At 42.9% G+C, this 72089-nt stretch overlaps 1 protein-coding gene across 2 annotated transcripts; it reads left to right on the forward strand.

Annotated features, from left to right (window-relative positions):
• The first annotated feature begins 22278 nt into the window (after window positions 1-22278).
• pkma (pyruvate kinase M1/2a) lies at window positions 22279-54628 on the forward strand. 2 transcript variants are annotated; one of them, XM_043680210.2, is made up of 11 exons: window positions 22279-22419; window positions 29327-29505; window positions 30083-30174; window positions 40132-40263; window positions 41211-41397; window positions 42644-42914; window positions 44408-44558; window positions 45220-45372; window positions 51007-51173; window positions 53679-53860; window positions 54001-54628. In XM_043680210.2, the coding sequence occupies exons 2-11, from the start codon at window positions 29343-29345 to the stop codon at window positions 54105-54107; spliced, it is 1605 nt and encodes a 534-aa protein (XP_043536145.1). In that variant the 5' UTR covers window positions 22279-22419; window positions 29327-29342; the 3' UTR covers window positions 54108-54628. The 2 variants fall into 2 exon arrangements, with proteins under 2 accessions (XP_043536145.1, XP_043536143.2); XM_043680208.2 differs by lacking the exons at window positions 22279-22419; window positions 51007-51173 and adding an exon at window positions 50434-50600.
• The last annotated feature ends 17461 nt before the right edge of the window (window positions 54629-72089 follow it).

A 72089-nucleotide genomic window follows, 5' to 3' on the forward strand; every position in this document is an offset into this window, starting at 1 on the left:
TTAGGAAGATTTAAACAATCCTTAGATAAGCTCATGAATGATTTTGGGATAGTGTTGGGGAATGAGCTGAGAATAGTTCACAGGTCGGCGCAACATTGAGGGCCGAAGGGCCTGTTCTGCGCTGCATTGTTCTATGTTCTATAAAGAAAATGTAGATAAATTTTTATTCCTTTTAAAGGCTTGTTTCAACATAAATTCTAATGAGCAAACATTCACACCTTATAGCTCATTCTTATGAAATGTCATGTTTTTATTATTACATTTAGACAAGTAAACATATTTTTAAAATATTTTCAACATGTATCTGATGATTGCTATTCGAGTTTAGGAAATTATTACAAGCACGGATTCATTTCATTTGGATAATGGTGTCCAGTTAAACGTTAAGCCATTATCCTCTTACAAGGATCAGGTGGATTTTATAAATACATATTTTCCCATGTGTTCATTACAGTTTTGAGTCCTCAGGTTCTGTGTCAGAGAAAACACAAAGAGTGAAGTGGTTAAACAGCTAACAGCTAGCCAGAGATGTTGTCATTTGTGCAGCAGTTTGTAACAAGTCAGTAATTCTTGCACCACAGGGTAAAGCCAAGAGCTGAAAGCAAAGGTTGGAGAAGAAAGTCTTGCATTTGTGTGGTGCTGCCTTTAACTGCAGGATATCCCAATGCATTTTAAGACCAGTGAAGAATGAGATGCCAGAGGAAGTGGTGGAGGCTGGTACAATTGCAACATTTGAAAGGCATCTGGATGGGTATATGAATAGGAAGGGTTTGGAGGGATATGGGCAGGGCGCTGGCAAGTGGGACTAGATTGGGTTGTGACATCTGGTCGGCATGGTAGAGTTGGACTGAAGGATCTGTTTCCATGCTGTACATCTCAATTACTTTATGGTAGGTACTTTTGAAGTGCAATCTCTGTTGGCAATCAATGTAGAGTCTTAGAGACGTATGGCATGGAAATAGACCCTTTGATCCAACTCATCCATGCAGACCAGAGATCCTAAATTATTCTAATTCCATTTGCCACATCCCTCTAAACCCTTCTATTCATGTATCCATCTAGATATGCTTTAAGTGTTGTAATTGTACCAGCCTCCACCACTTCTGCTGGCAACTCATTCTATACGTGCAGCACCTTCTGTGTGAAAAATCTGTCCCTTAGGTCTCTTTTAAACCTTTTCCCTCTCACCTTTAAGCTATGCCCTCTAGTTTTGGACTCCCTCACCCCAGGAACAAGACCTTTCCCCCTATCCATGCCCCTCGCGATTTTATAAACCTCTATAAAGTCGCCCCCTCAGCCTCCGACATTCTAGTGAAAATAGCCCCAGCCCTGTTTGGCTTTTCCCTATAGCTCAAACCTTCCAACCCTAGGCACAGCAAGATCCCACAAACAACTTAGTCACTATGACGAGATGGTGGGATTTGTTATTGATGTCGACTGAAGGATGAAAATTGGGTGGAGCACCCTTACCTTAGAATGCGGTGGCAGAATGCTTTGTTACGACTTAAGAGGGTAGGCAGGTCCTTTTATTAATGTCTCATCAGAACTCAGCTCCTCTGAATGCTTCACCGTCCTCCAGAACTGTGGTGAGACATAGGCCTATTTCAAGGGTCCAATCCTCTGAATTGGGGCTTGATTCCACAATCATCTGGCTCAGAATGCCACTTGAGAACTATACACTGTGGCTTAACTAATAGCACTCTTCCCTTGTATCAGAATATTGTAGGTTCACAAATCGGACTTCAGCATAAAAATCAAAGCTGACACCCGAATACACTAATGTACTGAGGAGATACAATACTGTCAGAGGTGCTATCTTTCAGATGGTAAAACTAAAGCTTCATCTCGGTGTGCACTTGTTGGGCCAAATGGCCTGTTGCCACACTATCGGGATTCTATGATTTGCCTTCTTGGGCAGATGTAAAAAATTCCATGTCACTATTTTGGGAATGAGGGGGAGAGTTGTCTATCATATCTGTTGCAGCCACCACATCCTATCTTCTGGTTCACATATACTTGCAGTTTGCTGCTGGGGTAGTCTGCTACCACCAGTCCTTCTTCCTAACATTGGGTTAAAAAAACCCTGATGGGGCACTGGAATGAAAATACAAATGAATGGTTAATAGGAACGTATAAGGAAGCAGCAGCTTACGAAATCAAAATGTCATTGTCCAGGGTGATGATGCAGCCCAGCCCCTGCAGTGCCAAGTGCAATAACTCCACAGAGGCCGGTATCCCGTTACCAAATAACCCTTTATTTACACTTACATACTATATGGCACTGACCCAGCTGGCTCAGAACTGGCTCCTAGTGTGAGCAGAACCTCTCACCTTCTACTTCTATCTTTCCTGAAGAAGGGCCTGTGCCCGAAACGTCGAATCTCCTGTTCCCTGGATGCTGCCTGACCTGCTGTGCTGTTCCAGCAATAAAGTTTCAACTTTGATCTCCAGCATCTGCAGTCCTCACTTTCTCCACTTCTATCTGTTCGCCAGGGCTCCCTAATTAGACCAGATTAAACCCCCAATCAGGCACCTCATATTGTATGAGGTCCACCTGGCTGACCTTGTTTCAATTACTACACCTACCAGTCCAGTATACCTTTCCATACTGAATCTAATTATCAATGGTAGAGGTTAGACTAGTATAAAGCCTGAACAAGAAGAGGAACTTACTTATCAATGTATAGTTTATAGCAGGAAAGATACAAATTAACATTCACAAGTTAGGCATAATTCCAACTATGAGGAGTCAGGTCTGTCATGTCTGTTTCCATCGAGGTTTTGGGTAAGACTTTTTCACCACCCAATGACTGTGTGACATTGTCAGGTTGGACTTAACTCCATATAGCTTAAGAGTAATTCCTTCAGTACTATTACCTTGTGCAACATTGGCACTCATGATTAAATTGATATTTAACCTTCAATCGATATCACAGAAACAGATTACCTTGCTATTACCACGGTGTTGTTGGTGGGAGCTTGCTTTTGTTTTAATTCACTCAGGGGATGAGGCCATCTCTGGCTGGGCCATCTTACCCAGTAAAGAGTCAATCATATTGCTGTAGGTCTGGAGTCACATGTAGGCCATTCTTACCTATCCTCAAGGACGATAGTGACCAACAGGGTTTTTCCAACAATCAATTCATGATCATCATGCAACTCTTAATTCCAGATTTCTTTTTAAACTGAATTCACTGCGGGACAAATTTTTCACACAGAGAGTGGTACTTGTATGGAATGAGCTGCCAGAGGAAGTGGTGGAGGCTGGTACAATTGCAACATTTAAGAGGCATTTGGATGGGTCTATGAATAGGAAGGGTTTGAAGGGATATGGGCCGGATGCTGGCAGGTGGGACTAGATTGGGTTGGGATATCTGGTCGGCATGGACAGATTGGACTGAAGGATCTGTTTCCATACTGTGCATCTCTATGACTCTACCTGCCATGGTGAGATTCAAACCAGTTTTCCCAAACCATTATCTGGGTCTCTGGATTAATAGCCCGGGTATAATACCACGAGGCCATCGCCTCCCCATTGCATAAATTCATCTTTTGTACATGTGACGTCAGATCCACAGTAATGTGGCTGACCCAGGAAAGACAGATTGAAAAGATTTTGTCCAGTTGCTTTCATTTTGGTCCAACTTTCACTTTTTTTGCATTGACTACAACTGTTTCAACCCTGCTGCCCCTAATCTAACCATGTTATGTCTGGTCAACTCCAGAGAGCTCTTAACCTCACCCACCCTGTGAAAATCTTTGAAAGAAGTCAGAAGAATGATATCAGACTTCACAGTTTAACTCTATTTCTCTCTCTCTAGATGCTGCCATACCTGTTGAGTCCTTCCTACACTTTCTGTAGTTATCCCAACATTTTAAATTAACCAGCTGGGCAATTTCACTTTGCTGCCTGAGACTCAACTCCATCTCCCATTAACCACCTCCCTATTCCAGTCTCCTTCCATCCTTGGGAACGTTGGAAGAGTTTTGATGCTTTATTTTTGCTGTTCTATCATGGTTCCATACAGGAAGTTCTATAGGGTCCAATTCTGCAGTTTACAATTTTGTCGAATGAGAAATATGAACCCACAGTATTCATGGTAGGGATTTCCAATGTGCTTTGTGTCCCCTTCCCTTCAGACTTATGATCTGGACACAATTTCACATGATAATGGGTATTAATGTCTCATGGATTGGTTTGCATTTCTGTTTTCATAGACAATATTTAGACTGAGTTACATTGAAGAATTAGTTTTAAAATAATGATTACGCACTTTTTAAAATGGTAGGTGCATTGAAAATGTTAGAAAAAAATCAGCATTGCAGCAGTTCACCAGTCTATCTCAAACTGGTGCATTGGCTATGGTCTGCTTTACTCAACATCAGAAAGTTTGCTTTACATCTGCATTCCAAGAACTAGTGAAGAAGATGTTCATTTCTTTGAAAGGCAAACTATTGAATTGTTCATTGGACAAGAATCTGAAGGACAGCTCTCTCATTGGCTGAAGGAATGGGTAAAGATTCATGTGCATGTCTGTGGCAGTGGCAGCGAGGTCATTCTCCCGATGTTTGGGGATGGCAGCGATGGTGGCAATAGATTCTTCAAGATGGCGGCGCTGGCAAGGCACATCTGCAGCTGAAATGGGACTCATGACCCAGCAGTGGCCTAGCCCGGCAGCGGAGCCAGAGACTCGTGTTTGTGGGACGAGTGTGGGCCCAGCGCTGAAGCGATGGCGCCTGAAGAGGGGCAACTCATACATTGGTGGGTCCCGTACAGATGGCAGTCTCCAGCACAGAGGCTACGTGGTGGCATGGTCTGGGGTCAGAAAGACTGATATTTTGAACTTTTTTACTTCGTTATTTTTCTAATTTATTCCTATTATCTATAATGCTTGACTACAGTAGCTCCCTTTACCCACAGCGGTTACGTTCCAAGACCCACCATGGAAGCCCGAGACTACGGATAGGAGTGAACCCATTGAGTTCAGTGGGAAACATACCTTCCCAGCAGCCTCCTGCTCCCTGGTTCCAGAACATTCCCTTTTATATGATCCAGCCGTGGTAAACCGCGGGTAAGTGACACCGCGGAAAACAATTCCGCGGACACAGGGGTCGTCCTGTATTTATTTCTTTACTTTTATAATTTTTTTTGTTTCCTAAGAATTTGGTCTTAAGTATCTGTACTATGATACCTTTCTACCTCAGATGGTGCTATAATGTGGCGACTGTAAACATTTCACTCATTTATGTACATGTGAGAATTAAGCTAATTCATTTCAAATCAGTTCAATTCAATTCAAAGACAACAGCTCATTCTTGGTTGGAAGCTTAGCATAATTTCGGAAAACATGTCCAGCTTGAAGTCAGAAGCAGCAACATTGAGCAAGAAGGACTAAGTAAGCCTGATAATAGAGATAATGTATTATTTGTTCTTGAAGAAGTTCCAAGGTAAGATTTGATCTTGAATGATACTCTGTACACTCACTTCCTGTCTGTGAAACAAAGCATCATATCAATTCAAGTGTGGCCTTGACTTATTAAAATTTTTATCTCTACCTTCTGAGCACTGGTGAAATGCACATAGGGAGAGGTGGTGGTAATGTCACTGGACTAGAAGTCCAATATAATCTTTTTTTTTTCAAAAGAAACTGAAATGAAAGATTATCTCAATAACAATGACCATTAAATGCCATAAGTTGTCAGGAAAAACCTAACTAGAAGGAAATCTGCCATCCTAACCAGGTCTGGTTCATATATGACACCAGAACATACAGCAATGTGGTTGACTCTTAATTGCCCTCCGAAGGCAATTACAAGTGGACATCAAAAGCTGGCATTGCCAGGGATGTACTCATCCCATTAAAGAAGGAAAAACAGAATTTAGTTCTGATCAGTAGGACTGCGCGTGTGCAGTTATTGGAAAAGAAAATATACTCATGTTTTGGCTGTTCAGGACATTGGTGAGTCCACTTTTGGAATACTGCATTCAATTTTGGTCTCCCTGCTACAGGGAGGATGTTGTGAAACTTGAGAGGGTGCAGAAAAGATTTACAAGGATGTTGCCAGGGTTGGAGGGTTTGAGCTATAGGGAGAGGCTGAATAGGCTGGAGCTGTTTTCCTTGGATCATCAGAGGTTGAGGGCTCACCTTTCAGAGGTTTATAAAATAATGAGCAGCATGGATAGGGTAAAGAGACAAGGTGAAAGGGCTTCTGCCCGAAACATTGACTCTCCTGCACCCCGGATGTTGCCTGACCTGAAGTGCTTTTCCAGCACCACACTCTTGACTCTAAACAGACAAGGTCTTTTCCACAGGGTAGGTAGGGGAGTCTAAAACTAGAGGGCATAAGTTCAAGGTGAGAGGGGAAAGATTTAAAAGGGACCTAAGAGGCAACCTTTATATGGAAAGGGTGGTGCGTGTGTGGAATAAGCTGTCAGAGGAAGTGGTGGAAGCTGGTACAATTACAACATTTAAAAAGCATCTGGATGGGTATATGAATAGGGAGGGTTTAGAGGGATATGGGCCAAATGCTGGCAAATGGGACTTGATTAATTTAGGATATCTGGTCAGCATGGATAAGTTGGACTGAAGGGTCTGTTTCTGTGCTGGACATCTGTATGACTCTATACCTGCCTGTGGGAATGTTAAGTCAATTCTCAGCCTGCTGGTCAATTAGGACTCAAAGACATCCTAACTTCTTCTAAATTGCCAGAGAGTATAAGCCTACACTGTTCTGTCTCTCTTCATAAGACAAGCCTCTCATTTTCTGGAGTTAATCAAGTGACTCTTCTGAACTGGCTCCAATGCAACTACATTGCTCCTCAAGTCTGGGATCCAAACTGTATGCAATACTTGGGGTGTGGTTGTATAGTTGCACCAACATTTCCCTACACTGGTATTCTATTATTTTACCAATAAACAACAAAATTCAATTTCCTTTCCTTATTACCTGCTGCATCATACTAGCTTTACTTCAGCTCTCCTGCTCCTCAGATGCTGCCAGGCCTGTTGTGCTTTTCCAGCGCCACACTTTCAACGCTGACTCTCCCGTCACCCCCAGCGTCTGCACTCCTCACTTTCTCCTCGCTTTCTGTAACCCTTTGTGAGAATAGTTTGCTGTCCCCACACTCACAGCCACATCCCCCAAGCACAAGATGGTGGCCTTACAAATTAGAATGGATCTGTTTTCCTCAAGTTGGGGGTTTCCCTTCACCAATTGATGCACAATGTTTGCACACAGAACAATGGATGCCGCACAGTTCTCACGAGCTGAGGATTGATTCCTTTGAAGCCTGAAGATGACCTTGGTGTGTATCTCCCTTGGAATGACAATGCTTTGAGCCTGGAATGAGTGAGGAGAGGCAAACAATGTGAATTGATTCCATCTTATTCATGCCAGAATGGTTTGTGTGAATAAGGGGACTGAGAAATAATTAAGCTGCTTGCATGTCAAAGTGCTTTTCCAAGCGTTCATTTCCAAAGATAACCTTTTATTCTTCTGAACACTTGCTGAAATCAATGGACATAAATGCACTGGAATTGCCGAATACTTGCACGACATCCTGGCTGTAAAGTTTCTGCTAAATTTTTAGAATACTGGGTGGACTGTGAATTCCTCTGAGATTTATGTTAGCTTGGGCAGCTTACGCTTTAAAAGCCAGGACTCTGCACCACACTGGAAATTCTGCTGACATACTGGGGATCTCATGGGCAACCTACTTATTTTAATGCGCAGAACATTTCAGATTGGCTGCACAGTTGGAAACACTCCCCTCCTCGAGGGAAGAGTCATAGCCGGCTCCGGCAGCATCTGTGGAAGGACAAAGATGTGCATTTGTACAGCTCCTGTCACATCCTCAAAACCTCGCAAAGCATCTTGCGGCTGATGATGCGCTTTTGACATGCAGTCATGCTTTGGGAATCGTGGCAGCCAATTTGTGCACAGCAAGATCCCAGGAACAGACGTGTGAAATAAAATAAAACCAAGAACTGCTGTAAATCTGAAACAAAAACATAAATTGCTGGAGAAACTCAGCACGTCTAGCAGCATCTATGCAGGGAAAGCAGAGTTTACATTTCAAGTTCAGTGACCTTTATTCAGAACAGAAATGTGATACTGATGAGAAAATCACAACCTTAAAGTACTTGAATAAACATAAAGTGTTCAAGGCGATGAGCCTGATGTGGGAAAGTGGGGCTGCTGTAGTTAGTACTGTATTTATGATAGTACAGACTTGATGGGCTGAAGAGCATTTTCTGTACTGTCTGATTCTATAATTGTATCATCTGTTGCTTTTATTTTTGTCTTGACTGACCAGGTAACTACTGGCCAGGAGACCGGAGGTCTGCTGTATTTCTTCCAATGATGTGGAGGTGCTGGTGTTGGACTAGGGTGGACAAATTTCGAAGTCACGCCAGGTTATAGTCCAATAAGTTTATTCCGGTGAAGGAGCAGCACTCCAAAAACTTGTGATTTTAAATAAACCTGTTGGACTATAACCTGGTGTCATGTAACTTCTGACCATGTCCAATAAATGCAATAAAATCTTTCATACTTGCCCAATAGAGCTGACAGGCTCTCAGCTTCACATCTCATACAAAAAGAAACATCTGCTTTTTTTGCTTACTCATTCACAGGATGAGGGTGGCACTGACCAGGCAGCATTTATTGCCCAGGGGGCGGTTAAGAGTCAACCACATTGCTGTGGGCTGGAGTCACACATAGGCCAGAGCAGGGAAAGATGGCGGTTTCCTTCCCTAAAGGACATTAGTGAACCAGCTGAGCTTTTCCTTGACAATCGATTCATGGTCATTATTCGACTCCTAATTCCAGATATTTTTATTGAATTCAAATTCCACCATCTGCTATGATGGGATTTAAACCAATGTCTCTCAGATGTTGTCTGGATTGACAGACCATCACCTCCCCATCCTCCCTTCCAATAGTATGACTCTCCCTCAGTACTGCACTGAAGTGCCAGCAAAATCTTTGTGTTCAATTCATTGGGAAAGAAAGAAATTTGGAATTTTCAGGTTGATGCCCTTTTATAAGACATTAAAAAGCCGTGGTGTGAAACACCAACTCTAAAACGTACATTGGTAGGATTTGGATGTATTAGTAAATTCTAATGCTGCATATTTCCTAATAGAGTCATAGAGTCATAGAGATGTACAGCACGGAAACAGACTCTTCAGTCCAACTCGTCCATGCTGAGCAGATATCCCAACCCAATCTAGTTCCACCTGCCAGCACCTGGTCCATATCCTTCCCAACCCTTCCTATTCATTTACCCATCAAGATGCCTTTTAAAAGTTGCAACTGTACCAGCCTCTGCCACTTCCGCTGGCTGCTCATTCCATATACGTACCACCCTCTGCGTGAAAACGTTGCCCCTTAGGTCTCTTTTATATCTTTCTCCTCTCACCCTAAACCTATGGCCTCAAGTTCTGGACTCCCCCACCCCAGGGAAAAGACTTTGTCAATTTATCCTATCCATGCCCCTCATAATTTTATAAACCTCTATCAGGTCACCCCTCAGCCTCCAATGCTCCAGGGAAAACAGCCCTAGACTCTTCAACCTCTCCCTATAGCTCAAATCCTCCAATCCTGGCAGCATCCTTGTAAATCTTTTCTGAACCTTTTCAAGTTTCACAACATCTTTCCAATAGGAAGGAGACCAGAATTTCATGATCTCTTGCCTTTGACAATTTGCACAAAGCCTAGATAAACATTTGCAATTGACAATGAGGTAAGAAGGAGAACTTGGTTTATGTATCAGATTTTTTTTCAAAGGAATGATTTAGATTTGTGTTACCGTCACAGTTAAATTTTACCAACAAAATAACAGTTCAACAGATGGTAAATGAGATAAATGATTATTAGTGAGTGAATGGCCTGTTGGGATCTGGAACATGGAAATGAATAACTGGTAGAAGCAAAATCTTTTTCAAAAAGAGAATCAGATTTTGACTTAAAAAGGTGAAATGTGAAGAGCAAAGAGCTGTCCAGAGAATGATGGACTAGATGGCCTGTACTGCACGATTTTCAGATCATCTTTTCTTCGGGAGACAAATGTTGGCCAGGAACAGCTCCCTTCATTTTCTTAATCAGCATCCAGCATTTTGGACAAGCAGTTTATGGCCAGGATTTCAGTTCAGCATCTTAAACTGAAATACAGTCCCTCTGACACTGCGAATCTTCCTCATGGGATTGGGCATACACAGTGGTCACTTAGGGGAGAAAGTGAGGTCTGCAGATGCTGGAGATCAGAGCTGGAAATGTGTTGCTGGAAAAGCGCAACAGGTCAGGCAGCATCCAGGGAACAGGAGAATCGACGTTTCGGGCATAAGCCCTTCTTCAGGGCTTATTCCTGAAGAAGGGCTTATGCCCGAAACGTCGATTCTCCTGTTCCCTGGATGCTGCCTGACCTGCTGCGCTTTTCCAGCAACACATTTCCAACAGTGGTCACTTAGTCCTGCTCATTGTATGCACAGCCATTCCTTATGCCACTAGTTTACAATGGCACATTTTAAAAATTGTACTTTGCAGAGTGTTTCAATTGCAGGGCTTTTTTAGAATTACCTTTTTTTTGTAACAGGCTCCCATTCAACCATTTAAATAGCAAAAGCAAACTTTTTAAAGTTAACCATGCTATGTTACTTGAAAAGTTTTCCACATGGTCAGAATGGGGGTTGGTGCTGTTTCTGAGTCAGCACAATTCTCTCACAGTCGACAAAACCTAAATTGTGATTCCAAGTGAGTTATGATGCATATTGCCAAGACTGAAAATCCCTTTAGTCAAAAAAGCTAAACCACACATACGTGACACATACAACAAACATAATTTGGCACAAAGTGTTGCTGGAACTCAAATAAACCTAAATTCTGACTTTTATCTTAAGATGAGGGTTATAAATGGGGGTAATGGTGGTTCTCTTTTCCCTACATTAGGGGATTTCAAGACTAGGTGATACATTTTTAAGGTGAGAGAGATTTAAAAAAGACTTGAGGAGCAAATATTTTACACAGAGGATGGTTTGTGTATGGAATGAACTTCCTGAGGAAGTGGTGGATGGTGGTATAATTACAACATTTAGAAGACATTGGATAAGTACGTGAATTGGAAACATTTGGAGGGATATGGGCCAGGAGCAGTCAGGTGGGACTAGTTTAGATTGGGATTATGTTCAACATGGACTGGTTGGACTGTTTCCATGCTGTATAATTTTGAGTGTTTACCAAAGGATAGATTTTTAACAAAAACAGAAATTGCTCATGAAATTCAGCAGGTCTGGCAGTATCTGTAGGGGAGAAGTCAGAGTCGCTGAAGTGTGGCACTGGAAAAAGCACAACAGGTTAGACAGCATCTGAGGAGCAAGAGAGTTGATGTTTTGGGCTTAACCCTTCCTGTGCTGGGGGACGGGGGGGGGGGACGGTGGGTGGAGAAACCAGAGTTAGTGTTTCGAGTCCAGTGACTCTTCGTCAGATAGATTTTTAACTTTCAATTCTGAAAAGGGGTCATATACTGGACTTGAAATGCCAACTGTTTTTCTCTCGCTACAGAAACTGCCAAACCTGCTGAGTTTCTTCTGTGCTTTCTGTTTTTACTTCAGATCTCCAGCATTCACACATTCACATCCCCACAAAAGAATAAAGCACTCACCTTTCTCCAGATGAGTGTGTGTGTGTGTGTGCACGCGCGCATGTTGGACAGTATTTCTCCCCTCCTCCACAGATGCTTCTGTCAGATACTTTAGTAATATACCCTGGAGCAGCTGCTAGAAGTTAGGATGCAATCCTTTCTCTCTGTGAAAAGCTCTTTTCAACACCTGCACTGGCTAACTTTGAGATTTTGTTTTAAATTGCAAGCTTCAATTCTCTCTGTTCCAAAAGAAGCAAGTAGAGGAGTGTTGGCAGGTGTCAAGTGAACATGTCAAAGCCAAAATCAGTAGACATTTGTTGGGAAAGGTTATTCAGCTTTATGAAAACAACGTAGAGCAATAAAGATAAGATATATATTGTCTACAATCTAGCTGAAGGAGTTGAAATACTTATTACTGTGCCTATGTTTCAGCAACACATATCCTGCCATTCTGTGCTATGACAATACAGAGTCCTAAAACTAAGCTGTTTCGAAGAGAGATTATCTTTCAGTCTCTTAGGCAATCATTCTGTGCTTCCTTTACCCACTTCCTGATTTTGTAAATGCAATAGCTACATTGTTTCCTGAGTGACACAGAGACTTGAAAAAGTAAAAGGGTGTAAGAATGGCTTCCAGTACTTTTCTAATACTATATTTCAGTCAACTGTCCTTGGTGACTTAGTGCTAGTTTGAATTAGTGTCCTTTACAATAGCAATGTCAATACATGTTTATAATCTGACACCTATCTGTGTCGTGAGTAGATCAGTTAGCTTGAACAGCTGGTTTGCAAAGCATAGTGATGGCAACAGTCTAAGGTCAGTTTCCAAACTTCCTAATATTCCAATAAAGGTCACTCCTTCTCAACATCTCCCCTCACCTGAGATGTGGTGACCCTTGGGTTAAACCACTACCAGCCTCTGGGATTATGGCGAGCTTACTATCTGTAGATCTGTAAGATATTCACACTAAAATGCGTCTTGAGGCAGCAGACCAAAAACGTAACATTAATAAAATGATCCATAATTTTCCAATGAACTAAACTTATATGTGAGTCTATTCATTATGAGGTGGAGGTGATGATGAAACTATGGGAAGGGCCTTGACATTCCTTTATTTAAATATTGGTATTTGGAGCACTGGAATATTTCCTGTCATATAAATATGGATGAGACTGACTCAGTCGATGGGTGTGGTGCTGGAAAAACACAGCAGGTCAGGCAGCATCCGAGGAGCAGGAAAATCGACGTTTCAGGCAAAAGGCCTTCATCAGGATTCCTGATAAAGGGCTTTTGCCCGAAACATCCATTTTCCTGCTTCTCGGATTCTGCCAGACTTGCTTTTCCAGCACCATTCTAATTTTGACTCTGATCTCCAGCATCTGCAGTACCCACTTTTGCTCAATCTTCACTGAAGCAATCTTCAGTGCTTGGTTAAAGTTACAACAATACAGAGTTCACAGTAAGGTTAAAGAACACATACTATGTGACATTCTATGGAATCTCAATCCTTCCTCCTTTCTAGAATTATGGAATCCCTACAGTGCAGAAACAGGCCATTTGGCCCATTGAGTCTGCATTGACTCTCTGAAGAGCATCCCACCCAGACTCATCCACCCACACTCCCTATTTCTGTAATCCTGTATTTTGCCATGGCCAATCCACCCAACCTGCACATCTTTGGACTGTGGGAGGAAACCGGAGCGTCTGACGGAAACTCTAGCAGACGCTGGGAGAATGTGCAACTCTACACACAGTCACTCAAGGCTGGAATCGAACCTGCGTTCCTGATGCTATTTGACAGCAGTGCCGCCCCTTCCACCATTTATATATTACAGATCAAAAATGGACACAGAGTTAAAACTGGGCTCAAATCCTACTTGCCCCAGATATGTGTAATAACATCTCTTAGTATGTTGATTAGAAAATATCTAAAATTGGGCCTATCTTATGAGGGGGGAATTGAACAGGTTAGGAATGTAATCGTTAGAGTTCAGAAGAATGAGCAGTCATCATTTGAAACAATATAAGACCTTGAGATCCAGTGAGCGTGATCCAGGTATGGCATAGGGCTAGAATTGGGTGAGAGGGGCAGATAGGTAGTTAATGAGGTGGATTCAGTAAGACATGGTGAGACATCTTGCTTTCTGCCTTGTGGCAGAAAAAAAATCCTGAAAGTAACCCTCAACACATTTGTCACTTCGGCAAAAAAAAACAAGCTCGCTCTCTGCTTTTCTCTGCACAGATGTCACCCAAAAAGCTGAGCCTCTCCAGCACTGTTTTTGTATTCCAGTATTGACTTGCCTTTGCAAAAGAGTTCGAGACACGTCCCATCCTTTGCGTGTTGAAATGTTTCCTAATTTCCGTGATGAAAGATCTGGTCTATTTTCTAAGCACCCCTAGTCTTTCAAAGAACTAGAGTAATAGAGTAAGTGGAGAGAGACTGTCCGACCTGATTAACATCTTGAAAGGCTGAAATAAACAACCTGTAACCTTCTCAAAATGTTATTCTCTTTTCATCTCCTACCCTTTCATGAAATGGACGATTATAGACCAGGAAAATCTATGTTGCTTCAGCTATTGCATTGCAATTTCTTGTGCATTGCTCAAACAATTTGATTGCTAAATTGCTATACTTTCTCTCTATAGATGTGGAGACTCTCCAGCAATTTCTGTTCATGTTTCTGATTTCCAGTATCTATAGTTCTTTGTTTTTTTTTATTTAGTGTTTACCTCACTGCCACGTATCTTCCAGGTAAATTCAACTTGAAGAAGTTCTATTCCTCTGTCCAGCAGGATTTATGTTCTAATCTTGTTCGCTGTCCTTACTTACATTTTGCTTCTGGTGTTTGATGAGGCATTTGCCAAAACTCACTTTCACAGCCACATCTCATTTCTCAATGACTGCCTGAGCTCAGACTCACACCCACGTGTATTCCAACTGAAGTTTCATCCTTCGTATATTGAATCTGCCCAGGATCACAGGCATCTCCGTGATGTTCAGTGTTCCTCAGAGAGCTGTTCTCACTGCATCCTGAGATTCACACTCAGTGCTGTGCATTTGCTATATGTACGCTCTGGACCCCCCCTCTCCATCAGCTATGCCTCACACTGGCTCAGGCCTGCTCTGCCTCCCAGTTCCACTTCATCTTCCGGCCCATTCCATTTTCTAACAAGAAACTTGTTTTCTTTTCCTTTCAGGCATTAAGGAGCACAAAATGTAACAAATCAGAGATACACATGCCCCTCTGAAACCACCTTCCCCCCTCCCCATCTCTTCATTCTAATTCCATCCCCTCTCTGAGCCCCATCTCCCATTGTATATTTACTATTCCTTCTGACCTTCTGCTCTCTGATGCTGAATGTTCTCTACTCAGCAATGGTTTTAGTTTTGTCCCTCTGCTCACCCATCTCACTGAATTTCCGGTATGACATGATGTTGGACATTCCTTCTGTCACCTCAGCCTTCGTGAGCATTTCTTTGGACAAGAGTCCATCCCACAGATCCCTCCACCCAGCTCCAACACTCTCCCTCCACCTGGACCCCTCCATCTCGCCTTTTACCTGGTCTCAATCTGTTCATCGAGAGCTGATGTTGCCTTACTGCACTTTCTCTGCCGCCTAACTAATTGAACCTATCTTCTTCTGAGCTAACTACACTCTATGCTCTCAGATCCAACTGTGACTTTGTTATTAAGCCTGCTGATAAGGGTGGTGCTGTTGTCTGGCAGACTGACCTTAACATTGCTGAGGCTGAGTGCCAGCTCTCAGATACCTCCTTCTGTTTCCCCTGGATCATGACCCCAGACATGAACACCAGACTACTGCATCCACAACAGCCGCTAATCTGGTTTCATCTGGTGACCTCTGCTCCACTGCCTCCAAGTTTATAGTCTCCCAAGCCTGAGCTCCTTCCCAAAAACCACAAACATGACTGCCCGGGCAGACCCATTGTTTCTGCCTGCTCCTGACCCACAGACCTCATCTCTTCCTACCTCAATGCAATTTTCTTTCTCCACTTGTACAGTCCCTTCCCACTTACTCCCGCTATTCCTCTGACACTATAACGTCAGTTTCAGAATTTCCAGTTTGCAGGCTCCATTTGCTTCCTCTTTACCATGGATGTCCGATACCTTTCCACGTCCATTCCCCCCCCAGGATGGTCTCAGGGCTCTCTTCCTCCTCCTGGAAGAAAAGGCCTCAACCATCCTTACCTACCACCACTCTCCGCCACTTGGCCAAGCCCGCCCTCGCTTTGTGCTACTTCTCTTTTAACTCGTCTCACTTTGTTCAGGTCAAAGATGTGGCCATGGGTTTCCGCATGGGCCCCAGTTCTGCCCAGCTCTTAGTGGGATGTGTGGAACATTCCTTGTTCCATCCTACCCCAGCCCCCACCAACAACTCTTTCTCCAGTACATTGATGACAGGTGCAGCTTCCCTCTCTCATTTGGAATTGGAAAGGTTTGTCTATTTCCCTTCCATTTTCCACCCCTCCTTCAACTTCACTTGGTCCATCTCTGTAACCTGGAAATCAGTTTTTGAAACTGATTTTTAGGTTTGCAGTCAAAACAGCAATGAGTGCACCACAAACAATAGATAAAGATGAAATAGGAACAGGAGCAGGTCATTCAGTCTTTGAGCCTACTCTGCCATTTATTATGATCATTGCTGATAATTCCAAATTAGCAATATGTCCTTTGACCCCCCCCACCCCCCCACACTCCCACCCCAAAGAATCTATTGCAACTCTTCGAAACATAATTGATTGATTGTGAAGTGCATTGAGATATCATAGCTTCTTGAGAGTGGAGTGGCAGGTCAATAGGATAGTGAAGAAGGCGTTTGGGATGCTTTCCTTTACTGGTCAGAGTATTGAATGCAGGAGTTGGGAGGTCCTGTTGCGGCTGTACAAGACATTGGTTCATCCACTTTTGGGATATTGTGTGCAATTCTGGTCTCCTTTCTATCGGAAAGATGTTGTGAAATTTAAAAGGGTTCAAAAGAGATTTACAAGAATGTTGCCAAAGTTGGAGGATTTGAACTAAAGGGAGAGGCCGAATAGGCTAGGGCTGTTTTCCCTGGAGCGTCAGAGGCTGAGGGGTGACCTTATAGAGGTTTATAAAATCATGAGGGGCATAGATAGGATAAATAGGCAAGATCTTTTCCCTGGGGTGGGGGAATTCAGAACTAGAGGGCATAGAGTCATAGAGATGTACAGAATGGAAACAGACCCTTCGGTCCAACCTGTCCATGCCGACCAGATATTCCAACTCAATCTAGTCCCACCTGCCAGCACCCGGCCCATATCCCTCCAAACCCTTCCTATTCATATACCCATCCAAATGCCTCTTAAATGTTGCAATTGTACCAGTCTCCACCACTTCCTCTGGCAGCTCATTCCATACACGTACCACCCTCTGTGTGAAAAAGTTGCCCCTTAGGTCTCTTTTATATCTGAGGGGCAACTTTTTCACGTAGAGGGTGGTACGTGTATGGAATGAGCTGCCAGAGGATGTGGTGGAGGCTGGTACAATTGCAAGATTTAAGAGGCATTTGGATGGGTATATGAATAGGAAGGGTTTGGAGGGATATGGGCCAGGTGCTGGCAGGTGGGACTAGATTGAGTTGGGATATCTGGTCAGCATGGATGGGTTAAATTGAAGGATTTGTGTCCGTGCTGTACATCTCTATGACTCTCTGAAAAAAAAGTACAAATACATAAAATCTCTACAGTGCAGAAAGAAACTGTTTGACCCCTCTAGTCTGCACTGACCCTCCAAAGGACATCCTGTGCACACACACTCCATCCCTACAATTCTCATGTCTAATCCACCTTGCCTGCACAATATTTGAACAGTACAGGGCAACTTAACATGGCCAATCCACATGTCTTTGGACTGTAGGAGGAAACTGGAGCACCCGGAGTAAATCCTAACAGAGACAAGGAGAATGTGCAAACTCCACACAGTCACCTGAATCGAACCAAAGTCCATGGTGCTGTGAGGCAGCAGTGCTAACCACTGTGCCACCATGCCACCCTCAAACCTGTGTGTGCTATAATGTTGGATTTAATGACAAGCGTTAGTAAGTCTGAAAAGCTAAGAGAAAAAATGCAAACTAAATGTAGTGATAAACACTATTTATGCACATCAGGTTTTGAAAAAGGAAAGGTATGTTACCACAGAAACCATAGAAGAAATACAACAAGGAAAATCCATTCAATCCATTGTGGTGCCCATCTGAATAAACTAGCCGCCCATTCTAATTCCCACCATCTAGCACCTGGTCTGTAGCCTGGAATGTTCCAGAGCTGCAGGGGCGGATTCAGATTCTTTTTAAATGAGTTGGGGGTTTTTGCCTCAGTCACCAACTGGACTGTGAATTCCAGACATCCACCACCCTCTAGGTGACAAAGTTTTTTTTCTTATGTCCTCTCTAACTTTTCAACCGACCACTGTCAATCTGTGCCTGCTGGTAATTGATCTCCCCACTAGGGGAAACAGGCCTTCCTTGACCAACCTATCCAGGCTCCTCTTATATTGTACACCTCAATTAAATAACTCCTCAGCCTCCTCTGTGCTGAGGAAAGCAGCCCCAGTCTATCCAACCTTTCCTCAATCTGCAAATTTCAAGACTTGTACATTCTTGTAAATCTCTTTTGTACTTTTTCCAGAACAATTATATCCTTCCAGTGACTAGGACTGCACACGAAACTCCAGCTGTGGTCTAAACAATCTGTTATCTTGAAAATTGCCACCCAGGTTGATAGGGTTGTGAAGAAGGCACACGGTGTGTTAACTTTTATTAGGAGAGGAATTGGGTTTCGACACCATGAGGTCATGCTGCAGCTGGTCACTGCATTATAGGAAGGATGTGGAAACTTTGGAAAGGGCTCAGAAGAGATTTACTAGGATGTTGCCTGGTATGGAGGGAAGGTCTTACAAGGAAAAGCTGAGGGACTTGAGGCTGTTTTCGTCAGAGAGAAGAAGAATTGAAATGTGACTTAATTGAGACATATAAGATAATCAGAGGTTTGACAGGGTGGACAGTGACAGCCTTTTTCATCAGATGGATAGGCTAGCATGAGGGGACATAGCTTTAAATTGAGAGGTGATAGATATAGGACAGATGTCAGAGGTAGTTTCTTTACTCAGAGAGTAGGAGGGGCGTGGAATGCACTGCCTACAACTGTAGTAGACTTTCCAACTTTACAGGCATGAAAATGGTCATCAGATAGGTATATGGACGAGAATGGAATAGTATAGGTTAGATGGGCTACAAAATGGTTCCACAGGTCAGCACAACATTGAGGGCTGAAGGGCTTGTATTGCGCTGTAATGTTCTATGTTTTTATATAGTTCCACCATTATATCCCTGTTTCTGTGTTTAACACCTCACCCAGTAAAGGAAAGTTTCCCATAAACCTTTTTACACTCTTATCCACCTGTCCTACCACCTATACGGGACTGTGTACATGCATTTCTTCCACCTCTCAAATTCCGTTGTTTGTTGTGTTTTGTTAGCCCTTCTCCACTTCTGAAGAAAGGTAATACTGAAACACTGACTATGCTTTCTCTCTCCATAGATGCTGCTAGGCCTGCTGAGTTTCTCCATCATTCTCTTTGTTTGAGTCAAACTCTTTCATTTGTTCTACCACTCAATTAGATCATGATAAAGATCTTTAACTCCATCTAGCTATCGCTGTTCCCACCCTTTGCCGAGCAAAAATCTACCAACTGCATCTAATTTACATTCCAGCATTGAGGGCATTCATTTCTCAAGAAGTGGACCAGGTGTGGGCACTATGGCCTCTCAAGTCTGCTGTGTCATTCAATATGATCATGGTAGTTCTTGGGCATCTTCCTGCCTACTGAGAGTAGTTCGCGTGTGGAATGAACTGCCAGAGATGGAGCTACAGCTATAACATTCAAAAAGTATTTGGATAAGTTCATAAATAGGAAATATTTGGGGGGAACAAAAATAAAAACAGAAATTGCTCGAAAAGCTCAGCAGGACTGGTGGCACCTATGGAGAGAAATCAGAGTTAATGTTTTGGGTCCACTGGACCCAAATCATTAACTCTACTTTCTTTCCACAGATGCTGTCAGACCCTGTGTGCTTTTCCAGCAATTTTTGTTTTTGTTTCTGATTTTCAGCATTTGCAGTTGTTTTGATTTTTAAGGTTTGGGGGAGACATGGGTCAAGTGCAAGCAGGTGGGAATAGTTTAGTTTGGGAACATTTTCAGCATGGACTGGTTGGACTGAAGGCTCTGTTTCCATGTTGTATGACTCCGTGGCTCAGAAAGAAGAAATCCCTCCTCATCTTTGTCTTAAATGGGTGACGCCTTATTTTGAGATAATGTCCTGGGATCTGCTACAACAACAAACAACCTTTCCACATCTACCTTGTCAAGTCTGCGAAGACAATAGTGCACTTCAGTAAGGTCACCTCTCACTGTGCCATTCATGTCAACACCCTGTGAATCACTTTTTAATAGGTAAAAGCAGAATACTGTGGAAGATGGAAATCTAAAAGAAAAACAAAAACGTAGGTGTTGGAGAAAGTCAGCAGGTCTAACAGCAGTTGCGGAGAGGGAAAAACAGTTAATGTTGAGAGTCCAATATGAATTTCTGGCACTTTGTTTTTATATCAAATTATTGGTTGCGTTAACTTAAGGTTGGGGAGAAAATGACAGCCTGACCAGGGACACCCACAATGAATGAACATTAAAAATATATATTCCTTTACTAAGGAGCTACTATATTAAAGTGTAAAAAAGTTGCCCCTCATGTCCTTTTCAAATCTTTCTCCTCTCACCTTAAAAATATGCCCCCTAGTTTTCAATTCTTCCAAACTAGGGAAAAAGCCCTTTCATTCACCTTACCTATGCCTTCATGATTTTATGAATGTTTACAAGGTCACCCCTTAACCTCCTACACTCTAGTGAAAAAGTCCCAGTCTATCCAGCCTCTCTTTATTACTCAAGCTCTCCATTACCAGAAACATCCTGGTAAATCTTTTCTGAACCATTTCCAGTTTAATTATATCTTTCTGATAGCACGGCAACCAGACTGCACACAGTTCTCCACAAGAAGCCTCATGAACATCCTGTAAAATCTCAACATGACATGCCAATTTCTATACTCAAAGGTCTGAGCAATGAAGACAAACATGCTGAATACCTACTTAACCATCCTGTCTACTTGTGACAATCTATGAAACTCTTTAACACAGAGGATTGTAAAGGCTGGGTGATTAAGTATATTCAAAGATGAGATAGACAGATTTTGAATGAATAAGGGAATCAAAGGTTATGAAGACAGGAAAGTGAAGGTGAGGATTATCAGATCAGTCATGATCTCATTGAATCATAGTGTTCCTATAGTGTGGAAGCAGCCATTGAGCCTACACTGACTCTCCAAAGAGCATCCCACTCAGACAAACCCCCACCCCATTCCATCCCTGTATTCCTGCAATTCCCAAGTCTTATCTATCTAAGCTGCATGCCTTTGAACCGCAGGTGGAAAACAGTTCACCCGGAGGAAACCCATGCAGACATGGGGAGAACATGCAAACTCAGGACAGACAGTCACCCAACATGGAATCGAACCTGGGTCCATGAGTCTGTGAGGCAGCATTGCTGACATGATGAGCTGAATGGAGAAAGTGAGTACTGCAGATGCTGGAGATCAGAGTCAAGAGTGTGTTGCTGGAAAAGCACAGCAGGTCAGGCAGCATCCGAGGAGCAGGAGAATCAACGTTTCAGGCATTGGCCCTTCATCAGGAATGAGGCTTGTGGATTGGGGACTGAGAGATAAATTATGAGCTCCTGTTTCTATGTCTTATGGTCAATGTGGGTTAGGTCATACCATTTAGGACAAAATGCAATAGTTTAACCGACAATAAAAATAGAAATTGCTTGCAAAACTCAGCAGGTTTGGCAATATCTGTGGGGAGAAGGCAGAGCTAACATTTTGAGTCCAGTGACTGATAGCTCTGGTGAAGAGGCTTCAAAATGGTTCCAGCATCTGCAGTCATTGTTTTTACCTTCAAAATGGTTAACTCTGCTTTCTCTCCACAGATATTGCCAAACCTACTGAGTTTTTCTGGCAACTTGTTTTTGTTTCATAATGTTTCAGCTTAAGTTGGTGCATTTTATTTAGGAAGTGAGAATTAACACACGCAAATGTCACAGTTTTATTCCAAATGTATAATTTAAGGTTTATTTGTGAGGGGCTTGTATTGTTCAGATGCAGTGCCTTTGCTCCTTAGGGCTGAACCTGGTCACGTGGTGCCCTGACACTTCGCGGCCCAGTGGTGAAATCTGTCCACCAGGTAAAGAAAGAAAATAGTTCTCCCTTATTTGATATATTGGCCGCTCGTTTGCACACCGAAACCGGGCGAGGGGTTCGAGGGAGAATGGCGCTCAGCCTCTTAAGCGATTGATAGGTAATCAGCGGGTTTTGGGGCAGCGGGGAGTAGGTATGGGTGCGTCCGGTCCTCCCAGAGTGATGCGGTCGGTCGTCCAGCGGAGCGGCACACGGCGCTTGCTGGAGGACTACTGCCGGGCGGCGCGGCGCGGCGGCGGACGGGTACGTAGCGGTTGGTCCTCCGAAAGTGATGCGGTCGGTCCTCCAGAGGCGGAGCGCGACCCGGCCGAGAGCGAGCGAGCGGGTGGGTGGGTGTGAGGAGGCGGCGGCGGTAGGTTATATAAAGGGGAGGCGGCGCCATCAGCCGGACGCGTGCGTTCTGTCGGAGGATCTGGTCTAATCTCGGACAGGTTTGTGTTCACGGGAGGAATGGGCATTGGGGGGGGGGGAAGAGGGAGAGAGATGGTGAAGGAGCGGCTCCCAGGGTGAGGCCGCAGGGCCTGGGCCTAGGCCTAGGCCTAGGCCCTCCGTGAGCCGCAGGAGGCGGCCGCAGCTCCCTTCACCCTTCACCTAGCCCCTGATTGTACGTTAGACCCCCCTCCCCTCGCACTTCACTCTTTCCCCCTCCAAAAAGCCCTGACTTCATCACCCCACTCCCCCCCCCCCCCTCCCCCCCCCCCTCCACCCCCAGATTAAACATGACCCTCAGCCCCATCTCTCCATCACCCCCCCCCAGATTAAAACGACTGATGCTTCCCCTTTCCTTCTCACCCCTGCCCATTTAAAATGGCCGAGCTCAATACCCCCCCCCCAAAAATAAACCGAGCTCCTTTTCTTCAACTCCCCCCTTAAAATTACCCTTGGCTCCTCTCTAAATCCCCCATAAAATTACCCTGGGCTCCTTTTCTTCAACCCCCCCCCATAAAATTACCCTGGGCTCCTTTTCTTCAACCCCCCCCCTCCCCATAAAATTACCCTGGGCTCCTTTTCTTCAACCCCCCCTCCCCATAAAATTACCCTGGGCTCCTTTTCTTCAACCCCCCCTCCCCCATAAAATTATCCTGGGCTCCTTTTCTTCAACCCCCCCTCCCCATAAAATTACCCTGGGCTCCTTTTCTTCAACCCCCCCTCCCCCATAAAATTACCCTGGGCTCCTTTTCTTCAACCCCCCCTCCCCCATAAAATTACCCTGGGCTCCTCTCTAATTCCCCCATTAAATTACCCTGGGCTCCTCTTCAACCCCCCCCCCCTACTTAAAATTACCCTGGGCTGCTCCTCTTCAACTCTTTCCCCCCTCCCCCTTAAAACTGCTCTCAGCTGCTCCCCCATCCCAGAAGAAATTGCCCTGAGATGCTCCTTTCCCCTTCACCATGCAATTCCCTTGTTTCTCCATCCCTACTGGTTACAATTGCCTTGAGCTCCATTCTTTGCTCGCCTCAAATCGCCCTTCCTATTTCCCCCCCCCCCGGTAAAGATGCCCTTTCTTTCCCCTCTGAAGGTCGGTTTCTCCATCGCTGCCACTCATCATGCGGCGTGATGCTCGCACGTAGGCGAGTCTGCTGCTGCGTCCTACCGCACACTAAGACTGGAAATTATAAGGAGCTTTAAATGTTAATTTTGGATAATGCGTGCATTTGTTTTATTTTCGTTCTCCAACTTTGAACCGTTTGTTGCATCCTCTTATGAGATGTGCCGTTGCAACAGGTGCATTCCTATTATTTTATTTAATGTGTACCCATTTATTCACTTCAAGTTGATCTTTTATCCAGATTTTTAAAAATTGGTGCTGTTTGTCCCACTTCGCTCATTTTATATTGTGACTAACTCGTTCCCGAAATTTTAGTTTTTGCCAGAATAGTGCTTGAGCTAATTTTAATCCTTGGTAACTAGAGTACTTTTATGTGACCTATCCTTGGCTGAAGGAGTTTGTAATGATTCCTCTTGCAGCAATGTGATACCTGGCACTCATAGCAAGGTATTCGTCCTTGGTGACTCCATTTACCATGGGGATGTGTTCACCTCTCAAATATCTGGTGATTTCTCGGATGCGCTTTAATAAAGTAGCGAGCATTTTTTTATAGCCTAAAGCGGCCACTTTATGTAAAACTTGGGGGGGGGGGGAAACCTGCAGGAGTGTCGCATGCTGAGCCCTACCTCAGCAGAGATTAATTATAGCGCAGCATGGTTCTGCAAGAAATCAGCAAATCCCGTGCCACTTATTTCTCTAAAGTTGCATATCCGATTCCCCGTTTGAAAGGTACGATTGAACCTGCCTCTGCAGTTTCGTTAAAGGTTATACTACCTGTACTCCCAGCAAATCGTGTCCTCTTCTGAAGGATATTTCTCAGCTAGCTGTATCTCAATTGAGATTTTTCTTTGCGTCTTCCTGAAGGTATTGTTAGCCGATAGAGGGAGTTCAGAATGTGGCGTCGTCTAGAGCATTTGGTCCAGATATCTCTTAATCTGACCTGGGGACCACCACAGATTGGTGCAGGTTAATGTGTTTTTTTGGGCGGTGGGGGAAGAAAGTCAGGCATGTACTGTAAATGTCTTTCTTTTGTGTGAAAACGAAATGGAAAGCTGCTTGTGCTCCCTATGCCATGCGGTCAACTCCACACGTTCTGGTGCACCCCCCCCCCCCCCTCTCCTATCAGTTCCGTTCGACTGGTTTGGAGACGCGGTTCAGTTTTAATGTTCATCTTTAAAGACCATACCGCGTTACAACCTGGAATGAATGTTTGCCCTTGGGTGCGTCAGTTGCGGTTTCGGGTTGCCTCCTCGTTTTAAGTTTTTCGCTTTTATTATGAGCAATTTTTCGACATAAGTTAGCCTTTTTCTCGTTACTCATGTATGGAATTTTGTCACTTTTTTTTCCGCCTGCCTTCTCTGAGTCAGTGGACGCGAGGCAGACTGCACGTACACTCAGCGCCGTATGGACGTGACTACCACAGCGCCCAGATTGGTGCTGCAGAGCGTGTCTCTCCTCATTAAAAACCTTTTTTCTTTAAAAACCTTGTCCTTGTACAAGGTTAATGTGCAGGCTCTATTTTCTTTGATTTCCATTTTTGAATTTAATGTTGCAATAGCAACAAAATGCTGTGGGTACTGGAAACCTGAAGTAGTACTCAATTGATGAGCATCAGCATTTCAACTCCATGATATTGTTTTCCAGCAGTGTTTGGTCCAAAATTGATGCGTCATTGCTGTACTATATAGAGGATCTCTTTGCTGGTCAAAATTCAAAGCCCTGGTGATCCAGTTTCATTTGTCATCTTTGCCATCTCTAACTCACACTCTTCACCCTCCATGTCCTTTTCCAATCTCTTCTCTTCTCTTGCCCTCTATACCCTAAAACAAACTTCTGCATCAAATGTTTGAACAGAATTTATTTTAGATTAATGTCTACAGTGACAGAAGCCACGCAAAATGTTCTCAGGCACTTCATCCATTTTTCCCTGTGAAGAAGCCCACAGATTCCATCAGCTCCATGCAGTCTTAGCCTGTTATCTCTTATATGGTTCATCTGTGTTTGCTAATAGAAATATTTTTTTGGATCAGTCTTGTATTTAACAAGTGAAATCTTGAGCTGAGTTCACTTACAACAGAGATTTTGTCTTGTAATAAAATTTATCTGTGACGATGTTAAACAGGTATTCCATTGTTTGTTTCAAGAGTACGGTCTGGAAAAGCACAGCAGGTCAGGCAGCATCCGAGGAACAGGAACATCGAAGTTTCCGGCATAAGCCCTTCACCCCACACTCTAGTCTGATCTCCAGGGTTTGCAGTCCTCACCACCTATTCAATGTTTGTTAAGGTTCAACCAATACCAGAGTCTCTGCAGTATAACCGAGATTGAGTGCAGACCTTTTTGTATTTTATCTCTAAAGGTCCCTTAATCCTATGATATACTTGTTCTCTTGGATGGCTACCTCTTACTAAAGAATTTTGATTTCTTCTGTATTGATTCTGTCATCATGATACAGTGCATGTTATCTCTTCAGTTTCTAATAATCAGTCATCTTGGTTGCGATTGATTGCAGTGTCATAATAGCTTGCAGCTCTTGGGTATATTGGCTATGCTTGAGCAAAACTTCCACTACCTTTGAATGTTTAGTTTACACATCTGGAACTTTAAATTCAAGTTTTTTAAAATCCACAACCTTCTGTTAGTTGCCATGTTGGCTACTAGCTGGCTTGCTCAATTGTTACATATGCCTTAAACTTGATAACATCTTTAGTTGGAGCTCCTTATGGAGCGTCCTGACTGATGTCTAGCTTCTAAATTACTTTTTTCTGGTTTAAAGAATATTAATGTTACAAGGAATGTATGCAATTGCAATGGCCTGGATTCCCTTTCTGGCTTTGTGAACTGGGCAGGATAACAGATCCCTGTTTGGCAGTAGCACGGTGTTCTGGAAGCTACAGCAGAAGAGAAGGTGAACTCGTTTATATATTACACCTTTCATAACCTCAGCATTGCATTCTGCTGCTGAGCTAAGGTATAGTCACTGTTGCAGAGGAAGGTGAGCCTCCAGTATTGATTGACCCTAGATAGTCAATATGTTAGCGCACCTTCAGTAGTCGAGTAGGACGGAACATTTTGATCAAGCCTTTTCTCTTAATTAAAGTCATTGTAAATTGGAATCAAAGTAAATCAGATTGCATTTATCTACACAAAATAAAGCAGATAACATGAAGACTTTACAGCAAAAATACTTATGTCTTCAATGTGGACAAAAGTGAGCATAGGAAACTTACACAGGATTTTTTATTGGGGAATGATATGAAACAGGTTTGCATTAAAGAAAATGCAATCTCTCCTCCATAGGTGCCAGTCAGAAATCTGGAAATCCATACAGCAAATCTGAAGCAGCTTACATGTTCGAATACTGAAGTAGTGTCCTCTGTAGATTCAGCTTCCTTTTTTGGATTCTTATCTCTTAACCTTTGAGTTTGCTCAAGAGTGGACCTTGGTGGAACCTTGCAGCTCTCCAGTTCAGCCTGGGAAAGACCAAAGCTTCAGCTTCCCTCACTTTGCTCTTTATTTCTCCCTTGTCCATAGCCTTGCTGAGTTCTCCTTTGCAGTGGTGAGTTCTACTCAACCCTACTGAAATGGATGCTTTGCATCTTTTTACAAAAGCATGTTACTCTTGTCTGACCTATATTTGAGGATAATGTCTTTCCCTGGAGAAAGTGAGGTCTGCAGATGCTGGAGATCAAAGTTGAAACTTTATTGCTGGAACAGCACAGCAGGTCAGGCAGCATCAGGGAACAGGAGATTCGACGTTTCGGGCACAGAAGGGCCTGTGCCCGAAACGTCGAATCTCCTGTTCCCTGGATGCTGCCTGACCTGCGCTGTTCCAGCAATAAAGTTTCAACTAATGTCTTTCCCTCCAAAGCTGACTGCTTGTGTGCTTCCTGTCAGAATCCTGCCCACATCATATTCCACTTTCCCATCACACTTGTCTTCGCAGCTTTTGCTCCAAATTCCAAGCCTCAGTCAAAACTCTTTTCTTAATCCCTTAATCCCTCAGTGGAGTCAGTGTGCTTATATTTAGGTTTTATCTTGAACCCCACTCTGCCCATCCCATTCCAACCTAAATTGACCTGATCTTGGCCTGTGCATTTTCCTGAAGAAGGGCTTATGCCGGAAACGTCGATTCTCCTGCTCCTTGGATGCTGCCTGGCCTGCTGTGTTTTTCCAGCACCACATTTTTCAACTCTGGTCTCCAGCATCTGCAGTCCTAACTTTCCCCTGTGCATTTTCCCTCCTTGACTTTTCCCATTTCTCCTTGTCACCAATTATTTAGATATTTTTCTAATCAACCTACTGAAATGTTATGATGCACCTCTGGAAAGGTGGGGCATGACCAGTGACACTAACACTGTCACAAAAGCCCCTACCAGTTATTGTATATACTTTGTATTGATTTGAATCCTGCTGTCAGAATTATCTTCCCAAATTCCTTTCAATTTCAAAGCTCTGAAAGGCATGTGCTCGATTTAACTCCGAATTGGCTAACTGAATTTCTCCTTCCTTGCTTTCCATTCACTTGATTAAAATGAGTCATCCATCACATTAAAGGTTTCCTATGAACATGTTATTAGACTTGCCTCCAATTCACTTTTGGCCGCCAGGAGCTATTTGATTTATTCTACTGTGGGTGAATCATATCCTCCTTGTATAAGCTTGACTAATGATTGCCAACAATAGATGCAAGACAGATGGGAGCTTAAATCTTGCCTTCAGGAAGCTGCTAGTCTTGGTAACCAATGTGCATTGCTAACTAAAGCAGTAAGGCCCTTTAAACAAGACATGGTATAAAAAGTCAGTATGTCCTTGGTGAAGATTATCCTAAGTGCAGCTCTCATAAGTTAGCCGCTTAATGAATTCCACTACATTGTAGATCTCTTGTGACCTTTATGCTTATAATTGCTGTCTAAGTTCTGTGCTTAAGCTGCAAGTCTAATATTATCAACAGAGAATAGAATGCATTAACAAACTTGTAGCAAACTTGATCTATTCAGATACGTTTACAACCCATCCTTAATGTGTTTGTAATAAAATTGCCTCCTGAAGCATGATTCTGGCAGAGCCAGGAGCAATCCAGTTTGCCCTTGCTGAATTGCTTAAGGTCATTGTATAGTAATCTGCTGTGTCGTGTGTGGTGAATTCACCTTTTCAATGCAGTAGCCAAGCGATTATCTTAGTAATCAGGTGGTTTGATAGTTAGGGAAGAAAATCAAGTTTACTTTCTATGCCACAGATCTTAGCTTGTTCCTAAGCAGTCAGGTAGGCCTGGAATCTTTGAATTTGAAGGTCAGTATGCAAACAGTGCAATACTTTTGAGAACTACATTTGTATGTGGCTCTGCATTTCCAGAGGAGCAGAGAGGTGTGTTGTAATATCTTTGAAAATAACTCAAGTGCTGTTGGTTTAAACAGCTTGATGGTATGTGGTCGATCTTAATTGAAACCTAGATTGACTTTTAAATGTGTAGAACTTTTGGGTCACTAGCTCAGGCAATAACAGACATTGTAGTTCTATCTCTTTACTCCCTCTCCTACCTGGGTCTTGGGTGTTCTTCCCCACATACACACCGCAGAACCCCTGTTCTCATAGGTTTCTGCTTACTTAGGTCTGAGTTCTGAGACCCTGACAACCTTTGTGTCTAAGTGGCGTCATAGTGGAGGTAAATATCCAAAAGTAATGTCTCAACCTTGCAGTGTATAAAAATTAATATCAAATCTGAGGAAGATACTGTTGGGCAAAATACCATAACAGACTAAAGGTTATATATATTCTCTCCACATCAGGATAGAATCAACAGCTATGCCAACCACAAAAGACGCTGCGCACGAAATGGGTACAGCCTTTGTTCAGCGCCAGCAGCTGAGTGCTGCCATGGCTGACACTTTCCTGGAACACCTTTGTCTGCTAGATATTGACTCCGAAACAACAATTGCAAGGAACACTGGCATTGTCTGCACCATTGGTAAGTATTGTACAAGTCACAAATGCATCCTCATGTGAAAAATTGTTACTGCAGAGTTGATTTAATCTTTGCTCTTCTGCAGATTGAGTTGGCTGCTTTGAAATGCTGTTGTAACCCTTTGCATCACACTCATGATGGTGTTTCAGCCTGTATTCCTGCTGAGGCTTCCATTTAATTACATCAGTATGTGCTGGTTAGAAATTATGCTATTTCTTCTGTACTGACTTGAAGCTTTCCTTAGTTTATGTTGAATACTTAACATACTTTGCTTGAGCAAAACATTCTAGTGGTTACTGATCTGGAGCAAAATAAAACCTTTATGAGAAACACTTCCCTCTGATCCATTCCTCTGTTTTGATTATTGTATTCCCCTGATTGTTGCACCTCCTTACCTTATCTATTTATTGGATTCCAAAGCTGTTATGATGCATTGAATCCCCAGAAGGATTAGACACAAACCTCTGTTTTACCTGAGAATTTCAATGCTTAGTTGTATTGCATTGCATCACTCATGAGGGACCATCAAAATATTAATCAACTTGAAAGGAACTGATGTAATTATGCTGGTTAATTCCAGGGCCTGCTTCCAGATCTGTGGAAATGCTGAAGGAGATGATCAAAGCTGGGATGAATGTGGCACGGATGAATTTCTCACATGGGACACATGAGGTATAGCCTTATTGAACTCCAAGCTGGAACATTGTCAAACCACTCTGTAGCGCTAAGCTATGGAAGTCAGTTCAAAGCTTCTGTTTTGATTCACCTGTACAGTTGGCTGGTTCAACTAGGGTGACCATCTGAAATATGAATCAAGGAGTCTGATGCTTTTGGGTAGAATTTTGGAATGAAGGCAGAGTTCATTCTGCTTTTCGGTGTTTCCTTTCAACATGTGGACGTTAGACAAGCATTTGTTTATAACGCTGTCTGTTCATTGATAAGCAGTGATTTAAAAATAAGTGAATGTTAGTCATGTACCGAAGTTCTGTTAGGGGTTAGGCTATGAGTTTGTTTTTTTAAGAAAATGGTGTCATTCAGTGTCTGTTTCTTGCCCTGAGGCAATTCCACTGATATAGGTGATTGCACTGGGGTTTCTTTGGTGAGTCAGCAGTTGCCGTGGAGTAAATTTCAGTGAAATTGCTTGATGCAGTATTTAGAATAGAATCCCTACAGTGTGGACACAGGTCCTTAGGCCCAACAAGTCTACACCAACCCTGTGAGTATCCTGTTCAAACCTATTGCCCTATCCTATTATCCTACATTTACCCCTGACTAATGCACCTAACCTACACATCACTACACACTATGGGCAATTTAGCATGGCCAATTCACTTAACCTAAATATCTTTGGACTATGGGAGGAAACTGGAGCACCTGGAGCAAACCCATGCGGGCATGGGGAGAATGTGCAAACTCCACACAGTCATCCGAGGCCGGAATAGAATCCGGGTCCCTGGCACCGTCAGCAGCAGTGCTAGCCACTGTGCCACCCTAATAAATATCTTGAGTAACGTTGGAGCATTGCAAATGTTTTTCAACAACCCAAACAGGACTTCAGAGCTGGTCCAGATGAAACATCATCCCGGTCTGAAATGTTGTTTTGCCTCAGATTCTCTTGACCTGCTAAGCATTTCCAACACTTTTAGGTATCAAGAAAACCAGGCTTTTCTTTTAGCATTGCAACAGTTCGTACTTAAGTCTTGTCCACTTAACCAAGCTTCTATGACTAATTTCAACATGGTGTTTGTGCAACATTTCACTTTTTTGAAGCAAAATGATGGCCAGTATTGCATTGAATGTCCTACAATGGTGAACTTTTACTTTAACAGTGATTTAACTTTTTATTTTGTTGGGTAGATCAAATATCTACATGAGTCTCTGCACATATAGGTGCTCCAGAAGTTAATTTTGTTTGCCTGCCTGGTTGGAGTGATTAGATTAGATTACTTTACAGCGTGGAAACAGGCCCTTCGGCCCAACAAGTCTACACTGACCCACCAAAGCGCAACCCACCCAGACCCATTCGCCTACATTTACCCCTTCACCTAACGCTGCGGGTAATTTAGCATGGCAAATTCACCTAACCTGCACATTTTTGGACTGTGGGAGGAAGCTGGAGCACCCGGAGGAAACCCACGCAGACATGGAGAGAATGTGCAAACTCCCGCCTGAGGCGGGAATTAAACCCAGGTCTCTGGCACTGTGAGGCAGCAGTGCTAACCACTGTGCTACTGTGATCTCTGGTGATTAGGAGGTAATAGAAATTCTGATATTGCTGCTTGCAGAGAATACAGTAGTGTGCATTATTTGCCTGCTGCAATACTTTGAGATTTAATCACAAATGGCTGCTGTTTCACTGAAACATGAGTTAGATTTTACCCTCTATATGTCAGTGCTTTCAACTTTATCAAACTTACTCTTTGGTTAAGAAACTGACACCAGTTAAACGTTGGAGGATTTTTCTGCATGGATTCACTGCAAAGTGTAAACTCGTGCAGTGCTAAAAGAAAAGCCTTGTTTTCTTGACACCAAAGTGTTGGAAGCGCTCAGCAGGTCAAGAGAATCTGAGGCAAAACACAACATTTCAGACCGGGATGATGCTTCATCTGGACCAGCTCTGAAGTCCTCAGTTTGGATCATGAACACTTTGTCAAGCAATATTCCTGGCCCCAATTGGAGGCTTTGTTATCTCAAATTTCCAGTACAGTGTTTTTCTGCATTTGATTTGAAAAGTGGGTAGCAATTTTTGACTGAGACAGCAAATATTCAAGTTTAATGTGTGAACTCATTAACCACTTTTAATCTCTATGCTAGAGTTGGAACAGTTATTATAACACTCCAGTTAATGCTGTAGTATGAGCTGCTAAATGGCAGTTCAGACCATAAGCATAATTTTGGGGCTATCGCTGATCAGGCTTTCACGTGTTGCCCTATCAAATGCAGGCTGGTTTGTGAGCGCAGCTGTCTGTCTGTCTGCTCGACCTTTTCAGCAGTTGAGACTAGAACGTATTGCACTGGTATATATCTCCATATAGTAGAGGTCAACTGAAATGGAATATGTTCCATTGATCAACTTGTCTATTTATAGGATCTCCGGCTGTGCTGTGTAACTAACTACTGTCTACACTCAGGAAGAGAAGCATAGAGGGAGGCCTAGGAAACCAAAAGGTCACTTATTCCATTTGTTTCAAGTAGCAGATGTCTCCAACAGTCCTGGTTTTTATATCATTGCACAGGATGGAAACCAGGCAAACTGAGCCTGTTGTGGAAATTCATGACATTTAGCCTAGTGAAGTTCTTGCCCCAAGAAAACTTCAAGTGCTGGAATTCAGAAACTGCTGGAAAACGCAGGTGTAGCAGCATTTATGGAGAGGAAGCTGAGTTAATGTTTTGCTCCAGTGATCTATCTTTAGAACGGATTGTAACTAGGAAGAGGCAAGTATACTTGCTAAAGATGGGGTGAGTGAAGAGGGGCAAGTCAGTGATAGGGATGGAGCCCAGAGAGAGTCAGGCAGACAGACAAAGGAATGGGTAAAGGCCAGCCTGGGAGAATCGGTAGCTGCCAATAGGGACCATTAGTAGTCGACAATGGGTTGTTAGTGGAAGCAGCCCATGTGGTGAGGTCGAGTGTGTGTTGGGGTAAAGACATGGAAGAAGGTGCTCATGACTTAAAATTATTGAAGCTGAAAATGTGTTGCCGGAAAAGCGCAGCAGGTCAGGCAGCATCCAAGGAACAGGAGAATCGACGTTTCGGGCATAAGCCCTTCTTCAGGAATGAGGAAAGTGTGTCCAGCAGGCTAAGATAAAAGATAGGGGGGAGGGGCATTGGAAATGCGATAGGTGGAAGGAGGTCAAGGTGAGGGTGATAGGCCGGAGTGGGGTGGGGGCGGAGAGGTCAGGAAGAAGATTGCAGGTTAGGAAGGTGGTGCTGAGTTCGAGGGATTTGACTGAGACAAGGTGGGGGGAGGGGAAATGAAACTGGAGAAATCTGAGTTCATCCCTTGTAGTTGGAGGGTTCCTAGGTGGAAGATGAGGCGCTCTTCCTCCAACCGTCATGTTGCTATGGTCTGGCGATGGAGGAGTCAAAGCACCTGCATGTCCTTGGTGGAGTGGGAGGGGGAGTTGAAGTGTTGAGCCACGGGGTGGTTGGGTTGGTTGGTCTGGGTGTCCCAGAGGTGTTCTCTGAAACATTCCCCTCTCTGAGGATGAAAGATCAGTCCTCAGCAGAGGCCTGGCCTTCATTCCCCTACGCTCTCGATTAATGAGTTCAACACGCGGCGTGACATCGAACAATTCTTCCGCCGCCTTCACCTCCGTGCCTACTTCTTCAACCAAGACTCTTGCCCACCCTCTGACGACCCCTTCTCCCGCCTCCAACACACCCCATCCACCTGGACACCCCGTGCTGGCCTCTTACCTGCCCTCGATCTCTTCATAGCCAACTGCCGCCACGACATTAACAGCCTCAACGTTTCCACTCCTCTCTTCCACTCCAACCTCTCACCCTTGGAACGTGCAGCCCTCCACTCCCTCCGTTCCAACCCCAACCTCACTATCAAACCAGCAGACAAGGGAGGTGCGGTAGTAGTTTGGCGCACTGACCTTTACACCGCTGAGGCTAAACGCCAGCTCGTGGACACCTCCTCCTACTGCCCCCTTGACCATGACCCCACCTCCCACCACCAAACCATCTCTCAGACCATCCATAACCTCATCACCTCAGGGGATCTCCCATTCACCGCCTCCAACCTCATAGTCCCAGAACCCCGCACCGCCCGTTTTCTACCTTCTGCCCAAAATCCACAAACCTGACTGCCCCGGCCGACCCATTGTCTCTGCTCCTGCCCCACCGAACTCATCTCTGCATGCCTCGACACGGTCCTGTCCTCCTTAGTCCAAGAACTCCCCACCTACGTTCAGAACACGACCCATGCCCTCCACCTCCTCCATGATTTTCGCTTCCCCAGTCCCCAACGCCTTCACCTGTACACCTCCATCCCCCATCACGAAGGATTCAAAGCCCTCCACTACTTCCTTTCCTGCCGTACCAACCAGTACCCTTCCACTGACACCCTCCTTTGACTGACTGAACTGGTCCTCACCCTGAGCAACTTCTCTTTCCAATCCTCGCACTTTCTCCAAACCAAAGGAGTAGCCATGGGCACCCGCATGGGCCCCAGCTATGCCTGCCTCTTTGTAGGATATGTGGAACAGTCCATTTTCCGCAGCTACACTGGCACCACCCCCCACCTTTTCCTCCGCTACATCGATGACTGTATCGGCGCTGCCTCGTGCTTCCACGAGGAGGTTGAACAGTTCATCCACTTTACCAACACCTTCCACCCTGACCTCAAATTCACCTGGACCGTCTCAGACTCCTCCCTCCCCTTCCTAGACCTTTCTATTTCTATCTCGGGCGACCGAATCAGCACGGACATTTACTATAAACCGACCGACTCCCACAGCTACCTAGCCTACACCTCCTTCCACCCTGCCCCCTGTAAAAACGCCATCCCATATTCCCAATTCCTTCGCCTTCACTGCATCTGCTCCCAGGAGGACCAGTTCCAAAACTGTCCAACCCAGATGGCCTCCTTCAAGGACCGCAATTTTCCCCCCAGACGTGGTCGACAATGCCCTCCACCGCATCTCTTCCACTTCCCGCTCCTCCACCCTTGAGCCCCGCCCCTCCAACCGCCACCAGGACAGAACCCCACTAGTCCTCACCTACCACCCCACCAACCTCCATGTACAGCGTATCATCTGCCGTCATTTCCGCCACCTCCAAACGGACCCCACCACCAGGGATATATTTCCCTCCCCTCCCCTATCAGCGTTCCGAAAAGACCACTCCCTCCGTGACTCCCTCGTCAGGTCCACACCCCCCACCAACCCAACCTCCATTCCCGGCACCTTCCCCTGCAACCGCAAGAAATGCAAAACTTGCGCCCACACTCCCCTTATTTCCCTCCAAGGCCCCAAGGGATACTTCCATATCCGCCACAAATTCACCTGCACCTCCACACACATCATCTATTGTATTCGCTGCACCCGATGTGGCCTCCTCTATATTGGGGAGACAGGCCGTCTACTTGCGGAACGTTTCAGAGAACACCTCTGGAACACCCGGACCAACCAACCCAACCACCCCGTGGCTCAACACTTCAACTCCCCCTCCCACTCCACCAAGGATGTGCAGGTCCTTGGACGACTCCATCGCCAGACCATGGCAACCCGACGGTTGGAGGAAGAGCGCCTCATCTTCCGCCTAGGAACCCTTCAACCACAAGGGCTGAACTCAGATTTCTCCAGTTTCCTTATTTCCCCTCCCCTCACCTTGTCTCAGTCAAATCCTTCAAACTCAGCATCGCCTTCCTAACCTGCAATCTTCTTCCTGACCTCTCCACCCCCACTCCGGCCTATCACCCTCACCTTGACCTCCTTCCACCTATCGCATTTCCAATGCCCCTCCCCCAAGTCCCCCCTCCTACCTTTTATCTTGGGCTGCTGGACACACTTTCCTCATTCCTGAAGAAGGGCTGATTCCCGAATTGTCGATTCTCCTGTTCCTTGGATGCTGCCTGACCTCCTGCGCTTTCCAGCAATACGTTTTCAGCTCTGATCTCCAGCATCTGCAGTTCTCACTTTCTCCTTAAAATTATTGAACTCTAACTTGATATGTGTCCACATGGGGTGGCTTAATGACTCAGTGATTAGCACTGCTTCCTCAAAGTTCGATTTCAATTCCAGCCTTGGGTGACTGTGTGGAGTTTGCGCGTTCTCTGCGTATGCAGGTTTCATCCCATAATCCAAAGTTGTGCAGGTTTTGGTGGATTGGCCATGGCGAATGGAGGGTTACAGAATTGGGGTGATGGGTTGGGTCTTCAGAGGCTTAGTGTGGACTTGATGGGCCGAATGGCCTGCAGCAACACTGTAGGGATTCTAGATTTCAAGGCTACAAGATTCCCAAGTGGTGAAATGAGGTACTGTTCTTCCAGCTTGCATTGAACTAGGCTGGAGCGCTGAAGCAAGCATGACTGATGTTGGCCTGGGAACATTATGGTATGTTGAAATGATAGGGAACCGGAAGCTGTCATTTTTGTAGACAGCGCAAGTGTTCCGCAAAGCTTTTGCCCTATCCCCATTTCCTCTCCCCATAGTAAAGGTGAGCATGTGAATGGTGAGTACCTGCATTTCACTCTCTCTACTCTATTTTAAAGTGCTGCTTTACTTGGAAGGTGTCTGGGGTCCTTGAATGGTTAAGGGGTGGTGTTGGGAATGGAGTCGTCGAACACGGTATCCTGGAGGGAACAGTCCAGGTGGAAGGTTGACAAGGGAGGGGATGGGAATGTGTCTGGTGGTGGGATCCTGCCTGAAGTGGTGGAATCCTGCCTGAAGTGGTGGAAATAGCAGCTAATGATTCTTCTGGATGTGACGCTGGTGGGATGATAGGTGAGGAAAAGGGGACCTTATTGCTGTTGTGGGAGGGAAGGGAGGGGTGAGGGCTAAAGTGTGGTTGATGAGTTAGACACATCTGAGGGTCTTGCTAACCACAATGGTGGAGAATCTTTGGTTGAGGAAGTAATTGGTCATTTTGGATTCCTCTTTGTTGGATTTGGTGTTATTGGAACACATGAGATGGAGGAACTGGGAGAATGGAATAATCTTTCCAGGAAGCCGTATGTGAGGATGCATAGTCAGGGTGGCTGTGGGAGTTAAGTTTGTCATGGATCCAGAGCATTAAGTCTGCTTATTCTCCACAGATGCTGTCAGACTGGAGTTTTTCCAGCAGTTTGTACTGCTTCCCAGTCTGTTTACTAATGTAACTTGAGTTTAGCTAGTGCATAAGTAAGGGATATCTGCTGAAGACCAGTTCTTATTGAGGTCAAATATGACTTTCCAGTTTTGGGGAAAGCAATTAGCGAATCTCCTTGGACCGTACTGAGTGCTGTTCACTTTTTAATTTTATTCGTTAGTCCATATTTAATGTGATACTCCATTGCTCTTTCCAAAGCTTTTTTAAAAGCCCTTACCATGCATAACATCAGCAGTGATAGAGCTGTTAGGGAATTGAAAAGACTTGGTATGTACTGTTATTTCTATGTACTGTTATTTTGCTTATTTTGGACAATATCCTCCAGTGGCCCTCTGAACTAGCTAGTTTCTCTTCCCTCAAATAGAAGATGAAAATGTCGGAGATTGAGCGATTGTGGGGAGCCTCCCAGCCTCCCATGATCTTCAAACTTGTCATATCTTGCAATCAGGTGCAGGCTTTTGTTAATAGTACAGTTGGATGAACCTTAAAATAGTGTTTCATAAACAAGACCACGGTGGCACAGTGGTTAGCACTGCTGCCTCACAGCGCCAGAGATCCGGGTTCAATTCCCGCCTCAGGCGACTGACTGTGTGGAGTTTGCACGTTCTCCCCGTGTCTGCGTGGGTTTCCTCCGGGTGCTCCGGTTTCCTCCCACAGTCCAAAGATGTGCAGGGTCAGTTGAATTGGCCATGCTAAATTGCCCGTAGTGTTAGGTAAGGGGTAAATGTAGGGGTATGGGTGGGTTTCGCTTCGGCGGGTCGGTGTGGACTTGTTGGGCCGAAGGGCCTGTTTCCACACTAATCTAATCTAATCTAATCTAAAGACCACACTTGGGGATTGCTTGGTTTGTCTGAGGGCAAATTTCTGACAGTTGATGTAGGAAATTTTGTTGCTTTCTTTGTATCCCTTTAGTGGATCTGCAATGTAACCAAACTGTTCAGTTGCTAGATGAACAAAGTGTTGGTATCCAGAGTCCCTTTCAAAACCTTGACAACTCCCTTTGAGTGCTTAATATTTAAGTCCTACTGGCGGGGAAGCATGTACAAATTGGCATGTACAAGTTTTTAAAGCAATTCAAATTTACTGTACAGTTTACAGGCACTGCAAGGCTCTACTGAACCCTAGACCTGTCTGGAAATGCAACAATAGTTTGTTTCAGCCAGAAGTTGCCTGGTAGCGTTGTCATATTCATCTATTGAGCTTCCATTGTTATAAGGCTTTAATGGCCTAAAATGCAGCTATAGCTTGCATTATTTCATGGTTTTCAGATTTAACACATTTGAGGTTAAATAATTGATAAAAATGCTCAGTGCTATAAAGCTACTAGTTGTTGAATAGGAGAGCCATCTTATCTAATATTAAGAAATATGTCAGTTCTCTGAAGATTGCAGTTGTGTCTACTTAGTGTACCTGTTGTCATGGGAGGAGTTAAAACAGCTATTGAAATTTTTGCTTTAACTAGAAGTGAAAGTTGTAATTGATTTGTTAAAGAGCAGTGTTTGCACCGGTCATGGATTTTTTAGCTTCAGTATTGCTTTCAAAATGTACTAAAGTGAATAAGGTTGTAAAGATGATATATACTGCTTGCTTTCAGTTGGGACATTGAGTATGAAAGTTAGCAAGCTGTGCTGCAGTTGTGTAAAACCTTAGGCCATGCTTGGAGTATGGTGTGCAGTTCTGGTCGTCACACCAGGGAGGATTTTGAGGCTTTAGAGAAGACGCAAAAGTAGTTTACCAGGATATTGCCTGGATTGGAGTGCAATAGCTATAATGATAGGGCAAACTTGGATTGTTTTTGCTAGAGTGTTGGAGGCTGAGGGGTGACCTGATAGTGTATAAAATTAAGGCATGAATAGGGTGGATAGTCATTCTTTCTCCCAGGGTGGAGATTTCAACTTCTAGGATGTATAGATTTAAGGTCAGATTAGGTAAGTTTAAAGGAGCTGAAGCAGTTTTTGTTTGCGGATATAGGTATTTCAGGAAGTGGTAGAAGCAGATATGATAGTGATGTTTGTACAGATTTATGAACAGGCAGGGAATAGAGGGCATGGGCCATGTGTATGTAGATGGGACTAGATTAGATTGGGGGCTGAAGGATCTATTCCTGTGTTGTACTATTCAGTGTTCTAAAATGTTGCTAGACAAATGTTGCTAACTACTTCCTGTGGGCTTGCAGTGTTTTCTAAATGACTGTCATTCAAATTAAAGCTTGATAGTTTAAAAGTTTGGTTTACCTGAATGAGTAACTGGGTCACATTCCAGCATTTATTGTTGAGCCAACCTATTCCAAATTGAGATACAAGAACTTTGAATACTCAGTGTCATCTTTCAGTCCCTGTCTTTTGAGGCACAGTTAAGGGTTTGGAAGGTAGGGTGCTTATGTGATTATTAAACTGAAGCTACAGATGAGATTCCATTGTACTTGTAGATTGCATGGAATGTTAAGCTTTGAACCAAATACAATTTGCCTTGGTAATCATTGACACCTGGTAATATCAGGATGGGGAAGTGCTTTTGTTGGAGAAGCATACAATCAAGTTGTTTTACCTTTTTTAGACTTGGGCTTATCTGCTCAGATTATTCTGCAATTACTAAATTTCCTGTATACTTAAAGATGTTTTTAGAAAGCCAGGCAGCATGCCAATTGTAAAGGCAGTCTCAAAAATGTTACGTTCATTTTGGTTCTGCCTTAGTCAATCATGAATGACACAAGCCTGTCACTTGAAAAGACATTCAAACACTAGCCTAATGCTTTCACAAAGTACATTAAGCATTGATATTAGCAGAATGTTAAACTTGCTTCTTCTTTGTAGTACCATGCAGAGACCATCAAGAATGTCCGTGAGGCTACAGAGAGTTTTGCTGGGAATCCCATCAGCTATAGACCAGTTGCTGTTGCTCTGGACACAAAAGGACCTGAAATCCGCACTGGACTTATTAAGGGAGTATGTACTTTTGTGTAATGCTTTACCTCAGCCCAATCCTCTGCTACTTGAAATTTAATTTGTAGGGGTGACAGCATTCTCCGGTGTGGCATTGTGAAATTGGTTATCTGTACTAGTTTCGGTCATTTGATCGATCTGGTACTAGAACTGGCAAACCAAAGGAGAGCTGCTTAATTTGTGTGTTTGGTAGTTTAGTTGGAAAAAGGGCAAGAGTCTATGTTTGAGCTGTTCGATTTTATGGAGCACATCCTGTATGAATTCAAATTTTGTGGAGTGTTTTACATAGAATTTCATTTTATGTATGTAACACCCTTTTGAGCTAAATAATGCCACAGTTGATTTAAAATGCTTGCAAGCAGCAAAACTTGCCAGTTTCAACTGAATCTTACGAAGTGCAGTTGCAAGTTCATTAAACACACCTCAGTGTGGGTATTACACATGCACTATCTCAACTGGAGAGTTGTGATGCAGTTTAGAAGAATTCACAAATAAAACATGCCATAGCAAATAGCACCACCTTAAGTGAATGATTTGAATGTATGCAAGTTTCTGGTACCTGAACTATTTTGGAATTTTGTTAGGAGCAGCGAAGAACTTCTCTTAGCATGGGTATTTTGAAATGGGACAATCATTTCAGTTAGTAATTGCCCAGTTTATTTGCAAATTATATAATACTGTGACATTTCTTAAAGTAAATTTTGTCAAATTACTCACTGGAGAGCAGCTTTTGAGAGGAGCTTCCAGATGTCTGTTTCATTCCCACCCCATTTTGTATATCAAATGTATATTACATACGATTTGAATATGTAGCTATTTCAAGCCAAGATGGATTGTTTTCTGTTCTATCTGTATTTCTTTACCTAGTCAGCAATTCTCTAACATGTCATGGTGTCTCTGTTTCAAAGAGTAACTGACATTTAAGCTTAGTATCTATCTCCTTTTACTAGAGTGGCACTGCTGAGGTTGAACTGAAGAAAGGAGCAAAACTTAAAATCACGTTGGATGATGCATATAAAGAGAAGTGCGATGAAAATATACTGTGGTTAGATTACAAGAATCTGATAAAAGTCGTTGACAAAGATAGCAGAATCTACGTGGATGATGGTTTGATTTCTCTCCGTGTGCTGGAAAAAGGTTGGTGTTGTATCAGCATGTATTCTGACTTCTCTAGACATTTGTCAAGTTAGTTTGCTTTGTGGCAGTCATCACATGCTGAGTGCTCAAGTTCAGCCATTAACTATTATTTTCCCCTTCAAAACCAGCTTTGAAAAACTGTTTTTGGTCTCCCTTTACTAGTGATACTACAAGAATCGCCAGTATCAAACAGCAAGATGTTTGCTTATTTCATGGAATGTGGGCGTCGCCGGCAAGCCCAACGTTTGTATGCTTTCCCTAAGTGAGTGGCTTACTGAGCTGTTTCAGGGCAACTAAGTCTAGCCATGTTTATAGGTCTGGAGTCCCATGTCATCTAGACCACATAAAAATGGCAGATTTCCAAACAGTGGTCTTTGAATAATCGCAACAATCAGTGGTTTCACTTTCATTGTCATTAAAATAAGCTTTCAGTTAATTTGTTAATTGAGTTTAAACTCATCCGCTCTTATGGTAGGAATTGAATTCATGTCCTCAGCATTGACCTGAGCTTTGAATAAAGGATCCAAAGGATATTAGGAGCAAGTGGGACCTGGCCATTTAGTTCACAAATGATCGTGATTGACTGTAGGCTCAAAGGGCTGAATGCCTGCCTCTTATTGTTTCTTCCTATGAATTACTAGACCAGTGATATCACCTGTCTGATCCATATCCCCACCACTCTGCCAAAGCACACCCTTACTACAGTTGTGCTTTATACTGCAAGCTTGCCTTTACTGGGCCAGACTCTGATTAAACAAATTTTGTTTGATATCTTGCCAAGTGATTTTTTGATAAATCAGTGATTGCTTCCTGGTAACAGCATTCATATGTCCTGTACAGGGCATGATGTTTCCATCCTTTCAATATGAAATTCATAGTGCATGTGACAAGCAACAGCACTGCATAAATGTAGCAATATGGCATTGCCATCTATCAAAGAATCTTGATGTGAATTGGTCTATATCATGTTTTCTATGTGGTCAGAAGTGTCATCCTTTCCCCTCCTTCCTTGATGTGATCTGTATTCAGTTACTTTGTCCAAATTGTCTACTTGACTTTTGGCTATGTTCAAATCAACTGTTAAGATGTTATCTCTCACTTCCGGTGCAGGCGAGACTTGAGAACCTCTGCTTCCTGGCTCAGCAGTTAGCACTCCGTGCCTTTGCGCATGTCCACAAGAGCCCATGTACTTGATCAATTTCACATTTAGTATTTACAACCTGACCGCTTGTCTGGTTAATTACAGGTGCGGACTATTGTGACACTGAGATTGAGAACGGAGGTTTCCTGGGTAGTAAGAAAGGTGTAAACCTGCCTGGAGCAGCTGTTGACCTTCCAGCAGTCTCAGAGAAAGATATCTCTGATTTGAAATTTGGCGTGGAGCAGGGTGTAGACATGGTATTTGCCTCATTCATACGCAAGGCTGCTGATGTCCATGCTGTTCGAGAAGTGCTCGGTGAAAAAGGAAAACGCATCAAAATTATTAGCAAAATTGAGAACCACGAGGGAGTTCGTCGGTGAGTGGCTAGCTATGATCTCGAGGCAATTATCTCATCAGTGTAATGGGATAAGTAACATAATGTCATTGGAAATTCCAACTATGCAAACTTTGGCTGGTGTACATTTTATCACGCGTAGACCCCCCAGTTTGCTGTCTGGTATTTAAAGCAAAATTGGAAAGACTAGTATACAGTTTATAGAACATTACAGCATTGTACTGGCTCTTCGGTCCTCAGTGTTGCACTGACATGTGAAAATAATCTGATGCCCATCTAACCTACACAGTTCTATTATTATCCATATGTATGTCCAATGCCCATTTAAATGTCCTTAATGTCGGGGAGTCTGTGGCAGGCAGACTATTCCAAGCCTCTACTACAGAGTGAAGAAACTACCCCTAATATCTGTCCTAAATCTATCACCCCTCAATTTGAAGCTATGTCCCCTCGTGTTAGTCTTCACCATTTGAGGAAAAAGGGCTTTCTCTGCCCACCTTATCTAACCCTCTACCTTGTACGTTTCTAAGTCATCTCTTAACCTTCTGTCTAGCGAAAACAGCCTCGAGTTCCTCCACCTTTCCTTGTAAGACCTTCCTTCCTTACTAGGCGACATCCTAGTAAATCCCCTCTGAACACTTTACAGGAAGGACGTGGAAGCTTTATATTGCGGTGACCAGAACTGCATGCAATACTCCAGGTGCGGCCAGTGTCTTGTACAATTGAAACATGACCTTGTGGCTCCGAAATTCAATCCCCTTACCAATAAATGCCAATGCACCATATGCCTTCTTAATAACCCTATCAACTTGAGTGGTAACTTTCAGGGACCTGTGCACCAGGGCACCAAGATCTCTGTTCATCTGCACTGCCAATAATTTTACCGTTAGCGCATACTCTGCGTTCCTGTTTATACTTCCAAAGTGAACTCTTTCTTTTCCACATTAAACTCCATTTGCCACTTCTCAGCCCAACTCTGCATCTTTATCTATGTCCCTCTGTAACCCACAACATCCTTCAGCAGGATCCACAACTCTGCCTACCTTAGTGTCATCTGCAAATTTGCTAACCCATCCTTCTACACCCACATCCAGATCATTTGTAAAAATGACAAACAGCAGTGGCCCCAAAACAGATCCTTGCAGCACACTACTGGTAATTGAGCTCTGGGATGAACATTTCCCATCAATCACCACCATCTCTCTTCTTTCACCTAGCCAATTTCTGATCCAAACTGCCAAATCACCTTCAATCCTGCAACTCTAAAAGTTTAATGCATGTGCATCTCTGAATAGAAATGTTAATTGTGTTGACTTGGAAAGTGTATATAATCTGGTTCAAGGTATTTTAAACATTGAGGTGAACACTAATTGACCACCAGTAATTTCTCTCTAACCTCAGTGAAATGGATGTCCTGTAGTCTAATTCAGCAGTGGCTCTCATCGCCATTTGTTTAATCTGTAATTGGAGAAAACCATGACCATTGAGCTTCTCAAACTGTTTCTCCATTTCAGATTTGATGAGGTTCTGGAGGCTAGTGATGGCATTATGGTTGCTCGTGGTGACCTGGGTATTGAAATTCCTGGCGAGAAAGTTTTCCTTGCTCAGAAGATGATGATTGGGCGCTGCAACAGGGCTGGCAAACCTGTCATCTGTGCTACTCAGGTGCGTAGTTGGTTTCTTAAGTGGAATTGTGGTTAATAAGAAGTTGCCTGCTGGGTGAGGATTGTCATAGAATGCTTTCTTGGCACCGCAATTAATTATAAATGTGTAAATTGGTGCCTGAGATTAATCATCTTGAGTTGGCCTTGTTCACATTTTTGAGCAGGCTAGTTGGTATTCGGTTTATGCTTCTCAAAGAAACTATAATAAAGTTACAGGTATTTGTTTCTATTGGTTAGGGAATGCAGAAGATCTTCATATGCTGAATTGAAGTGCAAGTGAAATTTTAACTTTTTTTCAGACATGTTGCAACTTAGAATACCATGTAAGTGTTGCTGAAATTACAAAGGAAACAAATGCTAAATTTCTAAAATTGTGACCATTTATGTAATCAGTGCTTTTTTACAGAAATTGTCTGAAATTTGGCATTCTTGTGCTTGTCCTGATGAGGGCAAACTAAAATCTTTAGCAGCAGACCTATATTCAGCAGTATGCAAGATTTGTGTGCTTTGGCAGAGATTCAGATTTTAACATTACAGATTATGTTCATGTTGATCATTGGTCATGATTAATGATTTCAGACCATGCAGCAATTGTATAGTAGCGAGATGGACCTGTTTGTGAAATGGATCTTAGATGAACTCTGATTTTGCTTTCTTTTCAGATGTTGGAAAGCATGATCAAGAAACCCAGACCCACTCGAGCTGAAGGCAGTGATGTAGCTAATGCTGTATTAGATGGTGCAGACTGTATCATGTTGTCTGGGGAGACTGCCAAAGGAGACTACCCCCTCGAGGCTGTAAAAATGCAGCATCTGGTAGGTAATTAACAGTCGTGGCGTGGCAGCCACTCATTTTGGAAGCTGTTAGTACTTACAAGAGTAGAGGTATGAATTTGGTCTCTGAACTAATGAATGTGGCGTAAGACTTCTACTTCCAGTTCCTGCTAAAGAGCCAAGAAACAATTTGGGGAAATATGGTAGTAATGTGGTGATCTTGCAATAATAAATGCAATCTCCATTTTCCTGGGCTGTTGAGCTGTCTCATTAGATGTTAGACTAATAGCACCTAATGTTTTATTTACTGCTTTGGGGTTATTAGATATTTGGTTGGTATCATTTTAGACCTCCAAAGCAAGTTCACCTTTTTTAATCTAACTAATTACCTGTTCATCTCAGATGAATGTAATTGATTTTGTGGAATCTGTTTTCCTTGCAATACTTTGAAAAATGTTACTGGCTTGCTGAAATGAGTGTTAAAATGAGCTACTCAAGATTTGAGAATTGGATTCTGAATAATGAAATCCTTCTGTGCAGTGGACACTTCTGCTGTAGGATGCAAATATGATTGATTGACTGGAACAGACTAGCTGGTTCACCAGTCCTGTACAACATAGTTTACAATTCTTCATGATGAGCAGCATGACTCGCCCGCATTATCTTCCGGGGATATGAAAATAAGATCATAAGCTAACTTTGGGGTGAAGAGGGTGAAACACTTGATTGATATGACACCCGAAAATGAAAGTATGTGGTCCAAGATCCCATTGGCAGCCATCCCTGTGGTGTGATCCTATGTATTTGTTTTTAAACACAGTAAAATCAATCTTTGTTTGACGTCTGTCCGACTTTGGACTTGTGTCAACAGTATGCACTGTTTCAGTGCTGGCTTAGTTTTTATTGATGCCCTTGATCCACCAACCCCCTGGTTTATTCATGAGGACCAAATATAACCATTGTGCTCTCATTGAATATCAGTATATTTTGTTTCTCCTAGGCATTGAACCACAATGCCCTTGCCTTATTGTGGTATGTTTTTTAAACCAGTAGCATTCTTCTAAGTCTGTCACTCAGCATAAGAAATCGAAGTTCTTACATACATTCTAGAAACATTACATGTAAAAGCACAGTTACAAGCACTGGGAGAAATGTATTGACACCAAGGCTCCCACCTAAGTCCTAGAGTTTGAAACACTGCATGACGTACAGATGCTCAGCCTCCAAGCATGTGTGTAGGCATGCATTTTCTGTTAAATGACTGGATGTAAACCTTACTTTCCTTCATTTACATCTAATCTATTTTGCTCACTAATATCAAAAGACCCACAGTTTCTTACCATGTCCACTGCACTTTCAACCACATCACTTGAAGTGTAAGCTGCATCATTCCTTGTAATTACTCCTGATGCAGAGTCATTTGAGACACTCCCTTGTCTGTAAGAATGTAACAAATTCATTGCACATTTTACAACAAAATTAGCTAATTCCTAGTATAGCCATTAAAGTAGTTATTGTCCAGTTTTCCTTAATTGAACTTTTCTCTATTTCAACTGAGTTACTTGTATCACCACCTAATGTCAAGGTGTCATGCTCATTTCCAAAAGCTGTTTTGAGTTTCTAATATTACTTTCACAATTGTGTTTAGCTGTTGGAAGCTAAAACACCATGTCCCATTTTTAATGGTCTAAACATTATCCTTAAGTGATCTGTATTTGGTTTTAATGTAGCATTCATCCACCAAATTACTTTTAAATTTGGTGCATGCAAGGATGAACTGGAAATAAGGCCAACTTTTGCCATGCTGCAGCAGAGAAACATCTTAGATAATTGGGTGAATTGGACAGAAAATGTTGTCAAATATTTATTAATCATTCCATTAGATTTGAAGCTGTGAAATTCGTTACAGCAGTCTTAAAGCTTTAATTGCAACAAAATTAAAATTGGCAAAGTTTAAACTTCAAATCTGAAGCATTTCAGTAGCTGTCACAGACCCCCAATACTCCATGCAAACTGGATAAGGCAAAATGTAATTCATATATACCGGTGTTTAAACTTGTCATCTACTGCTTGTGTAAAAGATCCAATTACTGCAGCATTTCTGGCAAAATGTTACATTTCCATTGGTGTGGTTTAGGAAGTTAATCCATGTAGTAATTGGGATTTTGATGCTTAAAATGTGGACAAAGATTCTATATATTGCTTAAGTTGAAAATTAAACTCTTGCAGTTTTATTGAATTCATTAATGCCTAGGCGCAGCAGTCAATGTTCTATGACCCTGCAATAGCATTGCCTAAGTGCTGCACTCCTGAAACAAAGGTTCTTTAAATCTTCTCTCTCCCCACAGTGCAAGGAAGTTGCATTTAGCCAGTAAGAGGCCAAGCATTGAATGTAGACAACTGCTTTAAAATGGCATTTTGCTAAGCTGGATATGCAGTTGTCCCATTTTGCACAGGATTCTGAAATTAGTGTGGGCCTTCATTTAATCAGCATTTGACATGCTTTCCTTTACTGAGATGGGGACAGTGTAATGTGTGGTTAACCTGATTTTTGTTTAAACCTTGACCTAACCTGGAGATCCACCACCTTCAGTGCTTCATTTTCAGTTTGCAGAGTGAACTTCATTGGCACAGGCCCAAACTAATGCCTGACTAATAAATGAGTGCAGCCCACTGGACAAGGGAGTACCACAAGACTGATCTGTGTATTGGAAGAAAGTGGTTGGTTGTCTGCCCATATAGAACAGAATTTTTGAGGTTCACTGGTCAAATGGATCAGAATTTTGTCAAGGAATTGGATTGATGCCCCTTATTCAAAGGCATTCGGTGTATTCACTCCCCACCGTATGATCCCTTATCCTGTGGGCATGGGTCCCTAGGCAATCCTTGGTCTTAGGTGCGTGCAGTAGTAGCAGCAGCCACTGCTTTCCAGTTAGTGCTGCTGAATATCTGTAGGTGAGATCTCCATCTGTCCAATAAAGTGTCAAATTGACACCTGATGCAGTGATCGTTCCTAAAAGGGCATGACTTGGGGTTCTGTATCCAGTTAGCAGCTGAAATCCCTGTCACTTGTATTAATTTCTGCCCCATTTGCCTGAAGGTAAGGGATCATACGGTAATCAATCTTTGCAAAACTGTATTGCATTGACTGATTTTTGTTTTTGTGGCTTAATGGTAGGGTCCTAACTGGTGGTTTGCCTTGCTAATCTTGCCTTCAGTTGTGCAGCTTAATTTTGTTGCTCCCACGCATTCAGTTACAAGAAGTTGGCATTGTTTCGACAAAAACAATAGCAGTAAATCTTTCTGGTGAACAGAACATTCTCTAGGATTTGGAAGATGTGCGAGTTACGTTGCCATATAAAGTCTTGATGCATGAAAGTTTAAAAATTTGCATTTAACCTGTATGTAAACCTCACCCTGAATTAATCTGTAAACTAGAAAGGTGAAGTTGTTTGTAAGTGTTTGTTCCAGCTACCGTGGATCTATGGAGGGGTGCACTACCTTTTTGAAGAACCAATAGTTACCAGCAAAAGTCGTCGAGCTGCATTTGGCTCTTTTGCTCTATCCATCTAGATTTAAGTGCATCAATATTCACTGCAAGCATTAACATTCATTGGTAGTGCTGAATATTCCTGTGTATTTGCACACTATCTCTAATTTCCGCTTTAAACTAATGTCACTGGAAAAGTCCATGTTTGCCATGGCCCAACTCCCTAATTAGAGCCATGAGTAGGAGTTCACTAATGGCCTTTGATCAAAGGTCCTCTTCCAGGTGAGACTTTGAAATCATAGGTACCCACAGTCACCTGAAGCAGGCACAAACAGCTACTCCAGGTTGCATTGATGCCATTCTGCTCATGTAGGTTTTCCCCAAGGAAAGTAAAATTGGCATCATACTGTCCTGCTTGCAGTTGGGAAAGCCCACCAGTGACTGAGGGTGGGGAGCAGGAAGCAGTCCTAACAGGGCAGCAGCCTAGACACCACCAGGTGACCTGTTCTTTCAAGAATTGGCATTTACTGGAAGAATGGTCTTTGCTTGGCTCCAGTATATGTAATGAAAATTATCTGGTTGTTGTCAGCCTCCATGCTGAGGGTGTTTACTAAATGTGTGCCTTGTACGTTAACTTTGGAATAAGAATTTTACAATAGATGTCTTCATCTTCAGAATTTTTCAAAGTTTGGTTTAACTTGATCATGCCAATCACACATTACAACCTTCGCAGCCAGTCATTTAGTCTAATGGTTTTTCCCTCCTAATTTGGATTCAAATTAGTTGTCCCGTCCTTAATATTAACATTGCACTGAGAATGAATGTATATTCGATGAAATCATGCACATGTTGCATTTTTTTTTAAAAGGTCCTACTTAACTTTATCTGGAAGTTATTCCCAATAGTATGGGAGGTGTTTGATTATTTGTGTAGCAACAAGCTACAGTAACTTTTGGAAATTTTTGTCACAGGACCGGAGACCTTTGTAAAATCTTTTGGCTTCATAAGAACAAATCAAATCCACTGGAGAAAGATGAATTAATGGGGTGTTTCATCTTCATATCTGTGGAATTCCTCAGTATTAATATTTTCCCCACTTACTACTTTTTCATAATCTTATCTCAAAATAGTCATTGTCTAAGGAACCATTCAGTCCCAGTAAATCTGTAGCCTGACTAATTCTGCCAATTGCTACTGTGATTTGCCTTGCATTCTAATTTTTCAATTGAGTACTAAATTTGCATGTTGTTCTTTTGCATGGTCTGGAGCATTGGCATGTTTAGATGGCAGTTGTGCAATATACATATAACAGTAAAATACTACCCAGTTAGTCAGTCTGTGTCCATTGACTTAGTGTACAATTAAAAATTAAAAATTGTAGTTTCAAGTGCTAAGTGCAGGTTGATTTTTAAGGAGTAACGCCCTTTGAACCTAATCATTTGGTTTATCTGCTACCCCACAGGCACAAAAAAGTGAGTTTTGATTTTCACTCCCCTTGTACTCCTGCCATGTGAATGTTGCACAACTACCTGAATCTATCTTTCACTAATGTATCACGTATAGCTGACTCTTTTGCATCTTTCTCTGTTCCTGTCTTATTTTGTGGCCTACAGATAGCTCGTGAGGCAGAGGCTGCAATGTATCACCGACAGATGTATTCTGAGATCGCTCACCTCTCGCCTCCTACGGTAGATCCTACGGAGACTGCTGCCATTGGCGCTGTGCAGGCCTCTTTTAAATGCCTTGCTGCTGGTATTATAGTCTTGACCAAATCTGGCAGGTAGAGTAGCAAAGGAGTCTTACTGTGCAGAAGGTTTAGAATTAACCATTTCTCCTTGCAGGCTGTTGGATTGTTCAAATGGCCTGGCGGCCACAGAGCCAAAAGTTTTTTTTTATTCAGTGATTAAACCTTTTTACACTTGCACTGGGGACATTAGAAGTGAACTGGATGTATGAACTGACCCAAATGTCTTTCATTGATCCAGAAGGAGTCCACCTAATTAATTGGCTTTTATCATGCTGCCAGCTATTTGACAATACCCGATTAAGGGAGCATGACGACTAAAGGTAGGTGAAGGTAGCCTGAAACCCAGTGTACAAGGTGTAGGCAGGATGAATGGAACAGAAGTAGCGGTGACTGACCGGAATGTTCCCTTCCCTGGTGCTGTTTTATGTGGAATCTGCAGATTGCTCGTGAGGCTGAGGCTGCCATGTACCACAGGCAGCTATTTGAAGAGCTGCGTCGCCTAGCACCCCTCTCCCGAGATCCATCAGAAGTAGCAGCCATTGGTGCCGTGGAGGCCTCTTTCAAGTGCTGTGCTGCAGCTGTGATAGTGCTGACTAAGTCTGGAAGGTAGGAATGATTCCATTGCTCCCTGAACTACTGACATTTCACTGGTCTATTTTCGTCAATCAGCTGGTTATCCTTTTCCTTACAGGGTACATAGGTGGGCTGAACTGCAAATGTCACTCCGATTTTAAGCTGTAGCTATCTCTCCTTTTATTCAAGTGAAGGCCAAATTCTGTGCACCTTAGTGTTGCATTAATTACTCTTTTTTTATTTGAAGTGTAATTTGAAGTTGGGCTTTGTAGTCCTTGTTTTATGGTTGTCTAAAAGCAGTGAACACAGGTGTTATTCGATGCCCAGTAAGTCTTTCCTTGGATTGGATCTGATTAATGTGGCCAGTTGTTTACATTTTCCATTTTGTGTGCATTGGAATATAAGTGCCACATGTTGCTATACCATCACTAACTTGGTTTGTGTTGGGCAGTTAAGTGTCAATGGTTTGATCAGCTGCACCAGAGTATTATTTTCTGTGCAACGTTTGGAGACAATTACTAGTTTTGTCACTTCCAATTTTAGCACTCAGCATGTAGTAAATACATTTTTCCATGTTGCTTCCTCAATTTTCAAGGTGTAATTCGCAGCCCTGATTACATTGTTGGGCAGCACTGCACAATATATCCTTTTAAACAAGCATCATGGAGATCCTTGGAATCAATGCAGCTGCTGCAATCAGTGTGGCTACTTCAGGTGTCACTGCCTGAGTCAACTATGACTAAATTTTAAAAAAAAATTCAAGTTGTAATCCAGGTATATTGGGCATGAACTGGGATGAGATGTAAAACCTTGACCTGAGATTTTTTTTATTTCATTAGTTGAATCTGGGTGTCACTTGGCTAGAATTTATTGCCCAGAGTGCAGTTAAGAGGCAATCTCATTACTGTGGGTCTGGAGTCACACGTAGGCCAGACCAGGCAAGAGTGGCAGATTTCCATTCTTTAAAGGACATTAGTGAACCAGATGACAATCTACAATAGTTTCACAGCTGTGATTAGGCCACTTTGTCCAGATTTTTGTTGAATTCTAATTTTATCTGATGCAGTAGAATTAAAATTGATGACCCTGCAACACTGGCCTGGACTTTTGGTTTGCTTGTCCAATCTCATTGTCTTTGTGCTGTACCACCCCATGTGGCTGTGATCAATTTCAGAGTTGGGTTTATCATGTAACCTAAATCTAAGTGCAGCATTTCCATGTCTCAAATTAAGTTAAATTTAAAATCCTCACTAATCAATCTTGTAGTTTGCTGAGTTATCAAATATCAAATGTTGAGAACTGCATGTAGATCATGTTTGGTGAGCAATTGGATAAAAATGGGATGTCCTCTGGTAAATTGAATGAAGCTGGAGCCCAACTATGCAATGACAAATGCACCCAAATTCATGATCAATTATGTTTAATTATGTGGAGCTAGTCCAAAGTATATTGGTAAATAGGTAGAATTACTAGTGTACATTTTGCTAGTGTACATTTATCAAAAACCTGCCCTATGTTTTCTTAGAAATAAAGATTCTTGATTGTAAATTGGCAGGGAAGATCCTTTACCTAAACTCCTAGCTTTCTTTATATCATCCAGACTTTTGATGTCACAGAAGTAGTCAGTTGATTCCTCTGCCTGCAATTGAACTCCATTTTGGACCAGAAATTGCTTTTTCGCAGATTTAAACTTGCCTTGCAAGTTAAGATTTTTCTAATTGTGTAGTTCATGCTAAACATGAGCTGCCAATGATCAGAGAGCAGTCATGCATCTGGGATTTGATTAAAAGCAAAGCTTTCTGTAATAAATCCGTTTCATGGGTGAGATAAACAACCTTCAGGACAGTGAAGTGAGTTAACGATGTAAAATCAAGAATCTAGTAGGTATTGAATGAAAACAGGAGAGTAGTGTAAATTTACATTGTTTAATTTTTGAAATAAGATTACACACATTCATTTTTTAGAACTGGAGGTTGATTTGGCTGTGTTTAACACATTGCACTTCATGAACTGGGGGAATGTGTACTTGCTAAGCTTGTGCAGAGCAGATTTGACTATTTTGTGCCAAGCCAGCTTTACAGTTGGAATTCTGTTTGACTCAGATACTAAAGTTAAAAATCTGTTTTCCTGTTTTGCAGAACATAAAGGAAATTGTCATTTCTGGTTCTGCACTGTTGGGTCAACCTGAAACTGAGTTTGGCATCTATAATGGTGTTGACTAGTCTGCTAATGTTCTGTCCTGGCTCTCACTTAAAAGCTTGGTGAGGCAATGGGGGCTGCTTACCCTGTAGCATAAACATTAATTAGTATCTTGGGAGAGTTCAGTGAAATGAACGCTAATCTTTTGACTGTCTTCAGGTCCAATGTGCAAACCTGATAGTTTAATGTTGGTCAAATTGTGTCTCATGACTTCAGCCTACTTCTGAGGCCTTAACCTTGGAGTTTTGGCTTAGTGGAATTGATTTGGAAAATCTTGCTGCCAGAAACCATAACTGTTTACCCCACTACTTCGAGCTACTAACAGTGTTGTTTGTTTAGGTCTGCGCACCTGGTATCCAGATATCGTCCACGAGCTCCAATCATCGCTGTAACTCGTGAACCTCAGACTGCACGTCAGGCCCATCTTTACCGTGGTATCTTCCCTGTCCTCTTCAAACCACCAGCTGATGCAGTGTGGTCTGATGATGTTGACCACCGGGTGAATTTTGCCATGGAAGTTGGTAAGTTTACCCCAGTGGTACGTGCATTGTCCTCAGGACAGCTCACGCTCAAAATACTTGGGCTGCATGAATCTTTTTGCAAGTAGGTTTCCTCACTTTTCAATTACGTGGAATAAATTAATTTCTTCTTAAACTTGCAGGCAAGGCTCGTGGTTTCTTTAAGTCATGTGACCTGGTGATTGTGCTGACAGGCTGGCGTCCAGGATCTGGTTCCACCAACACCATGCGGGTGCTGCAAGTGCCCTGAACGGTTAGGAGCACCTTCTGTCCACTGCAGTACCACCACCTCCCTTTAGGCAGCTGTAGCTTTGTGTACTGCAGAGCGGCTGCTAACATTTTCAGCACCTCCACTTCAGCAAATAAAGGAATGCAGCGTTCTCGGTCGTAACATATTCACTCCTTATCACATTGCTCTGTACTGAACTTCAACTTTCTGATGTAAGACTATATTATAAATGTTTCAGTCAGTGTAGTATATTGTACTAAGTGCATCATACCTTCACAAACCTTTATTTATACTTCTGTGGTTGAGACTGACAGTAAAAGAAACAGTGCCCAATAATGCGCCCTGGTATTAATCAGGTATGGTCTTGGTTAAATTTGAGCATTATTCAGATACTGTACAATTCTTCTGTTGAAGTTCAACGTGTTGAAGTTTGAGATTAGACCAGATGTTTCACTTGGTACAACATGCTTTTGTGATTGTAGGAGAAATGCAGTTTAATTGCACATTTTGTGGATACCAATAAAAGCTAGCTCCCAAAAGTTTCACCAGCTTTTTTTTTCCATACTTATTAGATACTTTAAATTGATGTCATGGTTGTGATCAAATATTAATGTTGCAAATGTTTCTTTGCTGAATATAAAATAGCATGTAAGATGTTTCAAATAGTGAAAATCCACCAAGTCTGCTCCACTGTTCAGTTCAAATGAATGCACCTTGATTCTTAAATCTCCTGTGCAAGGAGGAAAATCTGCTTACAGGGATGCACTGAAAATATTTTTATTTATGGGATGTGACTGTCACTGGCTAACTTGGCATTTTATTGCCCATCCCTTATTTTTGTTGAACTTGTTAGGCTTGCTAGGCCAATTTAGAGTGCAGTTGATTTGCAAATTTCCTTCCAATAAGGCGTTCAAGGATATTTACAATAATCGGCAATATAGTGACAGTGTAACTAGCTTTTTAACTCCAGGTTTTCATTTTGATTTCTGGCATTCAAATCCTATCACATGTCCCACATCTTTAGTCTGACTCTGGATTACTAGTCTAGTGACATTGTCATTATGTCACTGACTGTCCGTAAGTGTGGACAGTCTTTATCGAGTCCCTGTGTGGTATGAGTTCAGTGGAAAATTGTGGAGAATGGTGCCACCAGCGGGAAGACTACAAACCAGCGTACACAATTACACAATCAGGGGACACTTGTTTAAAACTGAGCTGTGAAGGAATTTCTTCTGCCAGTGAATGCTTAGAGTTCCGTACTCCAAATTGCAGACAGACATTCCAAAAAATTTGGATGTAGATCATTTTTTGAAATATCAAGGAATTGAGGGTTATAAGAGCTGGTCCAAGATGAATTCCAGCCACTATCTAGTTTATGGTAGGGTCTGTCACCAAGGCTGTGGACTGTCTGGTTAGCATTTTACAATTGTCGGGAAGAACAATGAACTTTGCAGCAATGCAATCAGTTTCATCCCAGGATCAAAGAGTATCTTGGAAATGTTTTGGTTGCATTCAGAAAGTGAAAGCTCATTTCAGAATGAGCAAATGCAAGAAATGAAATACTATTTTGCTAGTAAATGAATCTTATCAAAGAATAGCGATTGTTGTGTGAAATGGGGCAGTAACTGATTATTTTTAATCCCTGCATCCTTGGGAAATGAAGGACATCACAACCTGAACCACTGGGTAATTCTGGTCCTGTGAAGGAAGATCAAAACACATGGCTCTGACAAGGCCAAAATGCTTGACAGGTAACTGTGCAAACTACAATCTAAGTGAAACAAAAACTTAATTGCTGGAAAAACTAAGCAGGTCTGGCAGCATGTGTAAGAGAGAAAGCAGTTAAATGTTTTTTGGTCCAGTGACGGTCCCATCAGAACGCAGAAATTTCCCAGCAATTTGTCTTCTGGATTTCTAGCATCTGCAGTTCTTTTTTTTTAATCCAGTCTGAATGAACTTACCAACAAGTTGTTTGATAATGACCAAATGAATAAGAGATTTAAGATTTCATGATACCATTTGCTTAAATAGCAACATGTTCTTTAATTGTGATTTCACCAGATCATTCTCTCGTATCAAATTGGCCCCCAGGCTGACCACCTTCTATTCCTTTTGTCCAACTGTTCTCTTTGAGCTTCATTTCAACTTAACATTTTACTCCTTCCCCCTCCTTGCTTCAGAACTGATGAGTCACTGGACCCAAAACATTAACTGATTTCTTTCCACAGTTCTCCCTGTGTCTGCATGGGTTTCTTCCGGGTGCTCCAGTTTCCTCCCACAGTCCAAAGATGTGCAGGTCAGGTGAATTGGCCATGTTAAATTGCCCATCGTGTTAGGTGCATTAGATAGAGGGAAATGGGTCTGGGTGAGTTTCTCTTCGGAGGGTCGGTGTGGACTGGTTGGGCCAAAGGGCCTGTTTCCACACTGTAGGGAATCTAAGCTGCCCGACCTGAGTTTTCCCAGCAGCTTGTTTTTTTCCAAATTGGCCTGTCAGAAGTACAGGGAGGCACTCATCAACTTAACCACGCACAAGTTCTCGTACAGCTTCAAAATAGAAAGCTAATGTGTTGATAGATTATCAATATGCATTGTTAAAGGATGTGCGATAGAACCAAGCACAGTACAAGAAAGGAAAATGCCCTTCAGACCACCAAAACTACACGAGCACGATGCTTTTCTCAACTAAATTTATTGTGTAGTTCATATCTCTTCCCTGCCTATTTCTATATCTATAAAAATGCCTCAACTTTGCTATTGTATCTGGCACCACCATCTCTGGCAATGCATTCCAAACGTATACGACCTTTTTAAAAATAAAATTACCACTAGTAATTAACATTCCTACCCCCAGGGGTAAAGAACTGACCATTCCATGCATGCCTCAATTCTGTTAGCTATCAGGTCACCCCTTCTTTTATTCAAGTGAAAAGAGTTCAATCTCTTAACTAATACCCTACAGACCAGGCAACATCATGGTAAACTGTTTCTGACCCTCCAAAGCCTCCACATCTGCCTTGTAGTCTTGTGACCAGAAATATCATATTCCAAATTTGGCCTAACTAAAGTTCTATATACCTGTAATATAAGTTGGCAATTTCATATTCTGCCCCAACTGAAGAAGGTAAGCATGCCATAACCCTCACCACCTTATCAATTTGTGTTGCCACTTTAGGGAACTGTGGACCTGTATACTTAAATCCCTCTTGCTAAGAGTTATGCAGCTTATTAAATCTTCCAAAATGCATAGCCTTGCATTTGGCTGGATAAAACGACATTCTATCATTTCTTTGCCAGAGTGTCCAGTTTATCTATAGTCTGCTGTATCCCCTGACACTCCTGCTCTGCAGCTCCCAAAATCTTTTTGTTTGCAAACTTAGAAATCAGGCAACCTACGTACTCCATCATTTTATGTCTTTAAACAGTTTTGGGAAGGTTTGTGGCTCAGGTTGAGGTTCTAGATGTAGGTTTGCTCGCTGAACTGGAAGGTTCATTTTCAGACGTTTCATCACCACCTAAGTAACATGAGTGAGCCTCTGGATGAATCTATAATACCACCAATGCCATACCACCAATGTTTCATCCAGAGGCTCACTGCTGTTATCTAGTATGGTGATGAAACTTCTGAAAACACACCTTCCAGCTCAGCGAGCAAACCTACACCCATGCATTTAAATAATTGGCACTGTCTTGGAGAAAATGTAGAGAATCACCAGGAGATGCAGAGTTCTTCAAAACGTAGGTCTTTTATTTGCAAACAAAAAACCGTGACACTGAGAAAGCAGATTCGCAAATCCCTAGACCCTCTGGGTCCATGTTTTTTTTAATCATGTTCCTGTTAGCTTATCAGCATGTCCATCTATATTAATCAAAGTACCTTACTCTAGCTACACAATAAACCAGTCATGTTAGTTCCCATTATCTCTTTAGTTGTACAAACCACTTAACATTATTCTAATGTCACAGTTAGATATTTAGTGCTAACTTTTGCAACGATGGTCTTTCATTCCAGGCTCTACTTGATACTTTCCTAATGTCACGATTAGATATTTATGATCACCTCTGCTACAGTGATCTTCCATTCCAGACTAACCTGTCATGATTAGATATTTAATATTCCATCTATTACAACAGTCTCTTGTCTCAAGCTAACTCTACTAACTATTAATTAGGTATTTAATGTCATGTCCCAAATATTTATGGTCCCAATCTTGTCATAATGACCCTTAACAGGGAAACAACCTCTCTACTAACTTACCTCATTTCGCCATAGTGACCTTTCAGCCTTAACCTCACTCTGCTAATTGGTGTAAGAGCATTCCACTATTCTTATCCCATCCTGCCTTCCACAGACCACAAATTGCCAGTGGTCTTTATGCTTTAACTCTTCCCATGCTTTCATGCTCTTTATTTTCCATAGCATCAATCCATGTGGGACACTGCTGGTCACTCATCTTCAGTCAGAGAAGGATCCACTTGTTCTGCTTTCTATGACTAAACCAGCTCTGTATCCATCTTAACAGCTCATGACTTCACTTGTGACCACTTTTTGAATCTGCCTTGAGGGGACCTTTTTCAAAAGCTTTGCTAAAGTCCATTTTGACAACATCATTTGCCCTGCACTTGGTTATATGTCACTTTATCAGAAAGCTCCAGTTTGAGAGACATGACATTCCACACAAAGTGATGTTGCCTATCACTAAGTCCATGTTGTTGCAAATGTGAGTAAATCCTATCCCTAAGAATTTTCTCCAAGAATCTCCCTATTGCTGACATACAAGGTTCACTGGCCTGTAATTTGCCAGGTTATCCATGTTTGCCCCCTCCAAAAAAAAAAGTATTTGGCTATCCTCCAGTTCTCTTAAGATTGAAAAGAATGCTGAGGCTTCGCACAAAATCTTAGCACTTTTCTTACCTGCCTCTCTCGGTGATGTGGGATAGATGGGGACGGTCTAAAGTTTTAAAATACCCAATACCACCTTTTTTCAATATTAGCATACTCCAGGCAATCAACATCCCTCTCTGCAGTCCCCATCCACCATGTCCTCCTTTGTGAATACCACTGCAAAGTCTTTCGGGACCTCTCCACTTCCGTAGATACCCTAGAGCCTTATGTCAGCAATAGGGAGATTCTTGGAGAAACTTCTTAGGGATAGGATTTAGTCACATTTGTAAAAACATGGACTTAGTGATAGACAACATTGCTTTGTGTGGAATGTCAAGTCTCTCAAACGAGTTTTGATAAAGTGACATTAATCAATGAGGGCAGGGCAAGTGATGTTGTCAAAATGGGCTTTAACTCTCTATATGTATAAAATGCTTTGGGATTTTCCTTTGTTTGCCAAAGACTTTTCATGTCCCCCTTTTAACCCTCCTAATTCCTTTTTTGTTTTTTTTCTTGTATTGTTTGTTCTTCAAGGGTTCTGTCTTCAGCTTCCTAAGCCTTCCTTATGCCTCGGTTTACTTAAGGAATTATGGTCACTGTTGCTGAAATACTCCCCCACTGCAACTTTGATCAGCTGGTTGGCCTCATCTCCTCTCCCCCCCCAACACCAGGCCTTGTATGGACCTTCCCTAATTGGACTTTGTACATATTATGACACAGGATAAACCTCTCTGCTAATTTAAACTGACACAAGCTCACCTTGTGTCATAATCTGTTAAATTTCAAGAGGCAAAGAACTATGTAAACAATTTTATTAAGTCCAACAGAACAGTAAAACAACTATTTACAAATCCTTTCTCTTAAACCTTTTACCTCCCACTCTACTGGTCCAATAAAAACCCCAGTTTAGATTTACAAAAAATAATTACATTTCAAAATCTTTGTCAATTCTCCTTTGTAGCTTTTGCTCTGGATTTTCCTCTAGGTCAGCTTTGTTCCACAAAAACCTCTTTTATAGACAAGTACATTTCAGAGAGCCTTTCAGCTAGCAGTCTGTATTTGTTGGTGGCTTGGCAATTCTCCCCCAGTTGTTCAAAATGTCTGGTTTTATACCCCAAAACATTGATCATTTCATTGGTTTTGATGTTCACCGTTTGATTGGAATTTGATGTCTTGGGTCATAAATTAAACTAGCTGGATTTGAATTGGTTTTTGTAACATCGCAACGCAGCTACAGCTACACTTTCACAGTCAAATATTACATTTTAACTTTCAGTATACTCTGTGCCTCTCTAGTCCATGCAAACTTCTAGTCTCTCTTAAAGGTACAGTGCACACCTACAATTCATAACAATATTTAAAAAAACAGCATCCTGGATGTACACTTCCCCTACGTGTTGCTAGTGGAGACAGTTAAAAATTATCCAGCACAGTAACCTTGTTTTTACATTTTCTTCGATTGTATATTTGTTCCTGTATCACCTGTTGGCCATTGAAGACTGTAGTGCAATCCCATCGAAATGATTGCACCGTTATTCCTGAGCTTTACCCAAATGACCTTGCTGGATGGGCCTTTCAAAGTCCAGTTATAATGTTCTCTCAGCAATAACACAACTCTGGCATCTCTTTTACATCCTTCTCTATTGAGCTGGAAATCCCAGAAAGTGAAGCTGTTAACATTGTCCCCTCCACCACATCGTTGTAATAAACACATCATGATGTGTTGCGTTAATCCAAGCTGTTTAGTTCATCTGCCTTGCATTGAAACAAACTCCCCTCTCACAGCCAGTCCTGCCATGTTCAGTAACCTCTCCCTCTCTGTTCTTCCTATTCAACTTGCTGGCCATATGTATGGATTTTCCTTAGTCATTTTGTTTTGATCTTGCTTTGTGTGCCTCCTGTGCAGTTATGACCTTGTGCGCCTAGTTCCCTGTCACTCCCAATGATCTGTATGACCTTGTATGTTATGTGCCTGCTGCTCATGAAACAAGGCTTTTCTCTGTACTTCGGTACATGTAATTACAATAAATCAAATCAAATTTACTTGCTGAACTATTGCTCTCGTTTTGACATGCGCCCCTCTTTTTCCTCCTACTACCAAGCATAGTTTTCCCTCACCAGCTGAACTAGTTTAAAACAGTAGTACGAGCCAACTTCCCTCCACTTTCTTTCATCCTTGTACAGGTTCTACCTGACCCGGAAGATATCCGAATGATCTACATGCCTGAAGCCCTTCCTCCGACACCAGCTCTCCAGTCATGTATTTAACTGTACTGCCTTCCCATTTGTAAGTTCACTGTCATGCAGCACAGGAAGCAATCCTGAGATTACAGCCCTAGTTGTCCTATTTTTCAAATTCCTACTGATATCATTAGTACCAATATGGGCCATAATCTTTGGCTGCTCCCCTTCCCCATTCAGGAGACATCTTTGACTCTGGCACCAGGGAGGTAACACCGCCCTGGAGTCTCTCCTGTGGCCACAGAAATGCCTATCTGTGCCCCTGACTTGAGTCCCCTTTCATTACTGCCTGCCTGCAGTTAGAGCTTCCTTGATACAGAGCAGTCTGTCCTGGTGGTGCCAATGATCTGACTACTACTGCTCTCCCATGAGAGATCTTGCCCCCAACAGTACCCAAAACAGTATCCCTCTTTGAGAGGGCATAGCTTCAAGGGGCTCCTGCACTGCCTGGCCTTGCGTGCTCATCTTCCTGATGGCCACCTGCCTCCTCTCAGTCTGTGTCGCCCTTACTGCTGATGCGATCAACATGCTAGCTCTGAAGCTTCATGGACGCTCCATAGCGATTCCATCCACAGTTCCAGACATTCCATGCAGCAAATCAGGAGCCGCACAGCTGAACTCACTTCCTGTGTATGCAGTGAGCATGGAGACTTGAAGTGTCCCTGATTTCTCATATTGCAGGAGGAGCATTCAACAGGACTGGGTTCTCCTGCCATTTCAAACCATACCTCACCCAGCCTGGGTCACTCTTTGAGTTGTGAAGTCCAACCTCCAGATTCCCTCTGACTGATCCCACTCCTCAGGGATTTACCCCCCCCCCCCCCCAATTCACCCCCTGGTTCGCTCTGACTGACCCCACTCCTCAGGGATTTACCCCTCTGTTCAGCCTCAGGTTCACCCTGACTGACCCCACTCCTCAGGGATTACCCCCCCCCCGTTCACTCTCAGGTTCACCCTGACAGACCCTGTTCCTCAGGGGTTTATCCTGCTGTTCGCTCAGGCCACACTAGATTGTGCAGGTTTTGTTATAATTTCAGGCATTAGCAGCAGAGGTTTTGATTGCTCTCAGGTTTATTGAGGACAGATTGCGGGTGGCTGATATGTTTTATTGATTGAATGTATAAGTAATAAACACGTAGAAGGTTTTAGAGTGAATAAGGCTTAAAGAAAGGGCCAAATTGGTGCTACATTCGTCAGACAAATGAAAGATCAAATGCATTTGCATTTCAAAACTACAGAAAAAAGTCTTTGACTTTAGGCCTAGTTTTATGCATTGTAAATTTAGTTGAATCGAATGTTGCTTGGTAATGGAATATTGTTTAATTTTATTGTACACAATTTCACAGCACACTTGAACATGTTGAAACCCAGTGCTCCAGACAAGTATTGCAGCTAGTTGGCACATAGCATGATCCCTGAGACCACAGTGAGTGAATAAAATAAAATCTCACATTGTGGGAATGTGTCTTTTATGAATCACTGTAACAGGTGGGTGGGGTCTCTGTAAAAGAAAGAGCACATTCAACATAGTTCTCCTTCAGTACAGAACTAACATTGCAATTTGAAACCATATTCTTGCACTGATAGAGTTTCTGTTTATCTTACACATAGCTGTGCCCCAACATTTTCATTCAACATCCAATATTTTTGTCAGCATTAGAGCTATTGAGGTTTACAGCACAGAAACAGGCCCTTTGGCCCAACTCTGCTATTCCTAAACTGAACTAGTCCCATTTGCCTGCCTGTATCACTCTAAACCTCCCTATCTATATGTGTCCAAATGTCTTAAATGTTATAATTGTAACACTTCCTCTGACAACTCAATCCATACGTGAAAGTTGCCCCTCAGGCCCCTTTTAAATCTTGCCCCTCTCACCTTAAACCTGTGCCCTCTAGTTTTGGACTCCCCTACCCTGGAGAAAAGACCTTGGCTATTCACACCATTCATGCCCCTCACGATTTATAAACCTCTTTAAGGTCATCCATCACCCTCTGAAGTTCCAGGGTAACAAGTCCTTGTATATGCATCCTCTCCTTATAACTTGAACTCTTCAGTCCCGCAATTAGGTTAGATTTCTCATTTCCCCAAGTCCCTAATTATAATGCAAATTTTGCTCAGCTTTTCCTATGTAACAACATTTATCGATTTTAAATCTCCAGTTGGTGTCTCGATCAAATTCATCGATGTGTATTACAGTAATATTTCCCCATTGCAAAGCTTGAACATTGGTATGGTCCTATGGTTAGAACTGAGAGGCTAGAAAGAAGGCAAAGTGTTTAATTCTCAGGATTTTTAAGAACTTAGTATGGGTTTTTTGGAGCAGGAATCAAACCTCATAAATCAGTTACTTAGATGAGGCACACCATATTAAAAAAAGCACAACTTTTGCAAGGCAAGTATACAGTTAATACTTGATCAGAGCCAGTGCTGCCCCAGAGTTCATCACCGCAAATTCCTAGTTGGGTTTCAATCCACAATTTGGGAAGTTCTGAGTCCTGGTTCACTGCTCAAAATCTATTCACAGCCTGCATTTTGTTTTAAAAATTCAGTCCCTCGATCTAAGATCAGTCATAGGATCTGTACAGTGTGGAAGCAGGCCACTCTATCCATCACATTCAGAGCGATCCCAGACTCAACCCTGTCCCTGGAACCTTGCGTCTCCCATGGCTAATCTTACTAGGCTGCACATCCCTGGGCACTGTGTGCGATTTCAAATGGCCAATCCACCTGACCTGCACATCTTTGGACTGTGAGAGGAAACCCAGACAGACACAGAGCATGCAAACCCCACACAGACAGTCGCCTGAGGGTGGAATCAACCCCAGGTCCCTGGTAGTGTGATGCAGCAGTGCTAACCAATGAACCACCATGCCTTGGAATGTAGCTTTTAATTTTAAGTACCTGTGACTTTTCCCTTTCAAATCCAAATAAACTGTTCTACAGAATTCCTTTGTCTACTTTGGACAGAATCAAGCCAACTAAACAGCCCAACAAATTGGAAATGAACCAATTATCCTTTGATTTGGATTTGTTTCAACAGGTAGTTATTGAAAAGAGTATATCTTCGCTTCGAGTCAGACTTAGTGGAGGTGGCATAAGTTTTGTATTTTGTGAAGTAAATATTTAATTTGCTTTGGGTATCAGAAACCATGAAATATCAGAATACCACACATGAAATAGCATTTCCGAACTTCAGAGAGCTTGTGGTGGCCTGACGTAAACTTCAAATGACAGAGTTGATCTTGAGGAGAAGTGGTTTGTAAAGTGTTGACTTCGACCGAGTGTTGCAGACTGGCACGTTCCAAGGTCCAGGGCCACGTGCTGAGGGACGCACAAAAGTCTGGGGCAGGTGCTGCCAAGGCACAGTGAGGAAAAAGTACCACCTAAGGTCTTTCTGCCAAAGTTTAAAAAGATCTTTTCAGTTATCAGGCCCTTTCGTCTGTTCAATCTATGTAAATATTCTGTTGCATAAGTAAGAAATGCACTTAGTTTTTTGCAACTGCAGGGAGTGTCAAATTCCAATGACTGTTGATAGGCGCAGACTGCGCAGAATTGCTTTAGTACCTGCGATTGCAGATAAAGATTTTTTATGTATAACACATTTTTGCAATGATTTTAAAAAAAAGGGTTTGTCTGGAGGACATGGATTTGTGGCATTCATTTACCTCATTTGAGAAGTGTTGGTAAGTACTGAAATAAACAGGACCGTCCGTTTTGCGAGATTTGGAAACTGGTTTCGAAAATATTGGGCGGAAGATTAAGGGGATTTGAGTTTGTGGCAGAATCAGACAAGAAATCCATGAAATCCATGAACCCTATCCTTGACTTTGTTAACAACTCTCACTGAACCTTTCTTCCTACTTGCTCAATGGCAAGGTGAATTTCTTGCTTGGCAGTGGTAACTTTGTCAATTAAGGAAGATTATGACTTATTAACCATCCAATGCATGTCATAGCCTGCCTCATTGATCCCTGTAGTGCAGTGATTGGACAAAAGGGGAGTTTGAGAATGGTAACCTCAGTTGGTGCAGCTGTGCTAATGGCATCTCTATGAATGACAAACCAGCCATCCAGCCAAGAGTGTTCACTGAATATAGCTGTCAGGAACATTTGAAAGCATTATTTATCAGGTTTATTTGGTATTAAAGCTATGAACTTCACTAACTATAGCAAATACATGCTCCAAAGACTCTCTAAAGCTCTTCTTAAAGAATGGCAGCATTGACATTAATGACTGGGTAGAGCTTGACATCAGTCATTAAAAATTGCGATGACTCGTCCATTGAGCTGCATCACCCTTTGAGTCCAAACTCAGGTCTGCGAGTGATACAGATGAACAGAAGAGGAATCCAGTCCTGAGTGCCTGTTGTACTCAATGATCTGTTGGCCAAGAATCATCCTGGTCATCATGCTGCTCATTGGTCAGAGTGCTGAGTATAGGAGTTGGAATCCAACTTGGCACCACCCTCTTGACCTGTCCTACCTGTCCATCTCCCGTCCCACCTATCCGTTCCACCTTCCGCCCCTACCTGCATCCACCTATCGGCTTCCCACCCGCCTTGCCCCCAGCATTCACATATTTATCTCTCAGCCCCATTCCCCCTCCACATACCTGATGAAGGGCTTATGCCCGAAACGTCGATTGCCCTGCTCGCCAGATTCTGCCTGACAGGCTGTGCTTTTCCAATGCCACACTTTTTGACGAGGAGTTGGGATGTCTTGGTGCAGCTGCACAAGATGTTGGTAAGGCTACATTTGGAGTACTGTGTGCAGTTCTGGTAGCTCTACTATAGGAATTCAAAGTTTGTGAGAAGATTTATAGCTCGGGTGCTCATTGTTGTGGTTCTGTTCGCTGAGCTGGGAATTTGTGTTGCAGACGTTTCGTCCCCTGTCTAGGTGACATCCTCAGTGCTTTGGAGCCTCCGGTGAAGCGCTTCTGTGATCTTTCCTCCGGCATTTGTAGTGGTTTGAATCTGCCGCTTCTGGTTGTTAGTTCCAGCTGTCCACTGCAGTGGCCGGTATATTGGGTCCAAGTCGATGTGCTTATTGATTGAATCAGTGGATGAGTGCCATGCCTCGAGGAATTCCCTGGCTGTTCTCTGTTTGGCTTGTCCTATAATAGTAGTGTTGTCCCAGTCGAACTCATGTTGCTTGTCATCTGCGTGTGTGGCTACTAAGGATAGCTGGTCGTGTCGATTCGTGGCTAGTTGGTGTTCATGGATGCGGATTGTTAACTGTCTTCCTGTTTGTCCTATGTAGTGTTTTGTGCAGTCCTTGCATGGGATTTTGTACACTACATTGGTTTTGCTCATGCTGGGTATCGGGTCCTTCGTTCTGGTGAGTTGTTGTCTGAGAGTGGCTGTTGGTTTGTGTGCTGTTATGAGTCCTAGTGGTCGCAGTAGTCTGGCTGTCAGTTCAGAAATGCTCTTGATGTATGGTAGTGTGGCTAGTCCTTTGGGTTGCAACATGTCCTCGTTCCGTTGTCTTTCCCTTAGGCATCTGTTGATGAAATTGCGCGGGTATCCGTTTTTGGCGAATGCATTGTATAGGTGTTCTTCTTCCTCTTTTTGCAGTTCTGATGTACTGCAGTGTGTTGTGGCCCTTTTGAACAGTGTCTTGATGCAACTTCTTTTATGTGTGTTGGGGTGGTTGCTTTCGCAGTTCAGGACTTGGTCTGTGTGTGTGGCTTTCCTGTATACCTTTGTGGTGAATTCTCTGTTCCAGTGTTCTCTGTACCATCACGTCTAGGAATGGGAGTTGGTTGTCCTTTTCTTCCTCTCTAGTGAATCGGATTCCTGTGAGTGTGGCGTTGATGATCCGGTATGTGTTCTCTATTTCTGTGTTTTTAATGATTACAAAGGTGTCATCCACATATCTGACCCAGAGTTTGGGTTGAATTTGCGGTAAGACTGTTTGTTCTAATCTTTGCTCTAATCTTTGCATTACCACTTCTGCTATGAGTCCAGAGATGGGTGAGCCCATGGGTGTGCCGTTGATTTGTTCATATATTTGGTTGTTGAATGTGAAGTGTGTTGTGAGGCACAGGTCCAGTAGTTTGAGTATGCCGTCTTTGTTGATAGGTTCCCCGTCTTGTTGTCTGTTCTGTATGTCCAGCAGGTTGGCTATTGTTTCTCTGGCTAGAGAAACAATAGAGGTGAACAGTGCTGTTACGTCGAATGAGACCATAGTTTCTTCCTTGTCTATGTGTATATTTCTGATGATGTCCAAGAATTCCTGTATAGAGTGATTGTATAGAGTGTCTGGATCCGCTGACCAGGTGTTTCAGTTTCTGCTGTAGTTCTTTAGCCAGTTTGTGTGATGGTGTCCCTGGTAGTGATACTATGGGTCTGAGTGGGATGTCTGGTTTGTGCACTTTAGGTAGTCCATAGAATCTGGGGGTGTTGTTGCTTTCAGGTTTCATTCTCTGTAGGTCAAACCTGGTTATCTGTCCGTTTTTTTGTAGGTTCCTCAGTGTGTTGTTTATCCTATTGGTGAGCTGTGGGATGGGGTCAAACTCCCTCTTTTGGTAGGTGTTGGTATCTGCAAGTAGTTGTTGCCCTTTTTGGATGTAGTCTGCTTTGTCCACTTTGTCCACAGCTCACCAATAGGATAAACAACACACTGAGGAACCTACAAAAAAACGGACAGATAACCAGGTTTGACCTACAGAGAATGAAACCTGAAAGCAACAACACCCCCAGATTCTATGGACTACCTAAAGTGTACAAACCAGACATCCCACTCAGACCCATAGTATCACTACCAGGGACACCATCACACAAACTGGCCAAAGAACTACAGCAGAAACTGAAACACCTGATCAGCGGATCCAGGCACTCTATACAATCAACACAGGAACTCTTGGACATCATCAGAAATATACATTTAGACAAAAAAGAAACCATGGTCTCATTCGATGTAATGGCACTGTTCACCTCTATCGACAAAACCCTAGCCAGAGAAACAATAGCCAACCTGCTGGACATACAGAACAGACAACAAGACGGGGAACCTATCAACAAAGACGGCATACTCAAACTACTGGACCTGTGCCTCACAACACACTTCACATTCAACAAATATATGAACAAATCAACGGCACACCCATGGGCTCACCCATCTCTGGACTCATAGCAGCAGCGGTAATGCAAAGATTAGAACAAACAGTCTTACCGCAAATTCAACCCAAACTCTGGGTCAGATATGTGGATGACACCTTTGTAATCATTAAAAACACAGAAATAGAGAACACACACCGGATCATCAACACCACACTCACAGGAATCCGATTCACTAGAGAGGAAGAAAAGGACAACAACTCCTAGACGTGATGGTACAGAGAACACCGAACAGAGAATTCACCACAAAGGTATACAGGAAAGCCACACACACAGACCAAGTCCTGAACTATGAAAGCAACCACCCCAACACACACAAAAGAAGTTGCATCAAGACACTGTTCAAAAGGGCTACAACACACTGCAGTACACCAGAACTGCAAGAAGAGGAAGAAGAACACCTATACAATGTATTCGCCAAAAACGGATACCCGCGCAATTTCATCAACAGATGCCTAAGGGAAAGACACCGGAACGAGGACATGCCGCAACCCAAAGGACTAGCCATACTACCATACATCAAGAGCATTTCTGAACTGACAGCCAGACTACTGCGACCACTAGGACTCATAACAGCACACAAACCAACAGCCACTCTCAGACAACAACTCACCAGAACGAAGGACCCGATACCCAGCATGAGCAAAACCAATGTAGTGTACAAAGTCCCATGCAAGGACTGCACAAAACACTACATAGGACAAACAGGAGGACAGCTAACGATCCACATCCATGAACATTAACTAGCCACGAATCGACACGACCAGCTATCCTTAGTAGCCACACACGCAGATGACAAGCAACATGAATTTGACTGGGACAACACTACTATTATAGGACAAGCCAAACAGAGAATAGCCAGGGAATTCCTAGAGGCATGGCACTCATCCACTGATTCAATCAATAAGCACATCGACTTGGACCCAATATACCGACCACTGCAATGGACAGCTGGAACTGACAACCAGAAGCGGCAGATTCAAACCACAACAAATGCCGGAGGAAAGATCACAGAAACGCTTCACAGGAGGCTCCCAAGCACTGAGGATGTCACCTAGACAGGGGACGAAACGTCTGCAACACAAATTCCCAGCTCGGCAAACAGAACCACATCTACTATAGGAAGGATATAATTAAGCTAGAAAGAGTGCAGAAAAGAATTACTAGGATGCTACCTGGCATGGAAGGTTTGAGTTATAAGGAGAGGCTTATAACTCCTTATAAGGAGTTATATAAGAGGCTCCTTATAAGGCTGGGCATTTTCTTCCTGGAGCATTGAAGCCTGAGGGGGTGATCTTATAGAAGTCTCTAAAATCACAAAAGGCAAAGATAAGGTAGATAGCTAACAGCTTCCTCCTGCTAGAGTAGTCTATAACTATATACCATAGGTTTAAGGTGAGAGAGTATTGGGAGAGATGCAAAAGGATCCAGAGTCACAATTTTGTCACTCAGTGTGTCTGGAACTGTCTACCAGAGGTAATGGTGGAGTCTAGTACAATTTGGTCATTTAAGAAACATTTGGATAAGTATCTGGATGGGACAGGGACCAAACGCAGGCAAATGAGAGTGTATTAATTGTGAAAGTTGGGCTGAATGGACCGATTAGGCCGAAGGGCCTGTTTCCATGCTGTAAACCTCAATTACTCTATGACGGGAGCGTCCATGGCAGAAACTCTCATCCCTGAGCAGACATCATTCTCCAGTCGGGGGACAGCTGACGATGACTAGTCGTGTCTCACCTCCTACCATCACCAGCTGTGATGTCTGAAATAAAAAGAAAGACATCAACTGTTGTCATGTATGAGAAATGTTCTCTGTGAATTCTGCTTACATTTTGCAGTTCAGTTTGCTTCAAACATGCATATTCAGAATAAATAAAGTTTGAAGTTGCACAAAAACATTACATACAACCTAAATTTTGAAGGAATTGTATTAATATCGTTATCTGTTCAGCCTGTCAAGCTTGTGCAACATCTCGGTTCACTCCATTCCTATGTCTATTTCCCATAACCCTGTAAAGATCCCTTCGAGAACAGATCCAATTCCAAGAAAGGAATATCAGGAGCAAAGCTTATGTCCCCCTTCCCATCATTTGGGAGAGGGTGGTCGGGTAAAGGGAGGAGGATAATTGGTTGCTATGGTGGTAGCAGTGCCCTGGCTACATGGATGGGAGAGGTCATGTGACCTTCCCACCATTTGGTAAATTAAGATCTGTAAGTGGCCAATTATTACAAGTTCACAGGTCACATGGGGAGGCAATGTAAAATTTCAGTGTGTTGTGGCTCTTGTGGCACAGTGACAGTGCCTCTATCTCGAGGCCAAAAGGCCAAGGTTGAAGTCTCACTTGCCCCAAAGGTGTGTTATGATATGTCTGGAGTGGGAGCAGTGCTCTGAAAGCTTCTGCTTTTAAATAAACCTGTTGGGCTATAACCTGGTGTCATGTGACTTCTGACCTTGCCAACACTGGCACCTCTACATCATGTTAGCTCCGAACAGCCTTGATCGAAAATCAGGGCATCTCGTGTGGGCCACTGAATAGGGGATCCTCCTGGAGAGGTTGGAATGCTTGTGTCTAACGCCGTGCTCCCTCCATGACTCGTCACCATGCCCTGGTCCTCTGTGTTCCGCCATGTTAACTTTGGTGAAACTGACCCCCTGATCTGGCTCCTTATCTCCTCAGTATTTGGGGCTGCCTGCAGTTCCAGCAGTGGCCACCATGAACAGTGGCACTGGTGAGTCTAGAGGGTTGCTGGCTACTTTATGCAGAAGGTGCGCAATTCTTGGAAGCAAAGCATCCTTCCAAATCTGGTCTTGCCTGGAGTCAGTGAATGGCCTGCCTGCTATAAAATCAGCTTGGGGAAACCCAGCCTAGCTAAGCCAGACTTGGTCATGACTTTTAAGGAGTTTGGGCTGGAAAAGGCCCAGATTGGTGGAGGAAAGCACTGAGTTCAGGGAATTTCCATACAGTTGCAATAATTTGAGAATCACCCACTTCACTTAGAGCCAACCATTTCAATGTACCATCATTACTGTTAATAATTAATTTCTGAATAGAAGGTCAGGTTTGTAAATATTGTTAGTCCTGGGTTTTATCCCCCATTTAATTCATTTCCAGCTGTGACTGAACTACGACATTTGGAGAACAAAAATGTACAGTTTAAAGCCAGCCAAGGCCAATTATATAATCTTCCCCTCAAAATTGAGAAACATGGATTGGATTTGCGACGGAATTTCGTGGAAGCTACAAATATATAGTTTCAAATAGATTCTGAAGTGTAGGGGAGGATATGTCCCTGTCTAAAATCAGGAATCACACAATACCAGGTTATAGTCCAACAGGTTTATTTAAAATCACAAGCTTTTGGAGTGCTGCTCCCATCTTAACCTGATGAAGGAGCAGCACTCCATAAGCTTCTGATTTTAAATAAACCTGGTGTAACCTGGTGTCGTGTAACTCCTGACTTCATCCACCTCAGTCCAACACTGGCCTTTCCACTTCCTTAATCCATATAATGAAGAAAATATAAGGCATCCATCACGGCATCCTTTAACTACAGAACGGGAGAAGCTCTAGGGAAAACATCCATGAGTTTGCTAGTCACCCACCCATCCTGTGATCCAAACATCTCTCTCTACCTCAGTCAAAAATACAGACAAATAGCAAAAAAAAAGTCAATAGCTGTTTTGTAGTAAGGGATAAAGACACTAAAATATCAGTGTTCACAAGACCATTCCATCTTCTGATTAATGGTGACTATATCT

This window comes from Chiloscyllium plagiosum, unplaced genomic scaffold (assembly GCF_037043375.1).
Source record: "Chiloscyllium plagiosum isolate Xiang-an unplaced genomic scaffold, Cpla_swu_hap1 HiC_scaffold_42, whole genome shotgun sequence".
Taxonomy (NCBI): domain Eukaryota; kingdom Metazoa; phylum Chordata; class Chondrichthyes; order Orectolobiformes; family Hemiscylliidae; genus Chiloscyllium; species Chiloscyllium plagiosum.

Coding starts and splice junctions, on each gene's coding strand:
- pkma (XM_043680210.2), top strand. CDS start 29,343: ATGCCAACCACAAAAGACGCTGCGCACGAAATGGGTACAGCCTTTGTT. Junction 45,373..51,006: donor CTGTAAAAATGCAGCATCTG/GTAGGTAATTAA, acceptor TGGAATCTGCAG/ATTGCTCGTGAGGCTGAGGC. Junction 53,861..54,000: donor GAATTTTGCCATGGAAGTTG/GTAAGTTTACCC, acceptor TTAAACTTGCAG/GCAAGGCTCGTGGTTTCTTT.